Here is a 70952-nt window from a genome sequence, read left to right as displayed (position 1 = left end):
AAAGGATGTGCCCAGGGGCCCCTGGCCCTGGGCTGGGGCCTCACTGCAAAGAATCCTTATATCGAAGGATGGACCCCACACCGAAGTTGTCCCCACCTCAAACTTGTGCTGCCCTGATAGACCCAAGGGAGCCCTACAAACTGACATCAGGAACCTGGACTGCTGAGTTTTCTTTCCCAGGGAAAATGGAAAAAGGATGTGCCCAGGGAACCCTGGCCCTGACTGCAAAGAATCCTTATATCGAAGGATGGACCCCACACCGAAGTTGTCCCCACCTCAAACTTGTGCTGCCCTGATAGACCCAAGGGAGCCCTACAAACTGACATCAGGAACCTGGACTGCTGAGTTTTCTTTCCAGGGAAAATGGAAAAAGGATGTGCCCGGGGGCCCCTGGCCCTGACTGCAAAGAATCCTTATATCGAAGGATGGACCCCACACCGAAGATGTCCCCACCTCAAACTTGTGCTGCCCTGATAGACCCAAGGGAGCCCTACAAACTGACATCAGGAACCTGGACTGCTGAGTTTTCTTTCCCAGGGAAAATGGAAAAAGGATGTGCCCAGTGGCCCCTGGACATGGGCTGGGGCCTCACTGCAAAGAATCCTTATATCGAAGGATGGACCCCACACCAAAGTTGTCCCCACCTCAAACTTGTGCTGCCCTGATAGACCCAAGGGAGCCCTACAAACTGACATCAGGAACCTGGACTGCTGAGTTTTCTTTCCCAGGGAAAATGGAAAAAGGATGTTCCCAGAGGCCCCTGGACATGGGCTGGGGCCTCACTGCAAAGAATCCTTATATCGAAGGATGGACCCCACACCGAAGATGTGCCCACCTCAAACTTGTGCTGCCCTGATAGACCCAAGGGAGCCCTACAAACTGACATCAGGAACCTGGACTGCTGAGTTTTCTTTCCCAGGGAAAATGGAAAAAGGATGTGCCCAGGGGCCCCTGGACATGGGCTGGGGCCTCACTGCAAAGAATCCTTATATCGAAGGATGGACCCCACACCGAAGTTGTCCCCACCTCAAACTTGTGCTGCCCTGATAGACCCAAGGGAACCCTACAAACTGACATCAGGAACCTGGACTGCTGAGTTTTCTTTCCCAGGGAAAATGGAAAAAGGATGTGCCCAGGGGCCCCTGGCCCTGGGCTGGGGCCTCACTGCAAAGAATCCTTATATCGAAGGATGGACCCCACACCGAAGTTGTCCCCACCTCAAACTTGTGCTGCCCTGATAGACCCAAGGGAGCCCTACAAACTGACATCAGGAACCTGGACTGCTGAGTTTTCTTTCCCAGGGAAAATGGAAAAAGGATGTGCCCAGGGGCCCCTGGCCCTGGGACCCTGGCCCTGACTGCAAAAAATCCTTATATCGAAGGATGGACCCCACACCGAAGTTGTCCCCACCTCAAACTTGTGCTGCCCTGATAGACCCAAGGGAGCCCTACAAACTGACATCAGGAACCTGGACTGCTGAGTTTTCTTTCCCAGGGAAAATGGAAAAAGGATGTGCCCGGGGGCCCCTGGCCCTGACTGCAAAGAATCCTTATATCGAAGGATGGACCCCACACCGAAGATGTCCCCACCTCAAACTTGTGCTGCCCTGATAGACCCAAGGGAGCCCTACAAACTGACATCAGGAACCTGGACTGCTGAGTTTTCTTTCCCAGGGAAAATGGAAAAAGGATGTGCCCAGGGGCCCCTGGCCCTGACTGCAAAGAATCCTTATATCGAAGGATGGACCCCACACCAAAGTTGTCCCCACCTCAAACTTGTGCTGCCCTGATAGACCCAAGGGAGCCCTACAAACTGACATCAGGAACCTGGACTGCTGAGTTTTCTTTCCCAGGGAAAATGGAAAAAGGATGTGCCCAGGGGCCCCTGGCCCTGACTGCAAAGAATCCTTATATCGAAGGATGGACCCCACACCGAAGTTGTCCCCACCTCAAACTTGTGCTGCCCTGATAGACCCAAGGGAGCCCTACAAACTGACATCAGGAACCTGGACTGCTGAGTTTTCTTTCCCAGGGAAAATGGAAAAAGGATGTGCCCGGGGGCCCCTGGCCCTGACTGCAAAGAATCCTTATATCGAAGGATGGACCCCACACCGAAGATGTCCCCACCTCAAACTTGTGCTGCCCTGATAGACCCAAGGGAGCCCTACAAACTGACATCAGGAACCTGGACTGTTGAGTTTTCTTTCCCAGGGAAAATGGAAAAAGGATGTGCCCAGGGGCCCCTGGCCCTGACTGAAAAGAATCCGTATATCGAAGGATGGACCCCACACCAAAGTTGTCCCCACCTCAAACTTGTGCTGCCCTGATAGACCCAAGGGAGCCCTACAAACTGACATCAGGAACCTGGACTGCTGAGTTTTCTTTCCCAGGGAAAATGGAAAAAGGTTGTGCCCAGGGGCCCCTGGCCCTGACTGCAAAAAATCCTTATATCGAAGGATGGATCCCACACCGAAGTTGTCCCCACCTCAAACTTGTGCTGCCCTGATAGACCCAAGGGAGCCCTAAAAAACTGACATCAGGAACCTGGACTGCTGACTTTTCTTTCCCAGGGAAAATGGCCAAAGGATGTGCTCAGGGGCCTCTGGCCCTGGGCTGGGGCCTCACTGCAAAAAATCCTTATATCGAAGGATGGACCCCACACCGAAGTTGTCCCCACCTCAAACTTGTGCTGCCCTGATAGACCCAAGGGAGCCCTACAAACTGACATCAGGAACCTGGACTGCTGAGTTTTCTTTCCCAGGGAAAATGGAAAAAGGATGTGCCCAGGGAACCCTGGCCCTGACTGCCAAAAATTCTCATATCGAAGGATGGACCCCACACCGAAGATGTCCCCACCTCAAACTTGTGCTGCCCTGATAGACCCAAGGGAGCCCTACAAACTGACATCAGGAACCTGGACTGCTGAGTTTTCTTTCCCAGGGAAAATGGAAAAAGGATGTGCCCAGGGTTCCCTGGCCCTGACTGCAAAGAATCCTTATATCGAAGGATGGACCCCACACCAAAGTTGTCCCCACCTCAAACTTGTGCTGCCCTGATAGACCCAAGGGAGCCCTACAAACTGACATCAGGAACCTGGACTGCTGAGTTTACTTTTCCCAGGGAAAATGGAAAAAGGATGTGCCCAGGGGCCCCTGGCCCTGACTGCAAAGAATCCTTATATCGAAGGATGGACCCCACACCAAAGTTGTCCCCACCTCAAACTTGTGCTGCCCTGATAGACCCAAGGGAGCCCTACAAACTGACATCAGGAAACTGGACTGCTGAGTTTTCTTTCCCAGGGAAAATGGAAAAAGGATGTGCCCAGGGTTCCCTGGCCCTGGGCTGGGGCCTCACTGCAAAAAAACCTTATATCGAAGGATGGACCCCAGACCGAAGTTGTCCCCACCTCAAACTTGTGCTGCCCTGATAGACCCAAGGGAGCCCTACAAACTGACATCAGGAACCTGGACTGCTGAGTTTTCTTTCCCAGGGAAAATGGAAAAAGGATGTGCCCAGGGAACCCTGGCCCTGACTGCCAAAAATTCTTATATCGAAGGATGGACCCCAGACCGAAGTTGTCCCCACCTCAAACTTGTGCTGCCCTGATAGACCCAAGGGAGCCCTACAAACTGACATCAGGAACCTGGACTGCTGAGTTTTCTTTCCCAGGGAAAATGGAAAAAGGATGTGCCCGGGGGCCCCTGGCCCTGACTGCAAAGAATCCTTATATCGAAGGATGGACCCCACACCGAAGATGTCCCCACCTCAAACTTGTGCTGCCCTGATAGACCCAAGGGAGCCCTACAAACTGACATCAGGAACCTGGACTGCTGAGTTTTCTTTCCCAGGGAAAATGGAAAAAGGATGTGCCCAGGGGCCCCTGGCCCTGACTGCAAAGAATCCTTATATCGAAGGATGGACCCCACACCAAAGTTGTCCCCACCTCAAACTTGTGCTGCCCTGATAGACCCAAGGGAGCCCTACAAACTGACATCAGGAACCTGGACTGCTGAGTTTACTTTTCCCAGGGAAAATGGAAAAAGGATGTGCCCAGGGGCCCCTGGCCCTGACTGCAAAAAATCCTTATATCGAAGGATGGACCCCACACCGAAGTTGTCCCCACCTCAAACTTGTGCTGCCCTGATAGACCCAAGGGAGCCCTACAAACTGACATCAGCAACCTGGACTGCTGAGTTTTCTTTCCCAGGGAAAATGGAAAAAGGATGTGCCCAGGGGCCCCTGGCCCTGACTGCAAAAAATCCTTATATCGAAGGATGGACCCCACACCGAAGTTGTCCCCACCTCAAACTTGTGCTGCCCTGATAGACCCAAGGGAGCCCTACAGACTGACATCAGGAACCTGGACTGCTGAGTTTTCTTTCCCAGGGAAAATGGAAAAAGGATGTGCCCGGGGGCCCCTGGCCCTGACTGCAAAGAATCCTTATATCGAAGGATGGACCCCACACCGAAGATGTCCCCACCTCAAACTTGTGCTGCCCTGATAGACCCAAGGGAGCCCTACAAACTGACATCAGGAACCTGGACTGCTGAGTTTTCTTTCCCAGGGAAAATGGAAAAAGGATGTGCCCAGGGGCCCCTGGCCCTGACTGCAAAGAATCCTTATATCGAAGGATGGACCCCACACCAAAGTTGTCCCCACCTCAAACTTGTGCTGCCCTGATAGACCCAAGGGAGCCCTACAAACTGACATCAGGAAACTGGACTGCTGAGTTTTCTTTCCCAGGGAAAATGGAAAAAGGATGTGCCCAGGGTTCCCTGGCCCTGGGCTCGGGCCTCACTGCAAAAAAACCTTATATCGAAGGATGGACCCCAGACCGAAGTTGTCCCCACCTCAAACTTGTGCTGCCCTGATAGACCCAAGGGAGCCCTACAAACTGACATCAGGAACCTGGACTGCTGAGTTTTCTTTCCCAGGGAAAATGGCCAAAGGATGTGCTCAGGGGCCCCTGGCCCTGGGCTGGGGCCTCACTGCAAAAAATCCTTATATCGAAGGATGGACCCCACACCGAAGTTGTCCCCACCTCAAACTTGTGCTGCCCTGATAGACCCAAGGGAGCCCTACAAACTGACATCAGGAACCTGGACTGCTGAGTTTTCTTTCCCAGGGAAAATGGAAAAAGGATGTGCCCAGGGAACCCTGGCCCTGACTGCCAAAAATTCTTATATCGAAGGATGGACCCCACACCGAAGTTGTCCCCACCTCAAACTTGTGCTGCCCTGATAGACCCAAGGGAGCCCTACAAACTGACATCAGGAACCTGGACTGCTGAGTTTTCTTTCCCAGGGAAAATGGAAAAAGGATGTGCCCGGGGGCCCCTGGCCCTGACTGCAAAGAATCCTTATATCGAAGGATGGACCCCACACCGAAGATGTCCCCACCTCAAACTTGTGCTGCCCTGATAGACCCAAGGGAGCCCTACAAACTGACATCAGGAACCTGGACTGCTGAGTTTTCTTTCCCAGGGAAAATGGAAAAAGGATGTGCCCAGGGGCCCCTGGCCCTGACTGCAAAAAATCCTTATATCGAAGGATGGACCCCACACCGAAGTTGTCCCCACCTCAAACTTGTGCTGCCCTGATAGACCCAAGGGAGCCCTACAAACTGACATCAGGAACCTGGACTGCTGAGTTTTCTTTCCCAGGGAAAATGGAAAAAGGATGTGCCCGGGGGCCCCTGGCCCTGACTGCAAAGAATCCTTATATCGAAGGATGGACCCCACACCGAAGATGTCCCCACCTCAAACTTGTGCTGCCCTGATAGACCCAAGGGAGCCCTACAAACTGACATCAGGAACCTGGACTGCTGAGTTTTCTTTCCCAGGGAAAATGGAAAAAGGATGTGCCCAGGGGCCCCTGGCCCTGACTGCAAAGAATCCTTATATCGAAGGATGGACCCCACACCAAAGTTGTCCCCACCTCAAACTTGTGCTGCCCTGATAGACCCAAGGGAGCCCTACAAACTGACATCAGGAAACTGGACTGCTGAGTTTTCTTTCCCAGGGAAAATGGAAAAAGGATGTGCCCAGGGTTCCCTGGCCCTGGGCTCGGGCCTCACTGCAAAAAAACCTTATATCGAAGGATGGACCCCAGACCGAAGTTGTCCCCACCTCAAACTTGTGCTGCCCTGATAGACCCAAGGGAGCCCTACAAACTGACATCAGGAACCTGGACTGCTGACTTTTCTTTCCCAGGGGAAATGGCCAAAGGATGTGCTCAGGGGCCCCTGGCCCTGGGCTGGGGCCTCACTGCAAAAAATCCTTATATCGAAGGATGGACCCCACACCGAAGTTGTCCCCACCTCAAACTTGTGCTGCCCTGATAGACCCAAGGGAGCCCTACAAACTGACATCAGGAACCTGGACTGCTGAGTTTTCTTTCCCAGGGAAAATGGAAAAAGGATGTGCCCAGGGAACCCTGGCCCTGACTGCCAAAAATTCTTATATCGAAGGATGGACCCCACACCGAAGTTGTCCCCACCTCAAACTTGTGCTGCCCTGATAGACCCAAGGGAGCCCTACAAACTGACATCAGGAACCTGGACTGCTGAGTTTTCTTTCCCAGGGAAAATGGAAAAAGGATGTGCCCGGGGGCCCCTGGCCCTGACTGCAAAGAATCCTTATATCGAAGGATGGACCCCACACCGAAGATGTCCCCACCTCAAACTTGTGCTGCCCTGATAGACCCAAGGGAGCCCTACAAACTGACATCAGGAACCTGGACTGCTGACTTTTCTTTCCCAGGGAAAATGGAAAAAGGATGTGCCCAGGGGCCCCTGGCCCTGACTGCAAAGAATCCTTATATCGAAGGATGGACCCCACACCGAAGTTGTCCCCACCTCAAACTTGTGCTGCCCTGATAGACCCAAGGGAGCCCTACAAACTGACATCAGGAACCTGGACTGCTGACTTTTCTTTCCCAGGGAAAATGGAAAAAGGATGTGCCCAGGGGCCCCTGGCCCTGACTGCAAAAAATCCTTATATCGAAGGATGGACCCCACACCGAAGTTGTCCCCACCTCAAACTTGTGCTGCCCTGATAGACCCAAGGGAGCCCTACAGACTGACATCAGGAACCTGGACTGCTGAGTTTACTTTTCCCAGGGAAAATGGAAAAAGGATGTGCCCACGGGCCCCTGGCCCTGGGCTGGGGCCTCACTGCAAAGAATCCTTATATCGAAGGATGGACCCCACACCGAAGTTGTCCCCACCTCAAACTTGTGCTGCCCTGATAGACCCAAGGGAGCCCTACAAACTGACATCAGGAACCTGGACTGCTGAGTTTTCTTTCCCAGGGAAAATGGAAAAAGGATGTGCCCGGGGGCCCCTGGCCCTGACTGCAAAGAATCCTTATATCAAAGGATGGACCCCACACCGAAGATGTCCCCACCTCAAACTTGTGCTGCCCTGATAGACCCAAGGGAGCCCTACAAACTGACATCAGGAACCTGGACTGCTGAGTTTTCTTTCCCAGGGAAAATGGAAAAAGGGTGTGCCCGGGGGCCCCTGGCCCTGACTGCAAAGAATCCTTATATCGAAGGATGGACCCCACACCAAAGTTGTCCCCACCTCAAACTTGTGCTGCCCTGATAGACCCAAGGGAGCCCTACAGACTGACATCAGGAACCTGGACTGCTGAGTTTTCTTTCCCAGGGAAAATGGAAAAAGGATGTGCCCGGGGGCCCCTGGCCCTGACTGCAAAGAATCCTTATATCGAAGGATGGACCCCACACCGAAGATGTCCCCACCTCAAACTTGTGCTGCCCTGATAGACCCAAGGGAGCCCTACAAACTGACATCAGGAACCTGGACTGCTGAGTTTTCTTTCCCAGGGAAAATGGAAAAAGGATGTGCCCAGGGGCCCCTGGCCCTGACTGCAAAGAATCCTTATATCGAAGGATGGACCCCACACCAAAGTTGTCCCCACCTCAAACTTGTGCTGCCCTGATAGACCCAAGGGAGCCCTACAAACTGACATCAGGAAACTGGACTGCTGAGTTTTCTTTCCCAGGGAAAATGGAAAAAGGATGTGCCCAGGGTTCCCTGGCTCTGGGCTCGGGCCTCACTGCAAAAAAACCCTATATCGAAGGATGGACCCCACACCGAAGTTGTCCCCACCTCAAACTTGTGCTGCCCTGATAGACCCAAGGGAGCCCTACAAACTGACATCAGGAACCTGGACTGCTGACTTTTCTTTCCCAGGGAAAATGGCCAAAGGATGTGCTCAGGGGCCCCTGGCCCTGGGCTGGGGCCTCACTGCAAAAAATCCTTATATCGAAGGATGGACCCCACACCGAAGTTGTCCCCACCTCAAACTTGTGCTGCCCTGATAGACCCAAGGGAGCCCTACAAACTGACATCAGGAACCTGGACTGCTGAGTTTTCTTTCCCAGGGAAAATGGAAAAAGGATGTGCCCAGGGAACCCTGGCCCTGACTGCCAAAAATTCTTATATCGAAGGATGGACCCCACACCGAAGTTGTCCCCACCTCAAACTTGTGCTGCCCTGATAGACCCAAGGGAGCCCTACAAACTGACATCAGGAACCTGGACTGCTGAGTTTTCTTTCCCAGGGAAAATGGAAAAAGGATGTGCCCGGGGGCCCCTGGCCCTGACTGCAAAGAATCCTTATATCGAAGGATGGACCCCACACCGAAGATGTCCCCACCTCAAACTTGTGCTGCCCTGATAGACCCAAGGGAGCCCTACAAACTGACATCAGGAACCTGGACTGCTGAGTTTTCTTTCCCAGGGAAAATGGAAAAAGGATGTGCCCAGGGGCCCCTGGCCCTGACTGCAAAGAATCCTTATATCGAAGGATGGACCCCACACCAAAGTTGTCCCCACCTCAAACTTGTGCTGCCCTGATAGACCCAAGGGAGCCCTACAAACTGACATCAGGAACCTGGACTGCTGAGTTTTCTTTCCCAGGGAAAATGGAAAAAGGATGTGCCCAGGGGCCCCTGGCCCTGACTGCAAAAAATCCTTATATCGAAGGATGGACCCCACACCGAAGTTGTCCCCACCTCAAACTTGTGCTGCCCTGATAGACCCAAGGGAGCCCTACAAACTGACATCAGGAACCTGGACTGCTGACTTTTCTTTCCCAGGGAAAATGGAAAAAGGATGTGCCCAGGGGCCCCTGGCCCTGACTGCAAAAAATCCTTATATCGAAGGATGGACCCCACACCGAAGTTGTCCCCACCTCAAACTTGTGCTGCCCTGATAGACCCAACGGAGCCCTACAGACTGACATCAGGAACCTGGACTGCTGAGTTTACTTTTCCCAGGGAAAATGGAAAAAGGATGTGCCCACGGGCCCCTGGCCCTGGGCTGGGGCCTCACTGCAAAGAATCCTTATATCGAAGGATGGACCCCACACCGAAGTTGTCCCCACCTCAAACTTGTGCTGCCCTGATAGACCCAAGGGAGCCCTACAAACTGACATCAGGAACCTGGACTGCTGAGTTTTCTTTCCCAGGTAAAATGGAAAAAGGATGTGCCCGGGGGCCCCTGGCCCTGACTGCAAAGAATCCTTATATCAAAGGATGGACCCCACACCGAAGATGTCCCCACCTCAAACTTGTGCTGCCCTGATAGACCCAAGGGAGCCCTACAAACTGACATCAGGAACCTGGACTGCTGAGTTTTCTTTCCCAGGGAAAATGGAAAAAGGATGTGCCCGGGGGCCCCTGGCCCTGATTGCAAAAAATCCTTATATCGAAGGATGGACCCCACACCAAAGTTGTCCCCACCTCAAACTTGTGCTGCCCTGATAGACCCAAGGGAGCCCTACAAACTGACATCAGGAACCTGGACTGCTGAGTTTTCTTTCCCAGGGAAAATGGAAAAAGGATGTGCCCAGGGGCCCCTGGCCCTGACTGCAAAAAATCCTTATATCGAAGGATGGACCCCACACCGAAGTTGTCCCCACCTCAAACTTGTGCTGCCCTGATAGACCCAAGGGAGCCCTACAAACTGACATCAGGAACCTGGACTGCTGAGTTTTCTTTCCCAGGGAAAATGGAAAAAGGATGTGCCCAGGGTTCCCTGGCCCTGGGCTGGGGCCTCACTGCAAAAAAACCTTATATCGAAGGATGGACCCCACACCGAAGTTGTCCCCACCTCAAACTTGTGCTGCCCTGATAGACCCAAGGGAGCCCTACAAACTGACATCAGCAACCTGGACTGCTGAGTTTTCTTTCCCAGGGAAAATGGAAAAAGGATGTGCCCAGGGGCCCCTGGCCCTGACTGCAAAGAATCCTTATATCAAAGGATGGACCCCACACCAAAGTTGTCCCCACCTCAAACTTGTGCTGCCCTGATAGACCCAAGGGAGCCCTACAAACTGACATCAGGAACCTGGACTGCTGAGTTTTCTTTCCCAGGGAAAATGGAAAAAGGATGTGCCCAAAGAACCCTGGCCCTGACTGCCAAAAATTCTTATATCGAAGGATGGACCCCACACCGAAGTTGTCCCCACCTCAAACTTGTGCTGCCCTGATAGACCCAAGGGAGCCCTACAAACTGACATCAGGAACCTGGACTGCTGAGTTTTCTTTCCCAGGGAAAATGGAAAAAGGATGTGCCCAGGGGCCCCTGGCCCTGACTGCAAAAAATCCTTATATCAAAGGATGGACCCCACACCGAAGTTGTCCCCACCTCAAACTTGTGCTGCCCTGATAGACCCAAGGGAGCCCTACAAACTGACATCAGGAACCTGGACTGCTGAGTTTTCTTTCCCAGGGAAAATGGAAAAAGGATGTGCCCAGGGGCCCCTGGCCCTGACTGCAAAGAATCCTTATATCGAAGGATGGACCCCACACCGAAGTTGTCCCCACCTCAAACTTGTGCTGCCCTGATAGACCCAAGGGAGCCCTACAAACTGACATCAGGAACCTGGACTGCTGAGTTTTCTTTCCCAGGGAAAATGGAAAAAGGATGTGCCCAGGGGCCCCTGGCCCTGACTGCAAAGAATCCTTATATCGAAGGATGGACCCCACACCGAAGTTGTCCCCACCTCAAATTAGTGCTGCCCTGATAGACCCAAGGGAACCCTACAAACTGACATCAGGAAACTGGACTGCTGAGTTTTCTTTCCCAGGGAAAATGGAAAAAGGATGTGCCCAGGGTTCCCTGGCCCTGGGCTGGGGCCTCACTGCAAAAAAACCTTATATCGAAGGATGGACCCCACACCGAAGTTGTCCCCACCTCAAACTTGTGCTGCCCTGATAGACCCAAGGGAGCCCTACAAACTGACATCAGGAACCTGGACTGCTGACTTTTCTTTCCCAGGGAAAATGGCCAAAGGATGTGCCCAGGGGCCTCTGGCCCTGGGCTGGGGCCTCACTGCAAAGAATCCTTATATCGAAGGATGGACCCCACACCGAAGTTGTCCCCACCTCAAACTTGTGCTGCCCTGATAGACCCAAGGGAGCCCTACAAACTGACATCAGGAACCTGGAGTGCTGAGTTTTCTTTCCCAGGGAAAATGGAAAAAGGATGTGCCCAGGGAACCCTGGCCCTGACTGCCAAAAATTCTTATATCGAAGGATGGACCCCACACCGAAGTTGTCCCCACCTCAAACTTGTGCTGCCCTGATAGACCCAAGGGAGCCCTACAAACTGACATCAGGAACCTGGACTGCTGAGTTTTCTTTCCCTGGGAAAATGGAAAAAGGATGTGCCCAGGGGCCCCTGGCCCTGACTGCAAAGAATCCTTATATCGAAGGATGGACCCCACACCGAAGTTGTCCCCACCTCAAACTTGTGCTGCCCTGATAGACCCAAGGGAGCCCTACAAATTGACATCAGGAACCTGGACTGCTGAGTTTTCTTTCCCAGGGAAAATGGAAAAAGGATGTGCCCAGGGGCCCCTGGCCCTGACTGCAAAGAATCCTTATATCGAAGGATGGACCTCACACCGAAGTTGTCCCCACCTCAAACTTGTGCTGCCCTGATAGACCCAAGGGAGCCCTACAAACTGACATCAGGAACCTGGACTGCTGAGTTTTCTTTCCCAGGGAAAATGGAAAAAGGATGTGCCCAGGGGCCCGTGGCCCTGACTGCAAAAAATCCTTATATCGAAGGATGGACCCCACACTGAAGTTGTCCCCACCTCAAACTTGTGCTGCCCTGATAGACCCAAGGGAGCCCTACAAACTGACATCAGGAACCTGGACTGCTGAGTTTTCTTTCCCAGGGAAAATGGAAAAAGGATGTGCCCAGGGGCCCGTGGCCCTGGGCCCCTGGCCCTGACTGCAAAAAATCCTTATATCGAAGGATGGACCCAACACCGAAGTTGTCCCCACCTCAAACTTGTGCTGCCCTGATAGACCCAAGGGAACCCTACAAATTGACATCAGGAACCTGGACTGCTGAGTTTTCTTTCCCAGGGAAAATGGAAAAAGGATGTGCCCAGGGGCCCCTGGCCCTGACTGCAAAAAATCCTTATATCGAAGGATGGACCCCACACCGAAGTTGTCCCCACCTCAAACTTGTGCTGCCCTGATAGACCCAAGGGAGCCCTACAAACTGACATCAGGAACCTGGACTGCTGAGTTTTCTTTCCCAGGGAAAATGAAAAAAGGATGTGCCCAGGGTCCCCTGGCCCTGGGCTGGGGCCTCACTGCAAAGAATCCTTATATCGAAGGATGGACCCCAGACCGAAGTTGTCCCCACCTCAAACTTGTGCTGCCCTGATAGACCCAAGGGAGCCCTACAAACTGACATCAGGAACCTGGACTGCTGAGTTTTCTTTCCCAGGGAAAATGGAAAAAGGATGTGCCCAGGGGCCTCACTGCAAAGAATCCTTATATCGAAGGATGGACCCCAGACCGAAGTTGTCCCCACCTCAAACTTGTGCTGTCCTGATAGACCCAAGGGAGCCCTACAAACTGACATCAGGAACCTGGACTGCTGAGTTTTCTTTCCCAGGGAAAATGGAAAAAGGATGTGCCCAGGGGCCCCTGACTGCAAAAAATCCATATATCGAAGGATGGACCCCACACCGAAGATGTCCCCACCTCAAACTTGTGCTGCGCTGATAGACCCAAGGGAGCCCTACAAACTGACATCAGGAACTTGGACTGCTGAGTTTTCTTTCCCAGGGAAAATGGAAAAAGGATGTGCCCAGGGGCCCCTGGCCCTGACTGCAAAAAATCCTTATATCGAAGGATGGACCCCACACCGAAGTTGTCCCCACCTCAAACTTGTGCTGCCCTGATAGACCCAAGGGAGCCCTACAAACTGACATCAGGAACCTGGACTGCTGAGTTTTCTTTCCCAGGGAAAATGGAAAAAGGATGTGCCCAGGGGCCCCTGGCCCTGACTGCAAAAAATCCTTATAACGAAGGATGGACCCCACACCGAAGTTGTCCCCACCTCAAACTTGTGCTGCCCTGATAGACCCAAGGGAGCCCTACAAACTGACATCAGGAACCTGGACTGCTGACTTTTCTTTCCCAGGGAAAATGGCCAAAGGATGTGCCCAGGGTTCCCTGGCCCTGGGCTGGGGCCTCACTGCAAAAAAACCTTATATCGAAGGATGGACCCCACACCGAAGTTGTCCCCACCTCAAACTTGTGCTGCCCTGATAGACCCAAGGGAGCCCTACAAACTGACATCAGGAACCTGGACTGCTGAGTTTTCTTTCCCAGGGAAAATGGCCAAAGGATGTGCCCAGGGGCCCCTGGCCCTGGGCTGGGGCCTCACTGCAAAGAATCCTTATATCGAAGGATGGACCCCACACCGAAGTTGTCCCCACCTCAAACTTGTGCTGCCCTGATAGACCCAAGGGAGCCCTACAAACTGACATCAGGAACCTGGACTGCTGAGTTTTCTTTCCCAGGGAAAATGGAAAAAGGATGTGCCCAGGGGCCCCTGGCCCTGACTGCAAAGAATCCTTATATCGAAGGATGGACCCCACACCAAAGTTGTCCCCACCTCAAATTAGTGCTGCCCTGATAGACCCAAGGGAACCCTACAAACTGACATCAGGAAACTGGACTGCTGAGTTTTCTTTCCCAGGGAAAATGGAAAAAGGATGTGCCCAGGGTTCCCTGGCCCTGGGCTGGGGCCTCACTGCAAAAAATCCTTATATCGAAGGATGGACCCCACACCGAAGTTGTCCCCACCTCAAACTTGTGCTGCCCTGATAGACCCAAGGGAGCCCTACAAACTGACATCAGGAACCTGGACTGCTGAGTTTTCTTTCCCAGGGAAAATGGAAAAAGGATGTGCCCGGGGGCCCCTGGCCCTGACTGCAAAGAATCCTTATATCGAAGGATGGACCCCACACCGAAGATGTCCCCACCTCAAACTTGTGCTGCCCTGATAGACCCAAGGGAGCCCTACAAACTGACATCAGGAACCTGGACTGCTGAGTTTTCTTTCCCAGGGAAAATGGAAAAAGGATGTGCCCAGGGGCCCCTGGCCCTGACTGCAAAGAATCCTTATATCGAAGGATGGACCCCACACCGAAGTTGTCCCCACCTCAAACTTGTGCTGCCCTGATAGACCCAAGGGAGCCCTACAAACTGACATCAGGAACCTGGACTGCTGACTTTTCTTTCCCAGGGAAAATGGAAAAAGGATGTGCCCAGGGGCCCCTGGCCCTGACTGCAAAAAATCCTTATATCGAAGGATGGACCCCACACCGAAGTTGTCCCCACCTCAAACTTGTGCTGCCCTGATAGACCCAAGGGAGCCCTACAGACTGACATCAGGAACCTGGACTGCTGAGTTTACTTTTCCCAGGGAAAATGGAAAAAGGATGTGCCCACGGGCCCCTGGCCCTGGGCTGGGGCCTCACTGCAAAGAATCCTTATATCGAAGGATGGACCCCACACCGAAGTTGTCCCCACCTCAAACTTGTGCTGCCCTGATAGACCCAAGGGAGCCCTACAAACTGACATCAGGAACCTGGACTGCTGAGTTTTCTTTCCCAGGGAAAATGGAAAAAGGATGTGCCCGGGGGCCCCTGGCCCTGACTGCAAAGAATCCTTATATCAAAGGATGGACCCCACACCGAAGATGTCCCCACCTCAAACTTGTGCTGCCCTGATAGACCCAAGGGAGCCCTACAAACTGACATCAGGAACCTGGACTGCTGAGTTTTCTTTCCCAGGGAAAATGGAAAAAGGATGTGCCCGGGGGCCCCTGGCCCTGACTGCAAAGAATCCTTATATCGAAGGATGGACCCCACACCAAAGTTGTCCCTACCTCAAACTTGTGCTGCCCTGATAGACCCAAGGGAGCCCTACAGACTGACATCAGGAACCTGGACTGCTGAGTTTTCTTTCCCAGGGAAAATGGAAAAAGGATGTGCCCGGGGGCCCCTGGCCCTGACTGCAAAGAATCCTTATATCGAAGGATGGACCCCACACCGAAGATGTCCCCACCTCAAACTTGTGCTGCCCTGATAGACCCAAGGGAGCCCTACAAACTGACATCAGGAACCTGGACTGCTGAGTTTTCTTTCCCAGGGAAAATGGAAAAAGGATGTGCCCAGGGGCCCCTGGCCCTGACTGCAAAGAATCCTTATATCGAAGGATGGACCCCACACCAAAGTTGTCCCCACCTCAAACTTGTGCTGCCCTGATAGACCCAAGGGAGCCCTACAAACTGACATCAGGAAACTGGACTGCTGAGTTTTCTTTCCCAGGGAAAATGGAAAAAGGATGTGCCCAGGGTTCCCTGGCTCTGGGCTCGGGCCTCACTGCAAAAAAACCCTATATCGAAGGATGGACCCCACACCGAAGTTGTCCCCACCTCAAACTTGTGCTGCCCTGATAGACCCAAGGGAGCCCTACAAACTGACATCAGGAACCTGGACTGCTGACTTTTCTTTCCCAGGGAAAATGGCCAAAGGATGTGCTCAGGGGCCCCTGGCCCTGGGCTGGGGCCTCACTGCAAAAAATCCTTATATCGAAGGATGGACCCCACACCGAAGTTGTCCCCACCTCAAACTTGTGCTGCCCTGATAGACCCAAGGGAGCCCTACAAACTGACATCAGGAACCTGGACTGCTGAGTTTTCTTTCCCAGGGAAAATGGAAAAAGGATGTGCCCAGGGAACCCTGGCCCTGACTGCCAAAAATTCTTATATCGAAGGATGGACCCCACACCGAAGTTGTCCCCACCTCAAACTTGTGCTGCCCTGATAGACCCAAGGGAGCCCTACAAACTGACATCAGGAACCTGGACTGCTGAGTTTTCTTTCCCAGGGAAAATGGAAAAAGGATGTGCCCGGGGGCCCCTGGCCCTGACTGCAAAGAATCCTTATATCGAAGGATGGACCCCACACCGAAGATGTCCCCACCTCAAACTTGTGCTGCCCTGATAGACCCAAGGGAGCCCTACAAACTGACATCAGGAACCTGGACTGCTGAGTTTTCTTTCCCAGGGAAAATGGAAAAAGGATGTGCCCAGGGGCCCCTGGCCCTGACTGCAAAGAATCCTTATATCGAAGGATGGACCCCACACCAAAGTTGTCCCCACCTCAAACTTGTGCTGCCCTGATAGACCCAAGGGAGCCCTACAAACTGACATCAGGAACCTGGACTGCTGAGTTTTCTTTCCCAGGGAAAATGGAAAAAGGATGTGCCCAGGGTTCCCTGGCCCTGACTGCAAAAAATCCTTATATCGAAGGATGGACCCCACACCGAAGTTGTCCCCACCTCAAACTTGTGCTGCCCTGATAGACCCAAGGGAGCCCTACAAACTGACATCAGGAACCTGGACTGCTGACTTTTCTTTCCCAGGGAAAATGGAAAAAGGATGTGCCCAGGGGCCCCTGGCCCTGACTGCAAAAAATCCTTATATCGAAGGATGGACCCCACACCGAAGTTGTCCCCACCTCAAACTTGTGCTGCCCTGATAGACCCAACGGAGCCCTACAGACTGACATCAGGAACCTGGACTGCTGAGTTTACTTTTCCCAGGGAAAATGGAAAAAGGATGTGCCCACGGGCCCCTGGCCCTGGGCTGGGGCCTCACTGCAAAGAATCCTTATATCGAAGGATGGACCCCACACCGAAGTTGTCCCCACCTCAAACTTGTGCTGCCCTGATAGACCCAAGGGAGCCCTACAAACTGACATCAGGAACCTGGACTGCTGAGTTTTCTTTCCCAGGGAAAATGGAAAAAGGATGTGCCCGGGGGCCCCTGGCCCTGACTGCAAAGAATCCTTATATCAAAGGATGGACCCCACACCGAAGATGTCCCCACCTCAAACTTGTGCTGCCCTGATAGACCCAAGGGAGCCCTACAAACTGACATCAGGAACCTGGACTGCTGAGTTTTCTTTCCCAGGGAAAATGGAAAAAGGATGTGCCCGGGGGCCCCTGGCCCTGATTGCAAAAAATCCTTATATCGAAGGATGGACCCCACACCAAAGTTGTCCCCACCTCAAACTTGTGCTGCCCTGATAGACCCAAGGGAGCCCTACAAACTGACATCAGGAACCTGGACTGCTGAGTTTTCTTTCCCAGGGAAAATGGAAAAAGGATGTGCCCAGGGGCCCCTGGCCCTGACTGCAAAAAATCCTTATATCGAAGGATGGACCCCACACCGAAGTTGTCCCCACCTCAAACTTGTGCTGCCCTGATAGACCCAAGGGAGCCCTACAAACTGACATCAGGAACCTGGACTGCTGAGTTTTCTTTCCCAGGGAAAATGGAAAAAGGATGTGCCCAGGGTTCCCTGGCCCTGGGCTGGGGCCTCACTGCAAAAAAACCTTATATCGAAGGATGGACCCCACACCGAAGTTGTCCCCACCTCAAACTTGTGCTGCCCTGATAGACCCAAGGGAGCCCTACAAACTGACATCAGCAACCTGGACTGCTGAGTTTTCTTTCCCAGGGAAAATGGAAAAAGGATGTGCCCAGGGGCCCCTGGCCCTGACTGCAAAGAATCCTTATATCAAAGGATGGACCCCACACCAAAGTTGTCCCCACCTCAAACTTGTGCTGCCCTGATAGACCCAAGGGAGCCCTACAAACTGACATCAGGAACCTGGACTGCTGAGTTTTCTTTCCCAGGGAAAATGGAAAAAGGATGTGCCCAAAGAACCCTGGCCCTGACTGCCAAAAATTCTTATATCGAAGGATGGACCCCACACCGAAGTTGTCCCCACCTCAAACTTGTGCTGCCCTGATAGACCCAAGGGAGCCCTACAAACTGACATCAGGAACCTGGACTGCTGAGTTTTCTTTCCCAGGGAAAATGGAAAAAGGATGTGCCCAGGGGCCCCTGGCCCTGACTGCAAAAAATCCTTATATCAAAGGATGGACCCCACACCGAAGTTGTCCCCACCTCAAACTTGTGCTGCCCTGATAGACCCAAGGGAGCCCTACAAACTGACATCAGGAACCTGGACTGCTGAGTTTTCTTTCCCAGGGAAAATGGAAAAAGGATGTGCCCAGGGGCCCCTGGCCCTGACTGCAAAGAATCCTTATATCGAAGGATGGACCCCACACCGAAGTTGTCCCCACCTCAAACTTGTGCTGCCCTGATAGACCCAAGGGAGCCCTACAAACTGACATCAGGAACCTGGACTGCTGAGTTTTCTTTCCCAGGGAAAATGGAAAAAGGATGTGCCCAGGGGCCCCTGGCCCTGACTGCAAAGAATCCTTATATCGAAGGATGGACCCCACACCGAAGTTGTCCCCACCTCAAATTAGTGCTGCCCTGATAGACCCAAGGGAACCCTACAAACTGACATCAGGAAACTGGACTGCTGAGTTTTCTTTCCCAGGGAAAATGGAAAAAGGATGTGCCCAGGGTTCCCTGGCCCTGGGCTGGGGCCTCACTGCAAAAAAACCTTATATCGAAGGATGGACCCCACACCGAAGTTGTCCCCACCTCAAACTTGTGCTGCCCTGATAGACCCAAGGGAGCCCTACAAACTGACATCAGGAACCTGGACTGCTGACTTTTCTTTCCCAGGGAAAATGGCCAAAGGATGTGCCCAGGGGCCTCTGGCCCTGGGCTGGGGCCTCACTGCAAAGAATCCTTATATCGAAGGATGGACCCCACACCGAAGTTGTCCCCACCTCAAACTTGTGCTGCCCTGATAGACCCAAGGGAGCCCTACAAACTGACATCAGGAACCTGGAGTGCTGAGTTTTCTTTCCCAGGGAAAATGGAAAAAGGATGTGCCCAGGGAACCCTGGCCCTGACTGCCAAAAATTCTTATATCGAAGGATGGACCCCACACCGAAGTTGTCCCCACCTCAAACTTGTGCTGCCCTGATAGACCCAAGGGAGCCCTACAAACTGACATCAGGAACCTGGACTGCTGAGTTTTCTTTCCCTGGGAAAATGGAAAAAGGATGTGCCCAGGGGCCCCTGGCCCTGACTGCAAAGAATCCTTATATCGAAGGATGGACCCCACACCGAAGTTGTCCCCACCTCAAACTTGTGCTGCCCTGATAGACCCAAGGGAGCCCTACAAATTGACATCAGGAACCTGGACTGCTGAGTTTTCTTTCCCAGGGAAAATGGAAAAAGGATGTGCCCAGGGGCCCCTGGCCCTGACTGCAAAGAATCCTTATATCGAAGGATGGACCTCACACCGAAGTTGTCCCCACCTCAAACTTGTGCTGCCCTGATAGACCCAAGGGAGCCCTACAAACTGACATCAGGAACCTGGACTGCTGAGTTTTCTTTCCCAGGGAAAATGGAAAAAGGATGTGCCCAGGGGCCCGTGGCCCTGACTGCAAAAAATCCTTATATCGAAGGATGGACCCCACACTGAAGTTGTCCCCACCTCAAACTTGTGCTGCCCTGATAGACCCAAGGGAGCCCTACAAACTGACATCAGGAACCTGGACTGCTGAGTTTTCTTTCCCAGGGAAAATGGAAAAAGGATGTGCCCAGGGGCCCGTGGCCCTGGGCCCCTGGCCCTGACTGCAAAAAATCCTTATATCGAAGGATGGACCCAACACCGAAGTTGTCCCCACCTCAAACTTGTGCTGCCCTGATAGACCCAAGGGAACCCTACAAATTGACATCAGGAACCTGGACTGCTGAGTTTTCTTTCCCAGGGAAAATGGAAAAAGGATGTGCCCAGGGGCCCCTGGCCCTGACTGCAAAAAATCCTTATATCGAAGGATGGACCCCACACCGAAGTTGTCCCCACCTCAAACTTGTGCTGCCCTGATAGACCCAAGGGAGCCCTACAAACTGACATCAGGAACCTGGACTGCTGAGTTTTCTTTCCCAGGGAAAATGAAAAAAGGATGTGCCCAGGGTCCCCTGGCCCTGGGCTGGGGCCTCACTGCAAAGAATCCTTATATCGAAGGATGGACCCCAGACCGAAGTTGTCCCCACCTCAAACTTGTGCTGCCCTGATAGACCCAAGGGAGCCCTACAAACTGACATCAGGAACCTGGACTGCTGAGTTTTCTTTCCCAGGGAAAATGGAAAAAGGATGTGCCCAGGGGCCTCACTGCAAAGAATCCTTATATCGAAGGATGGACCCCAGACCGAAGTTGTCCCCACCTCAAACTTGTGCTGTCCTGATAGACCCAAGGGAGCCCTACAAACTGACATCAGGAACCTGGACTGCTGAGTTTTCTTTCCCAGGGAAAATGGAAAAAGGATGTGCCCAGGGGCCCCTGACTGCAAAAAATCCATATATCGAAGGATGGACCCCACACCGAAGATGTCCCCACCTCAAACTTGTGCTGCGCTGATAGACCCAAGGGAGCCCTACAAACTGACATCAGGAACTTGGACTGCTGAGTTTTCTTTCCCAGGGAAAATGGAAAAAGGATGTGCCCAGGGGCCCCTGGCCCTGACTGCAAAAAATCCTTATATCGAAGGATGGACCCCACACCGAAGTTGTCCCCACCTCAAACTTGTGCTGCCCTGATAGACCCAAGGGAGCCCTACAAACTGACATCAGGAACCTGGACTGCTGAGTTTTCTTTCCCAGGGAAAATGGAAAAAGGATGTGCCCAGGGGCCCCTGGCCCTGACTGCAAAAAATCCTTATAACGAAGGATGGACCCCACACCGAAGTTGTCCCCACCTCAAACTTGTGCTGCCCTGATAGACCCAAGGGAGCCCTACAAACTGACATCAGGAACCTGGACTGCTGACTTTTCTTTCCCAGGGAAAATGGCCAAAGGATGTGCCCAGGGTTCCCTGGCCCTGGGCTGGGGCCTCACTGCAAAAAAACCTTATATCGAAGGATGGACCCCACACCGAAGTTGTCCCCACCTCAAACTTGTGCTGCCCTGATAGACCCAAGGGAGCCCTACAAACTGACATCAGGAACCTGGACTGCTGAGTTTTCTTTCCCAGGGAAAATGGCCAAAGGATGTGCCCAGGGGCCCCTGGCCCTGGGCTGGGGCCTCACTGCAAAGAATCCTTATATCGAAGGATGGACCCCACACCGAAGTTGTCCCCACCTCAAACTTGTGCTGCCCTGATAGACCCAAGGGAGCCCTACAAACTGACATCAGGAACCTGGACTGCTGAGTTTTCTTTCCCAGGGAAAATGGAAAAAGGATGTGCCCAGGGGCCCCTGGCCCTGACTGCAAAGAATCCTTATATCGAAGGATGGACCCCACACCAAAGTTGTCCCCACCTCAAATTAGTGCTGCCCTGATAGACCCAAGGGAACCCTACAAACTGACATCAGGAAACTGGACTGCTGAGTTTTCTTTCCCAGGGAAAATGGAAAAAGGATGTGCCCAGGGTTCCCTGGCCCTGGGCTGGGGCCTCACTGCAAAAAAACCTTATATCGAAGGATGGACCCCACACCGAAGTTGTCCCCACCTCAAACTTGTGCTGCCCTGATAGACCCAAGGGAGCCCTACAAACTGACATCAGGAACCTGGACTGCTGACTTTTCTTTCCCAGGGAAAATGGCCAAAGGATGTGCCCAGGGGCCCCTGGCCCTGGGCTGGGGCCTCACTGCAAAGAATCCTTATATCGAAGGATGGACCCAACACCGAAGTTGTCCCCACCTCAAACTTGTGCTGCCCTGATAGACCCAAGGGAGCCCTACAAACTGACATCAGGAACCTGGACTGCTGAGTTTTCTTTCCCAGGGAAAATGGAAAAAGGATGTGCCCAGGGAACCCTGGCCCTGACTGCCAAAAATTCTTATATCGAAGGATGGACCCCACACCGAAGTTGTCCCCACCTCAAACTTGTGCTGCCCTGATAGACCCAAGGGAGCCCTACAAACTGACATCAGGAACCTGGACTGCTGAGTTTTCTTTCCCAGGGAAAATGGAAAAAGGATGTGCCCAGGGGCCCCTGGCCCTGACTGCAAAGAATCCTTATATCGAAGGATGGACCCCACACCGAAGTTGTCCCCACCTCAAACTTGTGCTGCCCTGATAGACCCAAGGGAGCCCTACAAATTGACATCAGGAACCTGGACTGCTGAGTTTTCTTTCCCAGGGAAAATGGCCAAAGGATGTGCCCAGGGGACCCTGGCCCTGACTGCAAAAAATCCTTATATCGAAGGATGGACCCCACACCGAAGTTGTCCCCACCTCAAACTTGTGCTGCCCTGATAGACCCAAGGGAGCCCTACAAACTGACATCAGGAACCTGGACTGCTGAGTTTTCTTTCCCAGGGAAAATGGAAAAAGGATGTGCCCAGGGGCCCCTGGCCCTGACTGCAAAGAATCCTTATATCGAAGGATGGACCTCACTCCGAAGTTGTCCCCACCTCAAACTTGTGCTGCCCTGATAGACCCAAGGGAGCCCTACAAACTGACATCAGGAACCTGGACTGCTGAGTTTTCTTTCCCAGGGAAAATGGAAAAAGGATGTGCCCAGGGGCCCCTGGCCCTGACTGCAAAAAATCCTTATATCGAAGGATGGACCCCACACCGAAGTTGTCCCCACCTCAAACTTGTGCTGCCCTGATAGACCCAAGGGAGCCCTACAAACTGACATCAGGAACCTGGACTGCTGAGTTTTCTTTCCCAGGGAAAATGAAAAAAGGATGTGCCCAGGGTCCCCTGGCCCTGGGCTGGGGCCTCACTGCAAAGAATCCTTATATCGAAGGATGGACCCCAGACCGAAGTTGTCCCCACCTCAAACTTGTGCTGCCCTGATAGACCCAAGGGAGCCCTACAAACTGACATCAGGAACCTGGACTGCTGAGTTTTCTTTCCCAGGGAAAATGGAAAAAGGATGTGCCCAGGGGCCTCACTGCAAAGAATCCTTATATCGAAGGATGGACCCCAGACCGAAGTTGTCCCCACCTCAAAGTTGTGCTGTCCTGATAGACCCAAGGGAGCCCTACAAACTGACATCAGGAACCTGGACTGCTGAGTTTTCTTTCCCAGGGAAAATGGAAAAAGGATGTGCCCAGGGGCCCCTGACTGCAAAAAATCCATATATCGAAGGATGGACCCCACACCGAAGATGTCCCCACCTCAAACTTGTGCTGCCCTGATAGACCCAAGGGAGCCCTACAAACTGACATCAGGAACTTGGACTGCTGAGTTTTCTTTCCCAGGGAAAATGGAAAAAGGATGTGCCCAGGGGCCCCTGGCCCTGACTGCAAAAAATCCTTATATCGAAGGATGGACCCCACACCGAAGTTGTCCCCACCTCAAACTTGTGCTGCCCTGATAGACCCAAGGGAGCCCTACAAACTGACATCAGGAACCTGGACTGCTGAGTTTTCTTTCCCAGGGAAAATGGAAAAAGGATGTGCCCAGGGGCCCCTGGCCCTGACTGCAAAAAATCCTTATAACGAAGGATGGACCCCACACCGAAGTTGTGCCCACCTCAAACTTGTGCTGCCCTGATAGACCCAAGGGAGCCCTACAAACTGACATCAGGAACCTGGACTGCTGACTTTTCTTTCCCAGGGAAAATGGCCAAAGGATGTGCCCAGGGTTCCCTGGCCCTGGGCTGGGGCCTCACTGCAAAAAAACCTTATATCGAAGGATGGACCCCACACCGAAGTTGTCCCCACCTCAAACTTGTGCTGCCCTGATAGACCCAAGGGAGCCCTACAAACTGACATCAGGAACCTGGACTGCTGAGTTTTCTTTCCCAGGGAAAATGGCCAAAGGATGTGCCCAGGGGCCCCTGGCCCTGGGCTGGGGCCTCACTGCAAAGAATCCTTATATCGAAGGATGGACCCCACACCGAAGTTGTCCCCACCTCAAACTTGTGCTGCCCTGATAGACCCAAGGGAGCCCTACAAACTGACATCAGGAACCTGGACTGCTGAGTTTTCTTTCCCAGGGAAAATGGAAAAAGGATGTGCCCAGGGGCCCCTGGCCCTGACTGCAAAGAATCCTTATATCGAAGGATGGACCCCACACCGAAGTTGTCCCCACCTCAAATTAGTGCTGCCCTGATAGACCCAAGGGAACCCTACAAACTGACATCAGGAAACTGGACTGCTGAGTTTTCTTTCCCAGGGAAAATGGAAAAAGGATGTGCCCAGGGTTCCCTGGCCCTGGGCTGGGGCCTCACTGCAAAAAAACCTTATATCGAAGGATGGACCCCACACCGAAGTTGTCCCCACCTCAAACTTGTGCTGCCCTGATAGACCCAAGGGAGCCCTACAAACTGACATCAGGAACCTGGACTGCTGACTTTTCTTTCCCAGGGAAAATGGCCAAAGGATGTGCCCAGGGGCCCCTGGCCCTGGGCTGGGGCCTCACTGCAAAGAATCCTTATATCGAAGGATGGACCCCACACCGAAGTTGTCCCCACCTCAAACTTGTGCTGCCCTGATAGACCCAAGGGAGCCCTACAAACTGACATCAGGAACCTGGAGTGCTGAGTTTTCTTTCCCAGGGAAAATGGAAAAAGGATGTGCCCAGGGAACCCTGGCCCTGACTGCCAAAAATTCTTATATCGAAGGATGGACCCCACACCGAAGTTGTCCCCACCTCAAACTTGTGCTGCCCTGATAGACCCAAGGGAGCCCTACAAACTGACATCAGGAACCTGGACTGCTGAGTTTTCTTTCCCAGGGAAAATGGAAAAAGGATGTGCCCAGGGGCCCCTGGCCCTGACTGGAAAGAATCCTTATATCGAAGGATGGACCCCACACCGAAGTTGTCCCCACCTCAAACTTGTGCTGCCCTGATAGACCCAAGGGAGCCCTACAAATTGACATCAGGAACCTGGACTGCTGAGTTTTCTTTCCCAGGGAAAATGGCCAAAGGATGTGCCCAGGGGACCCTGGCCCTGACTGCAAAAAATCCTTATATCGAAGGATGGACCCCACACCGAAGTTGTCCCCACCTCAAACTTGTGCTGCCCTGATAGACCCAAGGGAGCCCTACAAACTGACATCAGGAACCTGGACTGCTGAGTTTTCTTTCCCAGGGAAAATGGAAAAAGGATGTGCCCAGGGGCCCCTGGCCCTGACTGCAAAGAATCCTTATATCGAAGGATGGACCTCACACCGAAGTTGTCCCCACCTCAAACTTGTGCTGCCCTGATAGACCCAAGGGAGCCCTACAAACTGACATCAGGAACCTGGACTGCTGAGTTTTCTTTCCCAGGGAAAATGGAAAAAGGATGTGCCCAGGGGCCCCTGGCCCTGACTGCAAAAAATCCTTATATCGAAGGATGGACCCCACACCGAAGTTGTCCCCACCTCAAACTTGTGCTGCCCTGATAGACCCAAGGGAGCCCTACAAACTGACATCAGGAACCTGGACTGCTGAGTTTTCTTTCCCAGGGAAAATGAAAAAAGGATGTGCCCAGGGTCCCCTGGCCCTGGGCTGGGGCCTCACTGCAAAGAATCCTTATATCGAAGGATGGACCCCACACCGAAGTTGTCCCCACCTCAAACTTGTGCTGCCCTGATAGACCCAAGGGAGCCCTACAAACTGACATCAGGAACCTGGACTGCTGAGTTTTCTTTCCCAGGGAAAATGGAAAAAGGATGTGCCCAGGGGCCTCACTGCAAAGAATCCTTATATCGAAGGATGGACGCCAGACCGAAGTTGTCCCCACCTCAAACTTGTGCTGTCCTGATAGACCCAAGGGAGCCCTACAAACTGACATCAGGAACCTGGACTGCTGAGTTTTCTTTCCCAGGGAAAATGGAAAAAGGATGTGCCCAGGGGCCCCTGACTGCAAAAAATCCATATATCGAAGGATGGACCCCACACCGAAGATGTCCCCACCTCAAACTTGTGCTGCCCTGATAGACCCAAGGGAGCCCTACAAACTGACATCAGGAACCTGGACTGCTGAGTTTTCTTTCCCAGGGAAAATGGAAAAAGGATGTGCCCAGGGGCCCCTGGCCCTGACTGCAAAAAATCCTTATATCGAAGGATGGACCCCACACCGAAGTTGTCCCCACCTCAAACTTGTGCTGCCCTGATAGACCCAAGGGAGCCCTACAAACTGACATCAGGAACCTGGACTGCTGAGTTTTCTTTCCCAGGGAAAATGGAAAAAGGATGTGCCCAGGGGCCCCTGGCCCTGACTGCAAAGAATCCTTATATCGAAGGATGGACCCCACACCGAAGTTGTCCCCACCTCAAACTTGTGCTGCCCTGATAGACCCAAGGGAGCCCTACAAACTGACATCAGGAACCTGGACTGCTGAGTTTTCTTTCCCAGGGAAAATGGAAAAAGGATGTGCCCAGGGGCCCCTGGCCCTGACTGCAAAAAATCCTTATATCGAAGGATGGACCCCACACCGAAGTTGTCCCCACCTCAAACTTGTGCTGCCCTGATAGACCCAAGGGAGCCCTACAAACTGACATCAGGAACCTGGACTGCTGAGTTTTCTTTCCCAGGGAAAATGAAAAAAGGATGTGCCCAGGGTCCCCTGGCCCTGGGCTGGGGCCTCACTGCAAAGAATCCTTATATCGAAGGATGGACCCCACACCGAAGTTGTCCCCACCTCAAACTTGTGCTGCCCTGATAGACCCAAGGGAGCCCTACAAACTGACATCAGGAACCTGGACTGCTGAGTTTTCTTTCCCAGGGAAAATGGAAAAAGGATGTGCCCAGGGGCCTCACTGCAAAGAATCCTTATATCGAAGGATGGACCCCAGACCGAAGTTGTCCCCACCTCAAACTTGTGCTGTCCTGATAGACCCAAGGGAGCCCTACAAACTGACATCAGGAACCTGGACTGCTGAGTTTTCTTTCCCAGGGAAAATGGAAAAAGGATGTGCCCAGGGGCCCCTGACTGCAAAAAATCCATATATCGAAGGATGGACCCCACACCGAAGATGTCCCCACCTCAAACTTGTGCTGCCCTGATAGACCCAAGGGAGCCCTACAAACTGACATCAGGAACTTGGACTGCTGAGTTTTCTTTCCCAGGGAAAATGGAAAAAGGATGTGCCCAGGGGCCCCTGGCCCTGACTGCAAAAAATCCTTATATCGAAGGATGGACCCCACACCGAAGTTGTCCCCACCTCAAACTTGTGCTGCCCTGATAGACCCAAGGGAGCCCTACAAACTGACATCAGGAACCTGGACTGCTGAGTTTTCTTTCCCAGGGAAAATGGAAAAAGGATGTGCCCAGGGGCCCCTGGCCCTGGGCTGGGGCCTCACAGCAAAGAATCCTTATATCGAAGGATGGACCCCACACCGAAGATGTCCCCACCTCAAACTTGTGCTGCCCTGATAGACCCAAGGGAGCCCTACAAACTGACATCAGGAACCTGGACTGCTGAGTTTTCTTTCCCAGGGAAAATGGAAAAAGGATGCGCCCAGGGGCCCCTGGCCCTGACTGCAAAAAATCCTTATAACGAAGGATGGACCCCACACCGAAGTTGTCCCCACTTCAAACTTGTGCTGCCCTGATAGACCAAAGGGAGCCCTACAAACTGACATCAGGAACCTGGACTGCTGAGTTTTCTTTCCCAGGGAAAATGGAAAAAGGATGTGCCCAGGGGCCCCTGGCCCGGACTACAAAAAATCCTTATATCGAAGGATGGACCCCACACCGAAGTTGTCCCCACCTCAAACTTGTGCTGCCCTGATAGACCCAAGGGAGCCCTACAAACTGACATCAGGAACCTGGACTGCTGAGTTTTCTTTCCCAGGGAAAATGGAAAAAGGATGTGCCCAGGGGCCCCTGGCCCTGACTGCAAAGAATCCTTATATCGAAGGATGGACCCCACACCGAAGTTGTCCCCACCTCAAACTTGTGCTGCCCTGATAGACCCAAGGGAGCCCTACAAATTGACATCAGGAACCTGGACTGCTGAGTTTTCTTTCCCAGGGAAAATGGCCAAAGGATGTGCCCAGGGGACCCTGGCCCTGACTGCAAAAAATCCTTATATCGAAGGATGGACCCCACAACGAAGTTGTCCCCACCTCAAACTTGTGCTGCCCTGATAGACCCAAGGGAGCCCTACAAACTGACATCAGGAACCTGGACTGCTGAGTTTTCTTTCCCAGGGAAAATGGAAAAAGGATGTGCCCAGGGGCCCGTGGCCCTGGGCCCCAGGCCCTGACTGCAAAAAATCCTTAAATCGAAGGGTGGACCCAACACCGAAGTTGTCCCCACCTCAAACTTGTGCTGCCCTGATAGACCCAAGGGAACCCTACAAATTGACATCAGGAACCTGGACTGCTGAGTTTTCTTTCCCAGGGAAAATGGAAAAAGGATGTGCCCAGGGGCCCCTGGCCCTGACTGCAAAAAATCCTTATATCGAAGGATGGACCCCACACCGAAGTTGTCCCCACCTCAAACTTGTGCTGCCCTGATAGACCCAAGGGAGCCCTACAAACTGACATCAGGAACCTGGACTGCTGAGTTTTCTTTCCCAGGGAAAATGGAAAAAGGATGTGCCCAGGGGCCTCACTGCAAAGAATCCTTATATCGAAGGATGGACCCCAGACCGAAGTTGTCCCCACCTCAAACTTGTGCTGTCCTGATAGACCCAAGGGAGCCCTACAAACTGACATCAGGAACCTGGACTGCTGAGTTTTCTTTCCCAGGGAAAATGGAAAAAGGATGTGCCCAGGGGCCCCTGACTGCAAAAAATCCATATATCGAAGGATGGACCCCACACCGAAGATGTCCCCACCTCAAACTTGTGCTGCCCTGATAGACCCAAGGGAGCCCTACAAACTGACATCAGGAACTTGGACTGCTGAGTTTTCTTTCCCAGGGAAAATGGAAAAAGGATGTGCCCAGGGGCCCCTGGCCCTGACTGCAAAAAATCCTTATATCGAAGGATGGACCCCACACCGAAGTTGTCCCCACCTCAAACTTGTGCTGCCCTGATAGACCCAAGGGAGCCCTACAAACTGACATCAGGAACCTGGACTGCTGAGTTTTCTTTCCCAGGGAAAATGGAAAAAGGATGTGCCCAGGGACCCCTGGCCCTGACTGCAAAAAATCCTTATAACGAAGGATGGACCCCACACCGAAGTTGTCCCCACCTCAAACTTGTGCTGCCCTGATAGACCCAAGGGAGCCCTACAAACTGACATCAGGAACCTGGACTGCTGACTTTTCTTTCCCAGGGAAAATGGCCAAAGGATGTGCCCAGGGTTCCCGGGCCCTAGGCTGGGGCCTCACTGCAAAAAAACCTTATATCGAAGGATGGACCCCAGACCGAAGTTGTCCCCACCTCAAACTTGTGCTGCCCTGATAGACCCAAGGGAGCCCTACAAACTGACATCAGGAACCTGGACTGCTGACTTTTCTTTCCCAGGGAAAATGGCCAAAGGATGTGCCCAGGGGCCCCTGGCCCTGGGCTGGGGCCTCACTGCAAAGAATCCTTATATCGAAGGATGGACCCCACACCGAAGTTGTCCCCACCTCAAACTTGTGCTGCCCTGATAGACCCAAGGGAGCCCTACAAACTGACATCAGGAACCTGGACTGCTGAGTTTTCTTTCCCAGGGAAAATGGAAAAAGGATGTGCCCGGGGGCCCCTGGCCCTGACTGCAAAGAATCCTTATATCGAAGGATGGACCCCACACCGAAGATGTCCCCACCTCAAACTTGTGCTGCCCTGATAGACCCAAGGGAGCCCTACAAACTGACATCAGGAACCTGGACTGCTGAGTTTTCTTTCCCAGGGAAAATGGAAAAAGGATGTGCCCAGGGGCCCCTGGCCCTGACTGCAACGAATCCTTATAACGAAGGATGGACCCCACACCGAAGTTGTCCCCACCTCAAACTTGTGCTGCCCTGATAGACCCAAGGGAGCCCTACAAACTGACATCAGGAACCTGGACTGCTGAGTTTTCTTTCCCAGGGAAAATGGAAAAAGGATGTGCCCAGGGGCCCCTGGCCCTGACTGCAAAGAATCCTTATATCGAAGGATGGACCTCACACCGAAGTTGTCCCCACCTCAAACTTGTGCTGCCCTGATAGACCCAAGGGAGCCCTACAAACTGACATCAGGAACCTGGACTGCTGAGTTTTCTTTCCCAGGGAAAATGGAAAAAGGATGTGCCCAGGGGCCCCTGGCCCTGACTGCAAAAAATCCTTATATCGAAGGATGGACCCCACACTGAAGTTGTCCCCACCTCAAACTTGTGCTGCCCTGATAGACCCAAGGGAGCCCTACAAACTGACATCAGGAACCTGGACTGCTGAGTTTTCTTTCCCAGGGAAAATGGAAAAAGGATGTGCCCAGGGGCCCGTGGCCCTGGGCCCCTGGCCCTGACTGCAAAAAATCCTTATATCGAAGGATGGACCCAACACCGAAGTTGTCCCCACCTCAAACTTGTGCTGCCCTGATAGACCCAAGGGAACCCTACAAATTGACATCAGGAACCTGGACTGCTGAGTTTTCTTTCCCAGGGAAAATGGAAAAAGGATGTGCCCAGGGGCCCCTGGCCCTGACTGCAAAAAATCCTTATATCGAAGGATGGACCCCACACCGAAGTTGTCCCCACCTCAAACTTGTGCTGCCCTGATAGACCCAAGGGAGCCCTACAAACTGACATCAGGAACCTGGACTGCTGAGTTTTCTTTCCCAGGGAAAATGAAAAAAGGATGTGCCCAGGGTCCCCTGGCCCTGGGCTGGGGCCTCACTGCAAAGAATCCTTATATCGAAGGATGGACCCCAGACCGAAGTTGTCCCCACCTCAAACTTGTGCTGCCCTGATAGACCCAAGGGAGCCCTACAAACTGACATCAGGAACCTGGACTGCTGAGTTTTCTTTCCCAGGGAAAATGGAAAAAGGATGTGCCCAGGGGCCTCACTGCAAAGAATCCTTATATCGAAGGATGGACCCCAGACCGAAGTTGTCCCCACCTCAAACTTGTGCTGTCCTGATAGACCCAAGGGAGCCCTACAAACTGACATCAGGAACCTGGACTGCTGAGTTTTCTTTCCCAGGGAAAATGGAAAAAGGATGTGCCCAGGGGCCCCTGACTGCAAAAAATCCATATATCGAAGGATGGACCCCACACCGAAGATGTCCCCACCTCAAACTTGTGCTGCCCTGATAGACCCAAGGGAGCCCTACAAACTGACATCAGGAACCTGGACTGCTGAGTTTTCTTTCCCAGGGAAAATGGAAAAAGGATGTGCCCAGGGGCCCCTGGCCCTGACTGCAAAAAATCCTTATAACGAAGGATGGACCCCACACCGAAGTTGTCCCCACCTCAAACTTGTGCTGCCCTGATAGACCCAAGGGAGCCCTACAAACTGACATCAGGAACCTGGACTGCTGACTTTTCTTTCCCAGGGAAAATGGCCAAAGGATGTGCCCAGGGTTCCCTGGCCCTGAGCTGGGGCCTCACTGCAAAAAAACCTTATATCGAAGGATGGACCCCAGACCGAAGTTGTCCCCACCTCAAACTTGTGCTGCCCTGATAGACCCAAGGGAGCCCTACAAACTGACATCAGGAACCTGGACTGCTGACTTTTCTTTCCCAGGGAAAATGGCCAAAGGATGTGCCCAGGGGCCCCTGGCCCTGGGCTGGGGCCTCACTGCACAGAATCCTTATATCGAAGGATGGACCCCACACCGAAGTTGTCCCCACCTCAAACTTGTGCTGCCCTGATAGACCCAAGGGAGCCCTACAAACTGACATCAGGAACCTGGACTGCTGAGTTTTCTTTCCCAGGGAAAATGGAAAAAGGATGTGCCCGGGGGCCCCTGGCCCTGACTGCAAAGAATCCTTATATCGAAGGATGGACCCCACACCGAAGATGTCCCCACCTCAAACTTGTGCTGCCCTGATAGACCCAAGGGAGCCCTACAAACTGACATCAGGAACCTGGACTGCTGAGTTTTCTTTCCCAGGGAAAATGGAAAAAGGATGTGCCCAGGGGCCCCTGGCCCTGACTGCAAAAAATCCTTATAACGAAGGATGGACCCCACACCGAAGTTGTCCCCACTTCAAACTTGTGCTGCCCTGATAGACCCAAGGGAGCCCTACAAACTGACATCAGGAACCTGGACTGCTGAGTTTTCTTTCCCAGGGAAAATGGAAAAAGGATGTGCCCAGGGGCCCCTGGCCCTGACTGCAAAGAATCCTTATATCGAAGGATGGACCCCACACCGAAGTTGTCCCCACCTCAAACTTGTGCTGCCCTGATAGACCCAAGGGAGCCCTACAAACTGACATCAGGAACCTGGACTGCTGAGTTTTCTTTCCCAGGGAAAATGGAAAAAGGATGTGCCCAGGGGCCCCTGGCCCTGACTGCAAAAAATCCTTATATCGAAGGATGGACCCCACACTGAAGTTGTCCCCACCTCAAACTTGTGCTGCCCTGATAGACCCAAGGGAGCCCTACAAACTGACATCAGGAACCTGGACTGCTGAGTTTTCTTTCCCAGGGAAAATGGAAAAAGGATGTGCCCAGGGGCCCCTGGCCCTGACTGCAAAGAATCCTTATATCGAAGGATGGACCCCACACTGAAGTTGTCCCCACCTCAAACTTGTGCTGCCCTGATAGACCCAAGGGAGCCCTACAAACTGACATCAGGAACCTGGACTGCTGAGTTTTCTTTCCCAGGGAAAATGGAAAAAGGATGTGCCCAGGGGCCCCTGGCGCTGGGCTGGGGCCTCACTGCAAAGAATCCTTATATCGAAGGATGGACCCCACACCAAAGTTGTCCCCACCTCAAACTTGTGCTGCCCTGATAGACCCAAGGGAGCCCTACAAACTGACATCAGGAACCTGGACTGCTGAGTTTTCTTTCCCAGGGAAAATGGAAAAAGGATGTGCCCAGGGGCCCCTGGCCCTGACTGCAAAAAATCCTTATATCGAAGGATGGACCCCACACCGAAGTTGTCCCCACCTCAAACTTGTGCTGCCCTGATAGACCCAAGGGAGCCCTACAGACTGACATCAGGAACCTGGACTGCTGACTTTTCTTTCCCAGGGAAAATGGAAAAAGGATGTGCCCAGGGGCCCCTGGGCCTGACTGCAAAAAATTCTTATATCGAAGAATGGACCCAACAGTGAAATTGTCCCCACCTCAAACTTGTGCTGCCCTGATAGACCCAAGGGAGCCCTACAAACTGACATCAGGAACCTGGACTGCTGAGTTTTCTTTCCCAGGGAAAATGGAAAAAGGATGTGCCCAGGGGCCCCTGGCCCTGACTGCACAAAATCCTTATATCGAAGGATGGACACCACACCGAAGTTGTCCCCACCTCAAACTTGTGCTGTCCTGATAGACCCAAGGGAGCCCTACAAACTGACATCAGGAACCTGGACTGCTGAGTTTTCTTTCCCAGGGAAAATGGAAAAAGGTTGTGCCCAGGGGCCCCTGACTGCAAAAAATCCATATATCGAAGGATGGACCCCACACCGAAGATGTCCCCACCTCAAACTTGTGCTGCCCTGATAGACCCAAGGGAGCCCTACAAACTGACATCAGGAACTTGGACTGCTGAGTTTTCTTTCCCAGGGAAAATGGAAAAAGGATGTGCCCAGGGGCCCCTGGCCCTGACTGCAAAAAATCCTTATATCGAAGGATGGACCCCACACCGAAGTTGTCCCCACCTCAAACTTGTGCTGCCCTGATAGACCCAAGGGAGCCCTACAAACTGACATCAGGAACCTGGACTGCTGAGTTTTCTTTCCCAGGGAAAATGGAAAAAGGATGTGCCCAGGGGCCCCTGGCCCTGACTGCAAAAAATCCTTATAACGAAGGATGGACCCCACACCGAAGTTGTCCCCACCTCAAACTTGTGCTGCCCTGATAGACCCAAGGGAGCCCTACAAACTGACATCAGGAACCTGGACTGCTGACTTTTCTTTCCCAGGGAAAATGGCCAAAGGATGTGCCCAGGGTTCCCTGGCCCTGGGCTGGGGCCTCACTGCAAAAAAACCTTATATCGAAGGATGGACCCCAGACCGAAGTTGTCCCCACCTCAAACTTGTGCTGCCCTGATAGACCCAAGGGAGCCCTACAAACTGACATCAGGAACCTGGACTGCTGACTTTTCTTTCCCAGGGAAAATGGCCAAAGGATGTGCCCAGGGGCCCCTGGCCCTGGGCTGGGGCCTCACTGCAAAGAATCCTTATATCGAAGGATGGACCCCACACCGAAGTTGTCCCCACCTCAAACTTGTGCTGCCCTGATAGACCCAAGGGAGCCCTACAAACTGACATCAGGAACCTGGACTGCTGAGTTTTCTTTCCCAGGGAAAATGGAAAAAGGATGTGCCCGGGGGCCCCTGGCCCTGACTGCAAAGAATCCTTATATCGAAGGATGGACCCCACACCGAAGATGTCCCCACCTCAAACTTGTGCTGCCCTGATAGACCCAAGGGAGCCCTACAAACTGACATCAGGAACCTGGACTGCTGAGTTTTCTTTCCCAGGGAAAATGGAAAAAGGATGTGCCCAGGGGCCCCTGGCCCTGACTGCAACAAATCCTTATAACGAAGGATGGACCCCACACCGAAGTTGTCCCCACCTCAAACTTGTGCTGCCCTGATAGACCCAAGGGAGCCCTACAAACTGACATCAGGAACCTGGACTGCTGAGTTTTCTTTCCCAGGGAAAATGGAAAAAGGATGTGCCCAGGGGCCCCTGGCCCGGACTACAAAAAATCCTTATATCGAAGGATGGACCCCACACCGAAGTTGTCCCCACCTCAAACTTGTGCTGCCCTGATAGACCCAAGGGAGCCCTACAAACTGACATCAGGAACCTGGACTGCTGAGTTTTCTTTCCCAGGGAAAACGGCCAAAGGATGTGCCCAGGGGACCCTGGCCCTGACTGCAAAAAATCCTTATATCGAAGGATGGACCCCACAACGAAGTTGTCCCCACCTCAAACTTGTGCTGCCCTGATAGACCCAAGGGAGCCCTACAAACTGACATCAGGAACCTGGACTGCTGAGTTTTCTTTCCCAGGGAAAATGGAAAAAGGATGTGCCCAGGGGCCCCTGGCCCTGACTGCAAAGAATCCTTATATCGAAGGATGGACCCCACACCGAAGTTGTCCCCACCTCAAACTTGTGCTGCCCTGATAGACCCAAGGGAACCCTACAAATTGACATCAGGAACCTGGACTGCTGAGTTTTCTTTCCCAGGGAAAATGGAAAAAGGATGTGCCCAGGGGCCCCTGGCCCTGACTGCAAAAAATCCTTATATCGAAGGATGGACCCCACACCGAAGTTGTCCCCACCTCAAACTTGTGCTGCCCTGATAGACCCAAGGGAGCCCTACAAACTGACATCAGGAACCTGGACTGCTGAGTTTTCTTTCCCAGGGAAAATGAAAAAAGGATGTGCCCAGGGTCCCCTGGCCCTGGGCTGGGGCCTCACTGCAAAGAATCCTTATATCGAAGGATGGACCCCACACCGAAGTTGTCCCCACCTCAAACTTGTGCTGCCCTGATAGACCCAAGGGAGCCCTACAAACTGACATCAGGAACCTGGACTGCTGAGTTTTCTTTCCCAGGGAAAATGGAAAAAGGATGTGCCCAGGGGCCCCTGACTGCAAAAAATCCATATATCGAAGGATGGACCCCACACCGAAGATGTCCCCACCTCAAACTTGTGCTGCCCTGATAGACCCAAGGGAGCCCTACAAACTGACATCAGGAACTTGGACTGCTGAGTTTTCTTTCCCAGGGAAAATGGAAAAAGGATGTGCCCAGGGAACCCTGGCCCTGACTGTAAAAAATCCTTATATCGAAGGATGGACCCCACACCGAAGTTGTCCCCACCTCAAACTTGTGCTGCCCTGATAGACCCAAGGGAGCCCTACAAACTGACATCAGGAACCTGGACTGCTGAGTTTTCTTTCCCAGGGAAAATGGAAAAAGGATGTGCCCAGGGGCCCCTGGCGCTGGGCTGGGGCCTCACTGCAAACAATCCTTATATCGAAGGATGGACCCCACACCAAAGTTGTCCCCACCTCAAACTTGTGCTGCCCTGATAGACCCAAGGGAGCCCTACAAACTGACATCAGGAACCTGGACTGCTGAGTTTTCTTTCCCAGGGAAAATGGAAAAAGGATGTGCCCAGGGGCCCCTGGCCCTGACTGCAAAAAATCCTTATATCGAAGGATGGACCCCACACCGAAGTTGTCCCCACCTCAAACTTGTGCTGCCCTGATAGACCCAAGGGAGCCCTACAAACTGACATCAGGAACCTGGACTGCTGAGTTTTCTTTCCCAGGGAAAATGGAAAAAGGATGTGCCCAGGGGCCCCTGGCCCTGACTGCAAAAAATCCTTATATCGAAGAATGGACCCAACAGCGAAATTGTCCCCACCTCAAACTTGTGCTGCCCTGATAGACCCAAGGGAGCCCTACAAACTGACATCAGGAACCTGGACTGCTGAGTTTTCTTTCCCAGGGAAAATGGAAAAAGGATGTGCCCAGGGGCCCCTGGCCCTGACTGCACAAAATCCTTATATCGAAGGATGGACACCACACCGAAGTTGTCCCCACCTCAAACTTGTGCTGCCCTGATAGACCCAAGGGAGCCCTACAAACTGACATCAGGAACCTGGACTCCTGAGTTTTCTTTCCCAGGGAAAATGGAAAAAGGATGTGCCCAGGGGCCCCTGGCGCTGGGCAGGGACCGGACTGCAAAGAATCCTTATATCGAAGGATGGAGCCCAGACCAAAGTTGTCCCCACCTCAAACTTCTGCTGCCCTGATAGTCCCAAGGGAGCCCTACAAACTGACATCAGGAACCTGGACTGCTGAGTTTTCTTTCCCAGGGAAAATGGCCAAAGGGTGTGCCCAGGGGCCCCTGGCCTTGGGCTGGGCCCTGACTGCAAAGAATCCTTATATCGAAGGATGGAGCCCAGACCGAAATTCTCCCCACCTCAAACTTGTGCTGGCCTGATAGACCAAAGGGAGCCCTACAAACTGACATCAGGAACCTGGAGTGCTGAGTTTTCTTTCCCAGGGAAAATGGCCAAAGGATGTGCCCAGTGGCCCCTGGTCCTGACTGCAAAAAATCCTTATATCGAAGTAGGGAGCCCAGACCGAAGTTGTCCCCAACTCAAACTTGTGCTGCCCTGATACACCCAAGGGAGCCCTACAAACTGACATCAGGAATCTGGGCTTCTGAATTTGCTTTCACTATGTAGATATCCCTCATTCATTGGCAGGTCCCTGCGATCCCCTTGGTTTTCAGGTCCCACGTTTCCTTTTGCTTCCTCAATGTCAAATCCTCAGTGGATTTCCCTCATCTTGCATCTCCCACCCCCAAGTACTCAGGGATTTTTTTTCATGCCGAATACCTGTTTTAATCTGACAGTACAAAGCTTCGGCTTGATTTTTTCTGTGCTGGATTTCTCCTTGGGAAATCTGCCACCATATAACCCTAACCACAACCACTTTGCTTTGCTCAGAATTCACAACCTTCAGACCAGCATCATGGCACCTTACCCACTGGCCCTCCACTGGCACCTTCCCAAAGCATTCCAGTAATGCTCCACATTTTCAGTGGGCATCCTGTCTCGCCCTCATCCTGACCCTAAAAATACACCAAGGAATTCTAAAATAGCCATTAGGAAGGTATAACAATTCTCTAAAAGATGCCAGAGAAAGCCTTCAAAAATCCCCTAATAGCCCTGCAAAAAAAAACACTCAAGGAAGCCTGCTCTGCCTCCAAACCCCTTCCTGTTGCCCTCTAGCCCACAGATGTCATCCCTACCTTTTCGCAGCGGGTCCTGTTGTCCTCTGAGGGTTCTGGCGTTGTCCTGGTGCGAGGGTCGCTGCCCTGTCCCACTGGGAGGCTTCCGGTGTGGTCTCGCTGTCAGGCTTGCTGTGCTGTGCTGCTGTTGTTAGGGGTGAAAAGGGAAAAGGCTGCTTAGGGTGAGGTTAGGGCTGGGTGAGGGGTGCTGCACCTGTACCCTAACTTGCCTCCTAAGCTGTACGCTGTAGCCCTGATCCCCACTGGACTGTCCAGCCCTCAGACCCTCTCCCTTCACCCCTGACCCCTCCCTCAGCCCCCCAGCCCTCAGGCTCTGGCTGTCACCCTCGAACCCCCCTTTGCCCCTCAAGCCCCCTCTCCTCTGCTCCTCAGCCCCCAGCTTCTCTGTGTCACCCTCCAGCTGCCCCTGCCCCCCTCAGCATCTCTCTGTGTCACCCACTGTCCCCTCCCCTGTTCCTCCCTCAGCTCCCAGCCTCTGTCACCCTCAAGCTGTCCCTCAGCCTCTATGCCATGAAAAGACCCTAAAAAACCCACAAAAATGCCCTAAAAAAACCCTCATCTTCAAAATGTCTTAAAACCCCGACAAAAACATGAAAATAGCCTCAGAATGCCCTTAAAATACAATAAAAATACTCTACTTTAAAAAGCCCCTAAAACACCCCTAAAAACCCCCAAAGAACGTTTAAAAAATATCTCTAAATATTCCTAGAAGAGCTCTAAAAATAGCCCCAAAATCCTTAAAACACATTGATGAGACCCTAAAGAAACACCGCAGCGAGGGAGGCTGGAAGATGCGAAGCCGCGCTCTCGGCCCCGGGCGCAGCGCGGCTCCGGCAGGAAAGCGGCTCCTCCGGCAGGAAGAGGCGGCGCCAGGCCAGGAGACCCCCGCCCGCTGCCCCCGGCCCGGCGGGGCCGGCACCGGGCCCGGGGGGCCCCGGCGGCGCCCGAGCCCCGCGCCCGGAGCGGACGGAGCGGCGGCACCGGCGCGGCGCCCGCGCCGCCTCCCCCGCCCGCCGGCCCGGCCAAAGCTCCGCTCGGCTCCGCACGGCTCGCACCGGCGCGGCTCCGGCGGGCCCGCGGCAGCCCAGCCGCGCCCAGCTCCCCTTCCGCCCCGGCCAGCCCCGGCACTTCCGGCAGGGCTCCGCACCGGACCCTTTGCTGCCGGGCCGGGGGCAGAAGAAGCGCCCCGAATGCAGCGGCACAGCCCGATCCCCGCCCTGCCAGCGCTGCCACGGCTGCAGCTCCCTTCCTCTGAAGCCCCGACACTGATGCCACGCTCCGGCGCTCACCTCACCCTAACAAGGGAAAAGAAATGTAGGCTTCCCTTCAATCGTGTCCCCTAGAAGAGAAGAAAAGAAGCAGCTTTCCTCAAATGATGGCAAAAGGGAGAATTTTACCTCAATCCAAACCCCTTAAAAGGTGGGACCACAGGACTGCCCCCTCCAATTCAACCCCAGGATGACGAAATTTCAAAGGGAAAGGAGAAAAGTCCCCGCTATAAAGGCACAGCACCGGCTCACCTGCTTGGCTGCTGCTTCTCGGCACAAAGGTTTGTCCCTGGGCTCCTCCTTTGAGCAATGCTCCACGTATCCAAGTGTGTATCCAGGTGATCCCCCGGACCCTGTCCAAAGCGCCCACCGTCCTTCCAGGAGACAGCCCCGCGAGCCCCCCACAAACTCCTCTTCTCCAGCAGCTCTGTGCAAAACCTGGCTGAGGCAAAGCCTCACCCTTAAATAACCTCCCCCCGGCAGGACACGCCCCTCCTCCTCATCAACTTAACAGCTCGCACCTGCTGCTGTTGCCACTCTCCAACAGCGTCTCTTGGTCTCTCCCTCTCCAGCACACAGCCCACTTCTCACAGACACAGATCCAACAGAAATCTGCTACAGGTGTTGGCTTTTCTTAATCCACCTGGTTACATGATTAAAACACATACATGCATTGATGGTCATTGAGAGAAAGCTTTCCCCTGGAGAAAACAGTCCTTTTGCCGGCACACTTTGATACACCTTCGGAAAAAGCAGAATCTGCACCAACTCCTAAGACCCCTGCCGAGGAACCCAGCCCTGCCTGGGACACCCAAAGCAGCAGACCTTGAAAAAGGAGGGGAAAAGTAAAGCTTGGAGTGGAAAAAGAGGATAGAACTACAGCAGCCTTTAAAAATGCCTGCACAGAGCAATAGTGGGAACCAGACACATTTATTCTTTCCTTGCTTTCTGTGATGACATAAATAGGAAGTAAGAACATGTTAAACAAAAGGCAGAGCTAGGATTTTACAGGTCTTCATTTTGGCAGGCTGCATGACAAACACCTCTTCCAGGACTGCGATGCCTTTTGGGGAATGGCAGAGAACGGAGGCAAAAGGTGCCGGGAGCCCTTTCTGTTCCCTTCAGCCCCTGCAGCCCCTCCGGTGCTTTCAGGGCACTCTCTTGGTTCGTTCCTAGAGAAAAAGGCTAGGGCATGATTTTCAAAACTACTGCCCGTCCCCAGTCAGAGTTTCCTACATTCCTGGGTACAAATGAGTGGATGGAGGGAGTGGATGGATGCTGTCCAGCAGTGTCCCCAGGGGCATCTGGAGTGTTCACACTGCTGAGCTGAGAAAAACTCACCAAACCCAGCCCAGGGGCCTGTGATCCTCCACCCACCCGGGGGAACTCCGGTCGCTGTAAACAGAGGCCACAGCGCACACCAGGCTCTGCTGTGCCCGGTGAGGAGTCTCTGTATGAGCCCTGAGCCCTGGCATCGCCTCCCAAACACCACAGAGACCTCTTGTGCCATCAGAGAAAAGCCCTGGAGCAAACGTGTGTCCCCAGCACGATCAACAAGAGATGCAGAATTACCTCCTCAATAAAAACACTGTTTCTGATGGAAATGTTACCTCTGTCAACTGTGAGGATTTTATAGGAATACTGGCTCAAGAATTCAGTGACTTCAGGGATTCCATACCACAGGTTCCTGGGACTGCTTGGGCATCCAGAGCCTATAGTATTGGTTAAACTGGTAGAGCTGAGGATACTTATCAGCTTTGTCACAGAGCTGGAACGTCACGCAGGGAGCAAGGGGTTCTCTCGGAGAGTGCAGGAGGCCAGTGAAAACAGCACCAAGGTCCTCCACGACGTCTGCTCCTAGAAAAGCCAAATAAATTAAACTATTGACATGAGCACGGACACTGGGGCAACCTTCCTTACTTTGGGCCTTGCCAGCAGCCCACAGAGCCTCACGCAGAAAAGAACTGATCGAGATCAAAAAGTGTTCCTAGTGACCTAGACAGGTGCTCCTGGCCGCTGAGGTACCTGAAAAACCCTCCAGACATCATCAGCTCTTGCTTAAGCAAATAATCCACCTTCACCGTGTTGTGCCAAAAACACGCCCGGCCCTTAACAGGGAGAGACCCTGCCAGGCACCGCCTCAGAGAAGAACCGAGCTGTACTGGGGGGACACACCCAGCCAACGTGTACGAGTTAAACAGAATTTTCTCTCAGAACTGGGACTTTCAGCACCCCCCAGGTGCTACTCGACTGCCACATACACACAGAGGGCTTCGTGAGGTGCTCTGGGGTTGGCCAGTCCTGCTCCAAGCCCTGCTGATGCCCCTGTGGTTTTAAGGATGTCCTCAAGGAGGTGGTAGAACCTCACAGTGTTTGCCCCTGGAGCTTAATTTCTGAAGTTTTCCTTGGGAAACGCACCCACTTCCTACTTAACAAGGCAGTCCCCTCTCCCTGCTCTCAGGAAGAGCTGCCCACAGGCACGGGAACCACCTTCCTCTCCTGATCGCCACGCTCTGCCCTTAAAACGCTGTTACTGAGGCCAGCTACTTCCACACCAAGACTGTCCATGCAGGGACAGTGTCCCTTCTCTTCAGGGTCAGGGAAAAAGGGCAGAAGCACCTACAGAGCTTCAATGCCCCTCCTGAGCACAAAGCACCGTGAATCTGCACCTCCTGCTGCTTGCAGGGAAGATAATAAAATGCCTCAAGGTAAAAAATTATAAATGGTAAAAAATTATTACAAGAGGGTAGAAGTGATGCTGCTTTCACTCCACTGCTAGAAATGACACATAAAACATAAAAAAAACCCCTGTACCTGTTCCATTTTCAGACTGAAACAACAGCATATTCCTGGCTGCTCATGCAGCAGGGACAACAGCACTGAAGGGAAATGTTTGGATAATCATGTCTTCATTTAAAGAGAATCCAATTCCTTCATCTAAGCCATCACTGCCCTCCATCAGAACAGCCAGCACATCCACGACATCTAATAAGCGAAGGAAAAAATGTAAGCAGAGGATCCAGACTTACTGGGAAAACAACAGAGGTAGAATGCAACATTCCAGGAACACAAGGTAGCTTTTTAGTCACAAAAAAAAAGAAAGAAAAAAAAAAACACCCAAAAAAAACTAAAAAAAAAACCCCACCAAAAAACAAAAAACCCCAAAAAACCCCAAAGGCACATTTGCCAGGCAATACAATGTTAGGGGCAGCACAAAAATCACAGCTGTACTTCACTCTGCCTTTCAAAGCTGCTGTCCAGCACAGGTTGCCCACAGAAGCTGTGGCTGCCCCCGGATCCCTGGAAGTGTCCAAGGCCAGGCTGGACAGGGCTTGGAGCACCCTGGCATGGTGGAAGGTGTCCCTGCCCATGGCAGGGGTGGAACGGGACGAGCTTTAAATAAAGGTGCCTTCCCATCCAAACCCTTCTGGGATTCCACGATTCTGTGAGCAGCCCCAGGCAGAAGGGCTAAATTTCCATTGTGGTTCGGAAATGCTGCTGCAAGAGCACAAACAGATTTCAAATACTGTTCAAGTGGCACAACCACATCAAAAATTACGTCTGGGGGTAAAGTGGCAACTCTGCAATTCCAGCCTCTGATACCAAGGACACATGGAGGGCTGAATCCAGGGGGCGTTCGGGGTCCGAGTCGGGGTCGTCTTCATGAGCCACCAGCCTGGGGACCCAAAAATCGGGGGAAACCCCAAATTGGGGGGGGACCCAAAATTGGGGGGGTCCTGGGGGGCTCTGGAAGGTCTTTGCAGCATCCCAGGAGGAATTTTGGGAGTCCCAAGGGGGGGTTTGGGGAGTCATGAAGGGAATTTAGGGGGTCTCAGAGAGTTTTTGGGGGGTCCCAGGAGGAATTTTGGGGACCCTGATGGGAATTTTGGGGATCCCAGGGGGTGTTTTGAGGTCCTGGAGAGCTTTTTGGGGGGGTCTCAGGGAGTTTTTGGGGTCCCAGGAGGAATTTCAGGGGTCCTAAAGAGAAATTTGGAGGTCCCAGAAGGTGTTTTGGGGTGACAAATAGAATTTTGGGGGTTCAAGGGGTGTTTTGGGGTCCCGAAGGGAATTTTGGGGGTCCCAGTGGGGTTTTGGGGGTCCTGAAGGGAATTTTGGGCGTCCCAGGGGGGGTTTTGGAGTCCTGGGGAGAATTTTGGGTATCTCAAGAGGTTTTTGGGAGGAATTTTGGGGTCCCAAAGAGAATTTTGTGGGTCCTGGGGAGGGTTTGGGTCCTGAAGTAGAATTTTGGGGGTCCCAGGGGGTTTTGGGGGGTCCCAGGAGGAATTTCAGGGACCCTGATAGGAATTTTGGGGGTCCCAGCGGGGGTTTTGGAGTCCCAAAGGGAATTTTGGCCAACCCAGGGGGAGTTTTGGAGTCCTGGGGAGAATTTTGAGGGTCTCAGGGGGTTTTTGGGTGGAATTTTGGGGGTCCCGAGTGGAATTTTGTGGGTCCTGGGGGAAGTTTTGAGGTCCCGAAGGGAATTTTGGGAGTCATAGGGGGAGTTTTGAAGTCCTGGGGAAAATTTTGAGGGTCTTAGGGGGTTTTTGGGAGGAATTTTGAGGGTCCCGAGTAGAATTTTGGGGATCCTGGGGGGGAGGTTTGGGGTCCTGAAGTGAATTTTGGGGTCTCAGGAAGTTTTTGGGGGGTCCCAGAAAGAATTTTGGGGACCCCGATGGGAATTTGGGGCTCCCGGGGGGGTTTTTGGAGTCCGGAAGGGAATTTTGGGGGACCAGGGGGGGTTTTGGGGTCCCAATGGGAATTTTGGGAGTTCCAAGGGGGTGGGTTGGGGTCCGGAAGGGAATTTTAGGGGTCTCAGGGGGTTTTTGGGGGTACCTGGAGGAATTTCGGGGACCCTGATGGGAAATTTGGGAGTCCCAGGGGGGGTTTTGGGGTCCTGAAGGGAATTTTGGGCGTCCCAGGGGGAGTTTTGGAGTCCTGGGGAGAATTTTGGGGGTCTCAGGGGGTTTTCGGGAGGAATTTTGGGGGTCCCGAGTAGAATTTTGTGGGTCCTGGGGAGGGTTTGGGGTCCTGAAGGGAATTTTTCGGTCTCAGGGAGTTTTTGGGGGGGTCCCAGGAGGAATTTTGGGGACCGTGATGGGAATTTTGGGGGTCCCAGGGGGGTTTTTGGAGTCCCGAAGGGAATTTTGGGGGTCCCAGACGGGGTTTTGAGGGTCCCAAAGGGAATTTTTTGGTCTCTGGAGTTTTTGGGGTCCCAGGAAAAACTTCGGGGTCCTGAAGGGAATTTTGGGAGTCACAGGGGGCGTTTTGGAGTCCTGGGGAGAATTTTGGGGGTCTAAGGGCTTTTTTGGGAGGAATTTTGGGGGTCCCGGGTAGAATTTTGGGGGTCCTGGGGAGGTTTTATGGTCCTGAAGTGAATTTTGGGGTCTCTGGGAGTTTTTGGGGGGTCCCAAGAGGAATTTTGGGGACCCCGATGGGAATTTTGGGGATCTCAGGGGTGTTTTGGGGTCCCGAAGGGAATTTTGGGAGTCCCAGGGGGGGGGTTGGAGTCCTGGGGAGAATTTTGATGGTCTCAGGGTTTTTTTGGGAGGAATTTCGGGGGTCCTGAGTAGAATTTTGGGGGTTCTGGAGGTGGGTTTGGGGTCCTGAAGGAAACTTTGGGGGTCTCAAGGAGTTTTGGGGGGTCCCAGGAGGAATTTCGGGGACTCTGATGGGAATTTTTAGGGGTCCCAGGGGGGGTTTTGGAGTCCCAAAGGGAATTTTGTGCGTTCCAGGGGGGGTTTTGGAGTCCTGGGTGGAATTTTGAGGGTCCTGGGGGTATGTTTGGGGTTCTGAAGGGAATTTTGGGGTCTCACGAAGTTTTTGGGGGGTCCCAGGAGGAATTTCGGGGACCCTGATGGGAATTTTGGGGGTCTCAGGGGGTATTGGGGGGTCCCATGAGGACTTTCGGGGTCCTGAAGGGAATTTTGGGGTGTCAAGGAGTTTTGGGGGGTCCCAGGAGGAATTTCGGGGAGTCTGATGGGAATTTTGAGGGGTCCCAGGGGGGGTTTTGGAGTCCTGGGGAGAATTTTAGGGGTCTCAGGGTTTTTTTGGGAGGAATTTTGGGGGTCCCGAGTAGAATTTTGTGGGTCCTGGGGAGGGTTTGGGGTTCTGAAGGGAATTTTGGGGGTCTATGGAAGTATTTGGGGGGTCCCAGGAGGAATTTTGGGGTCCTGAAGGGAATTTTGGGGGTCCTAGGGGGGGTTTTGGGGTCCCAAAAGGAATTTTGGGCGTCCCAGGGGGTTTTTGGGGGTCCCAGGAAGAATTTCCGGGTCCTGAAGGGAATTCTGGGGCTCCCAGGGGGGTTTTGGGGTCCCAAATGGAATTTTAGGCATTCCAGGGAGAGGTTTGGAGTCCTGGGGAGAATTTTGAGGGTCTCCGGGGGTTTTTGGGGGGAATTTTGGAGGTCCCGAGTAGAATTTTTTGGGTCCTGGGGGAGGTTTTGGGGTCCTGAAAAGAATTTTGGGGGTCTCACGAAGTTTTTGGGGGTCCCAGAAATAATTTTGGTGACCCTGATAGGAATTTGGGGGGTCTCAGGGGGTTTTGGGGGGTCCCACGAGGAATTTTGGCGTCTTGAAGGGAATTTTGGGGTCTCAAAGAGTTTTGGGGGCTTCCCAGGAGGAATTTTGGGGACCCTGATGGGAATTTTGGGTGTCCCAGGGGGGTTTTCGGGGTCCTGAAGGGAATTTTGGTGGTCCCAGGGGGGTTATCTGGGTTCTGAAGGGAATTTTGTGGGTCCCAGGGGGGTGTTCTGGGTTCCGAATGGAATTTTGTGGGTCCCAGGGGGGTTTTTGGGGTCCCTAAGGGAATTTTGGGCGTTCCAGGGCCGTCCCGATGGTTTTGGGGTCGCGCTGGCTGCGGGGCTGCAGTACCGCCCTGTGTCCACAAGGCGGCAGCATTTGTCAAGTGAGTCCGCGACAAGATGGCGGTCCGTGGGGACCTTGATGGTGACAGGCGTCTTTTGCCGATGCCTGTCGGCTCCCGCCAAAAACCCGCACGCTCGCGGCGCTCCTGACCCCACAGCCCGTGTGCACGGCATCGTAACCACCGCGGAAAATCCCGTCGCGGGGCGCCGGCGGTGCGGGCAATTCAGGCAGTGTAAAAAACAGACACGGGTCCTCGAATTTCAACGTCCTCGTTTTCGCGCCCTCTCGAGAAGGTCAAGCGAGTCCGCGCCAAGCCCCTCCCAAGATGGCGGCCGCGGGCGGCGGGCTGCAGTGCCGCTCTCTGCCCACACGGCGGCAGCACTGTGCCGTCAGCAGCGAATGCCCCAAAGATCCGCGCGGGAAAGAACGGAACAAAAACCCTGCCTCGGACCCGATAGGAACCGAAAGAAAAAACCTTTCCTCTTAAACTGCATTTCAACAGAGTTTATTTTTACATTTTTCACATTTATATTCACATTCGGATTTATAATGTATATTGATATATAATTGTATTTTCATAATTCCTTACATTTATTCCATTTATTATATTTTATTATATTTTAGATTTTATACATATCTTAATAGATTGCTTACATATTTCTATAGTTAGATTTAGAGTTCTAAAAGGTTTATATTGATTAAAATAAAAACCTGACTCTATCCAAGTAAAAATCTTTTTAAAAAACCCTTTATTTAAACTCCATTTAAATTTATTTCTATTTTTCGCATTTATAGTCAAATTTACATTTTAAATGTAGATTGATGTATGGTGCTATTTATAGTCTATCTCTTCCTAATACTATTTTTATTTCTATTTTATATTTTTATATATATCTGTATACATTGAATATATATTTCCATATTTAGAACAATATCAAAATAAAATGTATATTCATATTTTTTCCATTAATGCCCTGCCTCTAACCAAATAAAAACAAAAACAAAAACAAAAAAATCTTTCTATAAACAATACTTGAATATATATTGAATACACCCTGCATTACAAATTGCAGGGGAAATGGATTCCCTCATGATTTGAACACAAGAAATAATGGAAAAGGAAGCTTTTTCCCACAATTTAAACCCCTTTTCTCTCCATAACCCCTCATTTTTCTGGGAGCGCTGTGGAAGGTCTGGGGGTTCTAAGGAGGGATTGACACAATAAAAGGGGAAAGTTGAAAGCTCTCCCGTGGAACCCCACATGCTGCCCGGCCTGCTCAGGTGCTGCCCCTTGGCAAGAGGGCTCTTCCCTTGGCATTTTCTCAAAGGGATGCTCGTGCCCGGGTGGGTCCGGCTGCTCCCCGATCCCTGCTGGATGTTCCAGCCATAGCTCCTGGAGGGACACTTGGGATACCCCTGTTAGCCCCTCTGGATTAGCAGCTCCCTGTGCAGGTGTGCCCAGGTAGCTGCACTGAAAGCAGCTGCTCACACGGGGAGCTGCTACACCTAGGAGTGGGGGATGAGGTGAAGAAAGGTCCTGTGGGGTGTTCCCTTCCCTACGCAGGCCTTTGCCAGACCCTTCAACAATGCGGTGCCAGATTTTCATTGCCAAGATAATTAACAGTCTTTCCCCTGGCCAAACAGGAATTGTGCTTCCAAAATTGCAAACAGTGAATGATTTCTTGCAGACACCAGCTGCCAACACCAGGAACTCTCACTGCCTTTGGAGAGCAGCACGCCTCCAGTGAACACACATCAACACACAGGGAGGGTGAGGTAGGTTTTACACGGAAAAAGGACAGAGGTCGGGTCACAAGGCCTGTGGCCCCAGGTGACTTGATACATCTTTTTGTTCTGAATGGCACAGGATTTCTCCAGCAGCAAAACTGCTGACAGCAAGAATTCTGCCTGTCCTGGAAGAGACAAGGACCTCCTCAAAATTGACATCAGGAAGTGAAGAGGGAGAGCCATGTTTCACACAGAATAGGGCCAGTGACAGAGTCCAAGAGCCAGAAGCCATGAAAAAAGGGTTGCCCCTTGGAAATCTGAATGGAGAAGGATGTGTTGTGGACCCAAGCTGCTTTCATGTCGATGAGGGGTTGCCTTGATGATCCCAAGCAAAAATCGAAAACTGACGTCAGGAACCGGGACTGGCGACCATGCATTCCTAGAGAAAATAGCTTGAATTCACGCAGACCACCATGCAGTCCTGGGTGGGCAGCTGAGTGCAGGAAATATGAACATAGAAAAATACAATCCAGGCCCAAACCGCACCCACCTCAAACTTGTGCTGCCCTGATACACCCAAGGGAGCCCTACAAACTGACATCAGGAACCTGGACTGCTGAGTTTTCTTTCCCAGGGAAAATGGAAAAAGGATGTGCCCAGGGGCCCCTGGCCCTGGGCAGGGGCCTCACTGCAAAAAATCCTTATATCGAAGGATGGACCCCACACCGAAGTTGTCCCCACCTCAAACTTGTGCGGCCCTGATAGACCCAAGGGAGCCCTACAAACTGACATCAGGAACCTGGACTGCTGAGTTTTCTTTCCCAGGGAAAATGGAAAAAGGATGTGCCCAGGGGCCCCTGGCCCTGACTGCAAAAAATCCATATATCGAAGGATGGACCCCACACCGAATTTGTCCCCACCTCAAACTTGTGCTGCCCTGATAGACCCAAGGGAGCCCTACAAACTGACATCAGGAACCTGGACTGCTGAGTTTTCTTTCCCAGGGAAAATGGAAAAAGGATGTGCCCAGGGGCCCCTGGCCCTGGGCAGGGGCCTCACTGCAAAAAATCCTTATATCGAAGGATGGACCCCACACCGAAGATGTCCCCATCTCAAACTTGTGCGGCCCTGATAGACCCAAGGGAGCCCTACAAACTGACATCAGGAACCTGGACTGGTGAGTTTTCTTTCCAAGGGAAAATGGAAAAAGGATGTGCCCATGGGCCCCTTGCCCTGACAGCAAAGAATCCTTATATCGAAGGATGGACCACACACCGAAGTTGTCCCCACCTCAAACTTGTGCTGCCCTGATAGACCCAAGGGAGCCCTACAAACTGACATCAGGAACCTGGACTGCTGAGTTTTCTTTCCCAGGGAAAACGGAAAAAGGATGTGCCCAGGGGCCCCTGGCCCTGGCTTGGGGCCTCACTACAAAAATCCTTATATTGAAGGATGGAGCCCAGACCGAAGATGTCCCCACCTCAAACTTGTGCTGCCCTGATAGACCCAAGGGAGCCCTACAAACTGACATCAGAAACCTGGACTGCGGAGTTTTCTTTCCCAGGGAAAATGGCCAGATGGTGTGCCCAGGGGCCCCTGGCCATGAGCTGGGCCAGCACTGCAAAAAGTCCTTATATCGAAAGATGGACCCCACACCGAAGTTGTCCCCACCTCAAACTTGTGCTGCCCTGATAGACCCAAGGGAGCCCTACAAACTGACATCAGGAACCTGGACTGCTGAGTTTTCTTTCCCAGGGAAAATGTCCAAAGGATGTGCCCAGGGGCTTGTGGCCCTGGGCTGGGCCCTGACTGCAAAGAATCCTTATATCAAAGGATGGAGCCCAGACCGAAGTTGTTCCCACCTCAATCTTGTGCTGCCCTGATAGACCCAAGGGAGCCCTGCAAACTGACATCAGGAACCTGGACTGCTGAGTTTTCTTTCCCAGGGAAAATGGCCAAAGGATGTGCCCAGGGGCCCCTAGCCCTGACTGCAAAAAATCCTTATATCGAAAATGGACCCCACACCGAAGTTATCCCCACCTCAAACTTGTGCTGCCCTGATAGACCCAAGGGAGCCCTACAAACTGACATCAGGAACCTGGACTGCTGACTTTTCTTTTTACAGGGAAAAGAGACAAAGCTTTTGCCCAGGGGCCCCTGGCCCTGGGCCGGGCCAGCACTGCAAGAAATCCTTATATCGAAGGATGGAGCCCAGACCGAAGTTGTCCCCACCTCAAACTTGTGCTGCCCTGATAGACCCAAGGGAGCCCTACAAACTGACATCAGGAACCTTGACTGCTGAGTTTTCTTTCCCAAGGAAAATGGAAAAAGTATGTGCTCAGGGGCCCCTGGCCCTGGGCTGGGGCCTCACTGCAAAAAATCCTTATATCGAAGGATGGACCCCACACCGAAGTTGTCCCCACCTCAAACTTGTGCTGCCCTGATAGACCCAAGGGAGCCCTACAAACTGACATCAGGAACCTGGACTGCTGAGTTTTCTTTCCCAGGGAAAATGGGAAAAGGATGTGCCCAGGAGCCCCTGGCCCTGGGCAGGGACCTCACTGCAAAGAATCCTTATATCGAAGGATGGACCCCACACCGAAGTGTCCCCACCTCAAACTTGTGCTGCCCTGATAGACCCAAGGGAGCCCTACAAACTGACATCAGGAACCTGGACTGCTGAGTTTTCTTTCCCAGGGAAAATGGAAAAAGGATGTGCCCAGGGGCCCCTAGCCCTGACTGCAAAAAAATCCTTATATCGAAAGATGGACCCCACACCGAAGTTGTCCCCACCTCAAACTTGTGCTGCCCTGATAGACCCAAGGGAGCCCTACAAACTGACATCAGGAACCTGGACTGCTGAGTTTTCTTTCCCAGGGAAAATGTCCAAAGGATGTGCCCAGGGGCTTGTGGCCCTGGGCTGGGCCCTGACTGCAAAAAATCCTTAAATCGAAGGATGGAGCCCTGACCAAAGTTGTCCCCACCTCAAACTTGTGCTGCCCTGATAGACCCAAGGGAGCCCTACAAACTGACATCAGGAACCTGGACTGCTGAGTTTTCTTTCCCAGGGAAAATGGCCGAAGGATGTGCCAAGGGGCCCCTCGCCCTGACTGCAAAAAATCCTTATATCGAAGGATGGACCCCACACCGAAGTTGTCCCCACCTCAAACTTGTGCTGCCCTGATAGACACAAGGGAGCCCTACAAACTGACATCAGGAACCTGGACTGCTGAGTTTTCTTTCCCAGGGAAAATGGAAAAAGGATGTGCCCAGGAGCCCCTGGCCCTGGGCAGGGACCTCACTGCAAAGAATCCTTATATCGAAGGATGGACCCCACACCGAAGTGTCCCCACCTCAAACTTGTGCTGCCCTGATAGACCCAAGGGAGCCCTACAAACTGACATCAGGAACCTGGACTGCTGAGTTTTCTTTCCCAGGGAAAATGGCCAAAGGATGTGCCCAGGGGCCCCTAGCCCTGACTGCAAAAAAATCCTTATATCGAAAGATGGACCCCACACCGAAGTTGTCCCCACCTCAAACTTGTGCTGCCCTGATAGACCCAAGGGAGCCCTACAAACTGACATCAGGAACCTGGACTGCTGAGTTTTCTTTCCCAGGGAAAATGGCTGCAGGTCCTGAAGGGAACAAAAAGGGCTCCCGGCCTTTGCCTCTGTTCTCTAACATTCCCCAAAAGGCATCGCAGTCCCGGAAGAGGTGTTTGTCATGCAGCCTGCCAAAATAAAGTCTTGTAAAATTCTAGCTCTGCCTTTTTTTTAACGTGTTCTTACTTCCTATTTATGTAATCGCAGAAAGCAAGGAAAGAATAAATGTGTCTCGTTCCCACTATTGCTCTGTGCAGGCATTTTTAAAGCCTGCTGTAGTTCTATCCTCTTTTTCCACTCCAAGCTTCACTTTTCCCCCCTTTTTCAATGTCTGCTGCTTTGGGTTTCCCAGGCAGGGCTGGGTTCCTCGGCAGGGGTCTTAGGAGTTGGTGCAGATTCCGCTTTTTCCGAAGGTGTATCAAAGTGTGCCGGCAAAAGGATTGTTTTCTCCAGGAAAAAGCTTTCTCTCAATGACCATCAATGCATGTATGTGTTTTAATCTTGTAACCAGGTGGATTAAGAAAAGCCGACACCTGTAGCAGAGTTTTGTTGGATCTGTGTCTGTGAGAAGTGGGCTGTGTGCTGGAGAGGGAGAGACCAAGAGATGCTGTTGGAGAGTGGCAACAGCGGCAGGTGTGAGCTGCTAACTTGATGAGGGCTCAGAGCAGACACAGGTGTGAGCTGTTAAGATGATGAGGAAGAGGGGCGGATCCCTCTGGGGGGAGGTTATTTAAGGGCGAGGCTTTGCCTCATCCTGCTTTTGCATGGAGCTGCTGGAGAAGAGGAGTTTATGGGGGCCTCCCAGGGCTGTCTCATGGAAGGACGGTGAGTATTTTGAACATGGTTTGGGGGATCACCTGGGCACATCCTTTGGCCATTTTCCCTGGGAAAGAAAACTCAGCAGTCCAGGTTCCTAATGTCAGTTTGTAGACCTCCCTTCAGTCTATCAGGGCAGCACAAGTTTGAGTTGAGGACAACTTCGGTCTGAGCTCCATCCTTCCATATAAGGATTTTTAGCAGTCAGGGCCAGGGGCCCCTGGGCACATCCTTTGGCCATTTTCCCTGGGAAAGAAAACTCAGCAGTCCAGGTTCCTGATGTCAGTTTGTAGGGCTCCCTTGGGTCTATCAGGGCAGCACAAGTTTGAGTAGGGGACAACTTCGGTGTGGGGTCCATCCTTCGATATAAGGATTCTTTGCAGTCAGGGCCAGGGGCCCACGGCCAGGGACCCCTGGGCACATCCTTTTTCCATTTTTCCTGGGAAAGAAAACTCAGCAGTCCAGGTTCCTGATGTCAGTTTGTAGGGCTCCCTTGGGTCTATCAGGGCAGCACAAGTTTGAGGTGGGGACAACTTTGGTGTGGGGTCCATCCTTCGATATAAGGATTTTTTGCAGTCAGGGCCAGGGGCCCCTGGGCACATCCTTTTTCCATTTTCCCTGGGAAAGAAAACTCAGCAGTCCAGGTTCCTGATGTCAGTTTGTAGGGCTCCCTTGGGTCTATCAGGGCAGCACAAGTTTGAGGTGGGGACAACTTCGGTGTGGGGTCCATCCTTCAATATAAGGATTTTTTGCAGTGAGGCCCCAGCCCAGGGCCAGGGGCCCCTGGGCACATCCTTTTTCCATTTTCCCTGGGAAAGAAAACTCAGCAGTCCAGGTTCCTGATGTCAGTTTGTAGGGCTCCCTTGGGTGTATCAGGGCAGCACAAGTTTGAGGTGGGGACAACTTTGGTGTGGGCTCCATCCTTCGATATAAGGATTCTTTGCAGTCAGGGCCAGGGGCCCCTGGGCAAATCCTTTTTCCATTTTCCCTGGGAAAGAAAACTCAGCAGTCCAGGTTCCTGATGTCAGTTTGTAGGGCTCCCTTGGGTCTATCAGGGCAGCACAATTTTTGGTGGGGACAACTTTGGTCTGGGCTCCATCCTTCGATATAGGGATTCTTTGCAGTCAGGGCCAGGGACCCCTGGGCACATCCTTTTTCCATTTTTCCTGGGAAAGAAAACTCAGCAGTCCAGGTTCCTGATGTCAGTTTGTAGGGCTCCCTTGGGTCTATCAGGGCAGCACAAGTTTGAGGTGGGGACAACTTCGGTGTGGGGTCCATCCTTCGATATAAGGATTTTTTGCAGTCAGGGACAGGGGCCCAGGGCCAGGGGCTCCTGGGCACAACCTTTTTCCATTTCCCCTGGGAAAGAAAACTCAGCAGTCCAGGTTCCTGATGTCAGTTTGTAGGGCTCCCTTGGGTCTATCAGGGCAGCACAAGTTTGAGGTGGCGACAACTTCAGTGTGGGCTCCATCCTTCGATATAAGGATGTTTTGCAGTCAGGGCCAGGGGCCCCTGGGCACATCCTTTTTCCATTTTCCCTGGGAAAGAAAACTCAGCAGTCCAGGTTCCTGATGTCAGTTTGTAGGGCTCCCTTGGGTCTATCAGGGCAGCACAAGTTTGAGGTGGGGACAACTTCGGTGTGGGGTCCATCCTTCGATATAAGGATTTTTTGCAGTCAGGGCCAGGGGCCCCTGGGCACATCCTTTTTCCATTTTCCCTGGGAAAGAAAACTCAGCAGTCCAGGTTCCTGATGTCAGTTTGTAGGGCTCCCTTGGGTCTATCAGGGCAGCACAAGTTTGAGGTGGGGACAACTTCGGTGTAGGGTCCATCCTTCGATATAAGGATTTTTTGCAGTCAGGCCCCAGCCCAGGTCCAGGGGCCCCTGGGCACATCCTTTTTCCATTTTCCCTGGGAAAGAAAACTCAGCAGTCCAGGTTCCTGATGTCAGTTTGTAGGGCTCCCTTGGGTCTATCAGGGCAGCACAAGTTTGAGGTGGGGACAACTTTGGTGTGGGGTCCATCCTTCGATATAAGGATTTTTTGCAGTCAGGGCCAGGGGCCCCTGGGTACATCCTTTTTCCATTTTCCCTGGGAAAGAAAACTCAGCAGTCCAGGTTCCTGATGTCAGTTTGTAGGGCTCCCTTGGGTCTATCAGGGCAGAACAAGTTTGAGGTGGGGACAACTTCGGTGTGGGGTCCATCCTTCAATATAAGGATTTTTTGCAGTCAGGGACAGGGGCCCAGGGACAGGGTCTCCTGGGCACATCCTTTTTCCATTTCCCCTGGGATAGAAAACTCAGCAGTCCAGGTTCCTGATGTCAGTTTGTAGGGCTCCCTTGGGTCTATCAGGGCAGCACAAGTTTGAGGTGGGGACAACTTCGGTGTGGGGTCCATCCTTCGATATAAGGATTTTTTGCAGTCAGGGCCAGGGACCCCTGGGCACATCCTTTTTCCATTTTTCCTCGGAAAGAAAACTCAGCAGTCCAGGTTCCTGATGTCAGTTTGTAGGGCTCCCTTGGGTCTATCAGGGCAGCACAAGTTTGAGGTGGGGACAACTTCGGTGTGGGGTCCATCCTTCGATATAAGGATTTTTTGCAGTCAGGGCCAAAGGCCCCTGGGCACATTTTTTTTCCATTTTCCCTGGGAAAGAAAACTCAGCAGTCCAGGTTCCTGATGTCAGTTTGTAGGGCTCCCTTGGGTCTATCAGGGCAGCACAAGTTTGAGGTGGGGACAACTTTGGTGTGGGCTCCATCATTCGATATATTGATTTTGTGCACTCAGGGCCAGGGGCCCCCAGGAACATCCTTTGGCCATTTTCCCTGGGAAAGAAAACTCCGCTGTCCAGGTTGCTGATGTCAGTTTGTAGGGCTGCTTTGGGTGTATCAGGGCCGCACAATTTTGACATGGGGACAACTTCGGTGTGGGGTCCATCCTTCGATATAAGGATTTTTTGCAGTCAGGGCCAAGGGCCACTGGGCACATCCTTTTTCTATTTTCCCTGGGAAAGAAAACTCAGCAGTCCAGGTTCCTGATGTCAGTTTGTAGGGCTCCCTTGGGTCTATCAGGGCAGCACAAGTTTGAGGTGGGGACAACTTCGGTGTGGGGTCCATCCTTCAATATAAGGATTTTTTGCAGTCAGGGACAGGGGCCCAGGGCCAGGGGCTCCTGGGCACACCCTTTTTCCATTTCCCCTGGGAAAGAAAACTCAGCAGTCCAGGTTCCTGATGTCAGTTTGTAGGGCTCCCTTGGGTGTATCAGGGCAGCACAAGTTTGAGGTGGCGACAACTTCAGTGTGGGCTCCATCCTTCGATATAAGGATTTTTTGCAGTCAGGGCCAGGGGCCCCTGGGCACATCCTTTTTCCATTTTCCCTGGGAAAGAAAACTCAGCAGTCCAGGTTCCTGATGTCAGTTTGTAGGGCTCCCTTGGGTCTATCAGGGCAGCACAAGTTTGAGGTGGGGACAACTTCGGTGTGGGGTCCATCCTTCGATATAAGGATTTTTTGCAGTCAGGGCCAGGGGCCCCTGGGCACATCCTTTTTCCATTTTCCCTGGGAAAGAAAACTCAGCAGTCCAGGTTCCTGATGTCAGTTTGTAGGGCTCCCTTGGGTCTATCAGGGCAGCACAAGTTTGAGGTGGGGACAACTTCGGTGTAGGGTCCATCCTTCGATATAAGGATTTTTTGCAGTCAGGCCCCAGCCCAGGTCCAGGGGCCCCTGGGCACATCCTTTTTCCATTTTCCCTGGGAAAGAAAACTCAGCAGTCCAGGTTCCTGATGTCAGTTTGTAGGGCTCCCTTGGGTCTATCAGGGCAGCACAAGTTTGAGGTGGGGACAACTTTGGTGTGGGGTCCATCCTTCGATATAAGGATTTTTTGCAGTCAGGGCCAGGGGCCCCTGGGTACATCCTTTTTCCATTTTCCCTGGGAAAGAAAACTCAGCAGTCCAGGTTCCTGATGTCAGTTTGTAGGGCTCCCTTGGGTCTATCAGGGCAGAACAAGTTTGAGGTGGGGACAACTTCGGTGTGGGGTCCATCCTTCAATATAAGGATTTTTTGCAGTCAGGGACAGGGGCCCAGGGACAGGGTCTCCTGGGCACATCCTTTTTCCATTTCCCCTGGGATAGAAAACTCAGCAGTCCAGGTTCCTGATGTCAGTTTGTAGGGCTCCCTTGGGTCTATCAGGGCAGCACAAGTTTGAGGTGGGGACAACTTCGGTGTGGGGTCCATCCTTCGATATAAGGATTTTTTGCAGTCAGGGCCAGGGACCCCTGGGCACATCCTTTTTCCATTTTTCCTCGGAAAGAAAACTCAGCAGTCCAGGTTCCTGATGTCAGTTTGTAGGGCTCCCTTGGGTCTATCAGGGCAGCACAAGTTTGAGGTGGGGACAACTTCGGTGTGGGGTCCATCCTTCGATATAAGGATTTTTTGCAGTCAGGGCCAAAGGCCCCTGGGCACATTTTTTTTCCATTTTCCCTGGGAAAGAAAACTCAGCAGTCCAGGTTCCTGATGTCAGTTTGTAGGGCTCCCTTGGGTCTATCAGGGCAGCACAAGTTTGAGGTGGGGACAACTTTGGTGTGAGCTCCATCATTCGATATATTGATTTTGTGCACTCAGGGCCAGGGGCCCCCAGGAACATCCTTTGGCCATTTTCCCTGGGAAAGAAAACTCCGCTGTCCAGGTTGCTGATGTCAGTTTGTAGGGCTGCTTTGGGTGTATCAGGGCCGCACAATTTTGACGTGGGGACAACTTCGGTGTGGGGTCCATCCTTCGATATAAGGATTTTTTGCAGTCAGGGCGAAGGGCCCCTGGGCACATCCTTTTTCTATTTTCCCTGGGAAAGAAAACTCAGCAGTCCAGGTTCCTGATGTCAGTTTGTAGGGCTCCCTTGGGTCTATCAGGGCAGCACAAGTTTGAGGTGGGGACAACTTCGGTGTGGGGTCCATCCTTCAATATAAGGATTTTTTGCAGTCAGGGCCAGGGGCCCACGGCCAGGGGCTCCTGGGCACACCCTTTTTCCATTTCCCCTGGGAAAGGAAACTCAGCAGTCCAGGTTCCTGATGTCAGTTTGTAGGGCTCCCTTGGGTCTATCAGGGCAGCACAAGTTTGAGGTGGCGACAACTTCAGTGTGGGCTCCATCCTTCGATATAAGGATTTTTTGCAGTCAGGGCCAGGGGCCCCTGGGCACATCCTTTTTCCATTTTCCCTGGGAAAGAAAACTCAGCAGTCCAGGTTCCTGATGTCAGCTTGTAGGGCTCCCTTGGGTCTATCAGGGCAGCACAAGTTTGAGGTGGGGACAACTTCGGTGTAGGGTCCATCCTTCGATATAAGGATTTTTTGCAGTCAGGTCCCAGCCCAGGTCCAGGGGCCCCTGGGCACATCCTTTTTCCATTTTCCCTGGGAAAGAAAACTCAGCAGTCCAGGTTCCTGATGTCAGTTTGTAGGGCTCCCTTGGGTCTATCAGGGCAGCACAAGTTTGAGGTGGGGACAACTTCGGTGTGGGCTCCATCCTTCGATATAAGGATTTTTTGCAGTCAGGGCCAGGGGCCCCTGGGCACATCCTTTTTCCATTTTCCCTGGGAAAGAAAACTCAGCAGTCCAGGTTCCTGATGTCAGTTTGTAGGGCTCCCTTGGGTCTATCAGGGCAGCACAAGTTTGAGGTGGGGACAACTTCGGTGTGGGGTCCATCCTTCAATATAAGGATTTTTTGCAGTCAGGGACAGGGGTCCAGGGACAGGGTCTCCTGGGCACATCCTTTTTCCATTTCCCCTGGGATAGAAAACTCAGCAGTCCAGGTTCCTGATGTCAGTTTGTAGGGGTCCCTTGGGTCTATCAGGGCAGCACAAGTTTGAGGTGGCGACAAATTCAGTGTGGGGTCCATCCTTCGATATAAGGATTTTTTGCAGTCAGGGCCAGGGGCCCCTGGGCACATCCATTTTCCATTTTCAATGGGAAAGAAAACTCAGCAGTCCAGGTACCTGATGTCAGTTTGTAGGGTTCCCTTGGGTCTATCAGGGCAGCACAAGTTTGAGGTGGGGACAACTTCGTTGTGGGGTCCATCCTTCGATATAAGGATTTTTGCAGTCAGGGCCAGGGGCCCCTGGGCACCTCCTTTTTCCATTTTCCCTGGGAAAGAAAACTCAGCAGTCCAGGTTCCTGATGTCAGCTTGTAGGGCTCCCTTGGGTGTATCAGGGCAGCACAAGTTTGAGGTGGGGACAACTTCGGTGTAGGGTCCATCCTTCGATATAAGGATTCTTTGCAGTGAGGCCCCAGCCCAGGTCCCGGGGCCACTGGCACATCCTTTTTCCATTTTCCCTGGGAAAGAAAACTCAGCAGTCCAGGTTCCTGATGTCAGTTTGTAGGGCTCCCTTGGGTCTATCAGGGCAGCACAAGTTTGAGGTGGGGACAACTTCGGTGTGGGGTCCATCCTTCGATATAAGGATTTTTTGCAGTCAGGGACAGGGGCCCCTGGGCACATCCTTTTTCCATTTTCCCTGGGAAAGAAAACTCAGCAGTCCAGGTTCCTGATGTCAGCTTGTAGGGCTCCCTTGGGTCTATCAGGGCAGCACAAGTTTGAGGTGGGGACAATTTCGGTGTGGGGTCCATCCTTCAATATAAGGATTTTTTGCAGTGAGGACCTACCCAGGGCCAGGGGCCTTTGGGCACATCCTTTTTCCGTTTTCCCTGGGAAAGAAAACTCAGCAGTCCAGGTTCCTGATGTCAGTTTGTAGGGCTCCCTTGGGTCTATCAGGGCAGCACAAGTTTGAGGTGGGGACAACTTCGGTGTGGGGTCCATCCTTCGATATAAGGATTTTTTGCAGTCAGGGCCAGGGGCCCCTGGGCACATCCTTTTTCCATTTTCCCTGGGAAAGAAAACTCAGCAGTCCAGGTTCCTGATGTCAGTTTGTAGGGCTCCCTTGGGTCTATCAGGGTAGCAGAAGCTTGAGGTGGGGACAAATTCGGTGTGGGCTCCATCCTTCGATATAAGGATTTTTTGTAGTGAGGGCCCTGTCCAGGGCCAGGGGCCCCTGGGCACCTCCTTTTTCCATTTTCCCTGGGAAAGAAAACTCAGCAGTCCAGGTTCCTGATGTCAGTTTGTAGGGCTCCCTTGAGTCTATCAGGGCCGCACAAGTTTGACATGGCGACAACTTCGGTGTGGGGTCCATCCTTCGATATAAGGATTTTTTGCAGTGAGGCCCCTGCCCAGGGCCAGGGGCCCCTGGGCACATCCTTTTTCCATTTTCCCTGGGAAAGAAAACTCAGCAGTCCAGGTTCCTGATGTCAGTTTGTAGGGCTCCCTTGGGTGTATCAGGGCAGCACAAGTTTGAGGTGGGGACAACTTCGGTGTGGGGTCCATCCTTCAATATAAGGATTTTTTGCAGTCAGGGACAGGGGCCCAGGGCCAGGGGCTCCTGGGCACATCCTTTTTCCATTTTTCCTGGGAAAGAAAACTCAGCAGTCCAGGTTCCTGATGTCAGTTTGTAGGGCTCCCTTGGGTCTATCAGGGCAGCACAATTTTTGGTGGGGACAACTTTGGTCTGGGCTCCATCCTTCGATATAGGGATTCTTTGCAGTCAGGGCCAGGGACCCCTGGGCACATCCTTTTTCCATTTTTCCTGGGAAAGAAAACTCAGCAGTCCAGGTTCCTGATGTCAGTTTGTAGGGCTCCCTTGGGTCTATCAGGGCAGCACAAGTTTGAGGTGGGGACAACTTCGGTGTGGGGTCCATCCTTCAATATAAGGATTTTTTGCAGTCAGGGACAGGGGCCCAGGGCCAGGGGCTGCTGGGCACAACCTTTTTCCATTTCCCCTGGGAAAGAAAACTCAGCAGTCCAGGTTCCTGATGTCAGTTTGTAGGGCTCCCTTGGGTCTATCAGGGCAGCACAAGTTTGAGGTGGCGACAACTTCAGTGTGGGGTCCATCCTTCGATATAAGGATTTTTTGCAGTCAGGGCCAGGGGCCCCTGGGCACATCCTTTTTCCATTTTCCCTGGGAAAGAAAACTCAGCAGTCCAGGTTCCTGATGTCAGTTTGTAGGGCTCCCTTGGGTCTATCAGGGCAGCACAAGTTTGAGGTGGGGACAACTTCGGTGTGGGGTCCATCCTTCGATATAAGGATTTTTTGCAGTCAGGGCCAGGGGCCCCTGGGCACATCCTTTTTCCATTTTCCCTGGGAAAGAAAACTCAGCAGTCCAGGTTCCTGATGTCAGTTTGTAGGGCTCCCTTGGGTCTATCAGGGCAGCACAAGTTTGAGGTGGGGACAACTTCGGTGTAGGGTCCATCCTTCGATATAAGGATTTTTTGCAGTCAGGCCCCAGCCCAGGTCCAGGGGCCCCTGGGCACATCCTTTTTCCATTTTCCCTGGGAAAGAAAACTCAGCAGTCCAGGTTCCTGATGTCAGTTTGTAGGGCTCCCTTGGGTCTATCAGGGCAGCACAAGTTTGAGGTGGGGACAACTTCGGTGTGGGGTCCATCCTTCGATATAAGGATTTTTTGCTGTCAGGGCCAGGGGCCCCTGGGCACATCCTTTTTCCATTTTCCCTGGGAAAGAAAACTCAGCAGTCCAGGTTCCTGATGTCAGTTTGTAGGGCTCCCTTGGGTCTATCAGGGCAGAACAAGTTTGAGGTGGGGACAACTTCGGTGTGGGGTCCATCCTTCAATATAAGGATTTTTTGCAGTCAGGGACAGGGGCCCAGGGACAGGGTCTCCTGGGCACATCCTTTTTCCATTTCCCCTGGGATAGAAAACTCAGCAGTCCAGGTTCCTGATGTCAGTTTGTAGGGCTCCCTTGGGTCTATCAGGGCAGCACAAGTTTGAGGTGGGGACAACTTCGGTGTGGGGTCCATCCTTCGATATAAGGATTTTTTGCAGTCAGGGCCAAAGGCCCCTGGGCACATTTTTTTTCCATTTTCCCTGGGAAAGAAAACTCAGCAGTCCAGGTTCCTGATGTCAGTTTGTAGGGCTCCCTTGGGTCTATCAGTGCAGCACAAATTTGAGGTGGGGACAACTTTGGTGTGGGCTCCATCATTCGATATATTGATTTTGTGCACTCAGGGCCAGGGGCCCCCAGGAACATCCTTTGGCCATTTTCCCTGGGAAAGAAAACTGGGCTGTCCAGGTTGCTGATGTCAGTTTGTAGGGCTGCTTTGGGTGTATCAGGGCCGCACAATTTTGACGTGGGGACAACTTCGATGTGGGGTCCATCCTTCGATATAAGGATTTTTTGCAGTCAGGGCCAAGGGCCCCTGGGCACATCCTTTTTCTATTTTCCCTGGGAAAGAAAACTCAGCAGTCCAGGTTCCTGATGTCAGTTTGTAGGGCTCCCTTGGGTCTATCAGGGCAGCACAAGTTTGAGGTGGGGACAACTTCGGTGTGGGGTCCATCCTTCAATATAAGGATTTTTTGCAGTCAGGGACAGGGGTCCAGGAACAGGGTCTCCTGGGCACAACCTTTTTCCATTTCCCCTGGGAAAGAAAACTCAGCAGTCCAGGTTCCTGATGTCAGTTTGTAGGGCTCCCTTGGGTCTATCAGGGCAGCACAAGTTTGAGGTGGCGACAACTTTGGTGTGGGCTCCATCCTTCGATATAAGGATTTTTTGCAGTCAGGGCCAGGGGCCCCTGGGCACATCCTTTTTCCATTTTCCCTGGGAAAGAAAACTCAGCAGTCCAGGTTCCTGATGTCAGCTTGTAGGGCTCCCTTGGGTCTATCAGGGCAGCACAAGTTTGAGGTGGGGACAACTTCGGTGTAGGGTCCATCCTTCGATATAAGGATTTTTTGCAGTCAGGTCCCAGCCCAGGTCCAGGGGCCCCTGGGCACATCCTTTTTCCATTTTCCCTGGGAAAGAAAACTCAGCAGTCCAGGTTCCTGATGTCAGTTTGTAGGGCTCCCTTGGGTCTATCAGGGCAGCACAAGTTTGAGGTGGGGACAACTTTGGTGTGGGGTCAATCCTTCGATATAAGGATTTTTTGCAGTCAGGGCCAGGGGCCCCTGGGCACATCCTTTTTCCATTTTCCCTGGGAAAGAAAACTCAGCAGTCCAGGTTCCTGATGTCAGTTTGTAGGGCTCCCTTGGGTCTATCAGGGCAGCACAAGTTTGAGGTGGGGACAACTTCGGTGTGGGGTCCATCCTTCAATATAAGGATTTTTTGCAGTCAGGGACAGGGGTCCAGGGACAGGGTCTCCTGGGCACATCCTTTTTCCATTTCCCCTGGGATAGAAAACTCAGCAGTCCAGGTTCCTGATGTCAGTTTGTAGGGGTCCCTTGGGTCTATCAGGGCAGCACAAGTTTGAGGTGGCGACAAATTCAGTGTGGGGTCCATCCTTCGATATAAGGATTTTTTGCAGTCAGGGCCAGGGGCCCCTGGGCACATCCTTTTTCCATTTTCCCTGGGAAAGAAAACTCAGCAGTCCAGGTTCCTGATGTCAGCTTGTAGGGCTCCCTTGGGTCTATCAGGGCAGCACAAGTTTGAGGTGGGGACAATTTCGGTGTGGGGTCCATCCTTCAATATAAGGATTTTTGTAGTGAGGACCTACCCAGGGCCAGGGGCCTTTGGGCACATCCTTTTTCCGTTTTCCCTGGGAAAGAAAACTCAGCAGTCCAGGTTCCTGATGTCAGTTTGTAGGGCTCCCTTGGGTCTATCAGGGCAGCACAAGTTTGAGGTGGGGACAACTTCGGTGTGGGGTCCATCCTTCGATATAAGGATTTTTTGCAGTCAGGGCCAGGGGCCCCTGGGCACATCCTTTTTCCATTTTCCCTGGGAAAGAAAACTCAGCAGTCCAGGTTCCTGATGTCAGTTTGTAGGGCTCCCTTGGGTCTATCAGGGTAGCAGAAGCTTGAGGTGGGGACAAATTCGGTGTGGGCTCCATCCTTCGATATAAGGATTTTTTGTAGTGAGGGCCCTGTCCAGGGCCAGGGGCCCCTGGGCACCTCCTTTTTCCATTTTCCCTGGGAAAGAAAACTCAGCAGTCCAGGTTCCTGATGTCAGTTTGTAGGGCTCCCTTGAGTCTATCAGGGCCGCACAAGTTTGACATGGCGACAACTTCGGTGTGGGGTCCATCCTTCGATATAAGGATTTTTTGCAGTGAGGCCCCTGCCCAGGGCCAGGGGCCCCTGGGCACATCCTTTTTCCATTTTCCCTGGGAAAGAAAACTCAGCAGTCCAGGTTCCTGATGTCAGTTTGTAGGGCTCCCTTGGGTCTATCAGGGCAGCACAAGTTTGAGGTGGGGACAACTTCGGTGTGGGGTCCATCCTTCAATATAAGGATTTTTTGCAGTCAGGGACAGGGGCCCAGGGCCAGGGGCTCCTGGGCACAACCTTTTTCCATTTCCCCTGGGAAAGAAAACTCAGCAGTCCAGGTTCCTGATGTCAGTTTGTAGGGCTCCCTTGGGTCTATCAGGGCAGCACAAGTTTGAGGTGGCGACAACTTCAGTGTGGGCTCCATCCTTCGATATAAGGATTTTTTGCAGTCAGGGCCAGGGGCCCCTGGGCACATCCTTTTTCCATTTTCCCTGGGAAAGAAAACTCAGCAGTCCAGGTTCCTGATGTCAGTTTGTAGGGCTCCCTTGGGTCTATCAGGGCAGCACAAGTTTGAGGTGGGGACAACTTCGGTGTGGGGTCCATCCTTCGATATAAGGATTTTTTGCAGTCAGGGCCAGGGGCCCCTGGGCACATCCTTTTTCCATTTTCCCTGGGAAAGAAAACTCAGCAGTCCAGGTTCCTGATGTCAGTTTGTAGGGCTCCCTTGGGTGTATCAGGGCAGCACAAGTTTGAGGTGGGGACAACTTCGGTGTGGGGTCCATCCTTCGATATAAGGATTTTTTGCAGTCAGGGCCAGGGACCCCTGGGCACATCCTTTTTCCATTTTTCCTGGGAAAGAAAACTCAGCAGTCCAGGTTCCTGATGTCAGTTTGTAGGGCTCCCTTGGGTCTATCAGGGCAGCACAAGTTTGAGGTGGGGACAACTTTGGTGTGGGCTCCATCATTCGATATATTGATTTTGTGCACTCAGGGCCAGGGGCCCCCAGGAACATCCTTTGGCCATTTTCCCTGGGAAAGAAAACTCCGCTGTCCAGGTTGCTGATGTCAGTTTGTAGGGCTGCTTTGGGTGTATCAGGGCCGCACAATTTTGACGTGGGGACAACTTCGATGTGGGGTCCATCCTTCGATATAAGGATTTTTTGCAGTCAGGGCCAAGGGCCCCTGGGCACATCCTTTTTCCATTTTCCCTGGGAAAGAAAACTCAGCAGTCCAGGTTCCTGATGTCAGTTTGTAGGGCTCCCTTGGGTCTATCAGGGCAGCACAAGTTTGAGGTGGGGACAACTTCGGTGTGGGGTCCATCCTTCAATATAAGGATTTTTTGCAGTCAGGGACAGGGGCCCAGGGCCAGGGGCTCCTGGGCACAACCTTTTTCCATTTCCCCTGGGAAAGAAAACTCAGCAGTCCAGGTTCCTGATGTCAGTTTGTAGGGCTCCCTTGGGTCTATCAGGGCAGCACAAGTTTGAGGTGGCGACAACTTCAGTGTGGGCTCCATCCTTCGATATAAGAATTTTTTGCAGTCAGGGCCAGGGGCCCCTGGGCACATCCTTTTTCCATTTTCCCTGGGAAAGAAAACTCAGCAGTCCAGGTTCCTGATGTCAGCTTGTAGGGCTCCCTTGGGTCTATCAGGGCAGCACAAGTTTGAGGTGGGGACAATTTCGGTGTAGGGTCCATCCTTCGATATAAGGATTTTTTGCAGTCGGGTCCCAGCCCAGGTCCAGGGGCCCCTGGGCACATCCTTTTTCCATTTTCCCTGGGAAAGAAAACTCAGCAGTCCAGGTTCCTGATGTCAGTTTGTAGGGCTCTCTTGGGTGTATCAGGGCAGCACAAGTTTGAGGTGGGGACAACTTTGGTGTGGGGTCCATCCTTCGATATAAGGATTTTTTGCAGTCAGGGCCAGGGGCCCCTGGGCACATCCTTTTTCCATTTTCCCTGGGAAAGAAAACTCAGCAGTCCAGGTTCCTGATGTCAGTTTGTAGGGCTCCCTTGGGTCTATCAGGGCAGCACAAGTTTGAGGTGGGGACAACTTCGGTGTGGGGTCCATCCTTCAATATAAGGATTTTTTGCAGTCAGGGACAGGGGTCCAGGGACAGGGTCTCCTGGGCACATCCTTTTTCCATTTCCCCTGGGATAGAAAACTCAGCAGTCCAGGTTCCTGATGTCAGTTTGTAGGGGTCCCTTGGGTCTATCAGGGCAGCACAAGTTTGAGGTGGGGACAGCTTCGGTGTGGGGTCCATCCTTCGATATAAGGATTTTTTGCAGTCAGGGCCAGGGGCCCCTGGGCACATCCTTTTTCTATTTTCCCTGGGAAAGAAAACTCAGCAGTCCAGGTTCCTGATGTCAGTTTGTAGGGCTCCCTTGGGTCTATCAGGGTAGCAGAAGCTTGAGGTGGGGACAAATTCGGTGTGGGCTCCATCCTTGAATATAAGGATTTTTTGTAGTGAGGGCCCTGTCCAGGGCCAGGGGCCCCTGGGCACCTCCTTTTTCCATTTTCCCTGGGAAAGAAAACTCAGCAGTCCAGGTTCCTGATGTCAGTTTGTAGGGCTCCCTTGAGTCTATCAGGGCCGCACAAGTTTGACATGGCGACAACTTCGGTGTGGGGTCCATCCTTCGATATAAGGATTTTTTGCAGTGAGGCCCCTGCCCAGGGCCAGGGGCCCCTGGGCACATCCTTTTTCCATTTTCCCTGGGAAAGAAAACTCAGCAGTCCAGGTTCCTGATGTCAGTTTGTAGGGCTCCCTTGGGTCTATCAGGGCAGCACAAGTTTGAGGTGGGGACAACTTCGGTGTGGGGTCCATCCTTCAATATAAGGATTTTTTGCAGTCAGGGACAGGGGCCCAGGGCCAGGGGCTCCTGGGCACAACCTTTTTCCATTTCCCCTGGGAAAGAAAACTCAGCAGTCCAGGTTCCTGATGTCAGTTTGTAGGGCTCCCTTGGGTCTATCAGGGCAGCACAAGTTTGAGGTGGCGACAACTTCAGTGTGGGCTCCATCCTTCGATATAAGGATTTTTTGCAGTCAGGGCCAGGGGCCCCTGGGCACATCCTTTTTCCATTTTCCCTGGGAAAGAAAACTCAGCAGTCCAGGTTCCTGATGTCAGTTTGTAGGGCTCCCTTGGGTCTATCAGGGCAGCACAAGTTTGAGGTGGGGACAACTTCGGTGTGGGGTCCATCCTTCGATATAAGGATTTTTTGCAGTCAGGGCCAGGGGCCCCTGGGCACATCCTTTTTCCATTTTCCCTGGGAAAGAAAACTCAGCAGTCCAGGTTCCTGATGTCAGTTTGTAGGGCTCCCTTGGGTGTATCAGGGCAGCACAAGTTTGAGGTGGGGACAACTTCGGTGTGGGGTCCATCCTTCGATATAAGGATTTTTTGCAGTCAGGGCCAGGGACCCCTGGGCACATCCTTTTTCCATTTTTCCTGGGAAAGAAAACTCAGCAGTCCAGGTTCCTGATGTCAGTTTGTAGGGCTCCCTTGGGTCTATCAGGGCAGCACAAGTTTGAGGTGGGGACAACTTTGGTGTGGGGTCCATCCTTCGATATAAGGATTTTTTGCAGTCAGGGCCAAAGGCCCCTGGGCACCTCCTTTTTCCATTTTCCCTGGAAAAGAAAACTCAGCAGTCCAGGTTCCTGATGTCAGTTTGTAGGGCTCCCTTGGGTCTATCAGGGCAGCACAAGTTTGAGGTGGGGACAACTTTGGTGTGAGCTCCATCATTCGATATATTGATTTTGTGCACTCAGGGCCAGGGGCCCCCAGGAACATCCTTTGGCCATTTTCCCTGGGAAAGAAAACTCCGCTGTCCAGGTTGCTGATGTCAGTTTGTAGGGCTGCTTTGGGTGTATCAGGGCCGCACAATTTTGACGTGGGGACAACTTCGGTGTGGGGTCCATCCTTCGATATAAGGATTTTTTGCAGTCAGGGCGAAGGGCCCCTGGGCACATCCTTTTTCTATTTTCCCTGGGAAAGAAAACTCAGCAGTCCAGGTTCCTGATGTCAGTTTGTAGGGCTCCCTTGGGTCTATCAGGGCAGCACAAGTTTGAGGTGGGGACAACTTCGGTGTGGGGTCCATCCTTCAATATAAGGATTTTTTGCAGTCAGGGCCAGGGGCCCAGGGCCAGGGGCTCCTGGGCACACCCTTTTTCCATTTCCCCTGGGAAAGGAAACTCAGCAGTCCAGGTTCCTGATGTCAGTTTGTAGGGCTCCCTTGGGTCTATCAGGGCAGCACAAGTTTGAGGTGGCGACAACTTCAGTGTGGGCTCCATCCTTCGATATAAGGATTTTTTGCAGTCAGGGCCAGGGGCCCCTGGGCACATCCTTTTTCCATTTTCCCTGGGAAAGAAAACTCAGCAGTCCAGGTTCCTGATGTCAGCTTGTAGGGCTCCCTTGGGTCTATCAGGGCAGCACAAGTTTGAGGTGGGGACAACTTCGGTGTAGGGTCCATCCTTCGATATAAGGATTTTTTGCAGTCAGGTCCCAGCCCAGGTCCAGGGGCCCCTGGGCACATCCTTTTTCCATTTTCCCTGGGAAAGAAAACTCAGCAGTCCAGGTTCCTGATGTCAGTTTGTAGGGCTCCCTTGGGTCTATCAGGGCAGCACAAGTTTGAGGTGGGGACAACTTCGGTGTGGGCTCCATCCTTCGATATAAGGATTTTTTGCAGTCAGGGCCAGGGGCCCCTGGGCACATCCTTTTTCCATTTTCCCTGGGAAAGAAAACTCAGCAGTCCAGGTTCCTGATGTCAGTTTGTAGGGCTCCCTTGGGTCTATCAGGGCAGCACAAGTTTGAGGTGGGGACAACTTCGGTGTGGGGTCCATCCTTCAATATAAGGATTTTTTGCAGTCAGGGACAGGGGTCCAGGGACAGGGTCTCCTGGGCACATCCTTTTTCCATTTCCCCTGGGATAGAAAACTCAGCAGTCCAGGTTCCTGATGTCAGTTTGTAGGGGTCCCTTGGGTCTATCAGGGCAGCACAAGTTTGAGGTGGCGACAAATTCAGTGTGGGGTCCATCCTTCGATATAAGGATTTTTTGCAGTCAGGGCCAGGGGCCCCTGGGCACATCCATTTTCCATTTTCAATGGGAAAGAAAACTCAGCAGTCCAGGTACCTGATGTCAGTTTGTAGGGTTCCCTTGGGTCTATCAGGGCAGCACAAGTTTGAGGTGGGGACAACTTCGTTGTGGGGTCCATCCTTCGATATAAGGATTTTTGCAGTCAGGGCCAGGGGCCCCTGGGCACCTCCTTTTTCCATTTTCCCTGGGAAAGAAAACTCAGCAGTCCAGGTTCCTGATGTCAGCTTGTAGGGCTCCCTTGGGTGTATCAGGGCAGCACAAGTTTGAGGTGGGGACAACTTCGGTGTAGGGTCCATCCTTCGATATAAGGATTCTTTGCAGTGAGGCCCCAGCCCAGGTCCCGGGGCCACTGGCACATCCTTTTTCCATTTTCCCTGGGAAAGAAAACTCAGCAGTCCAGGTTCCTGATGTCAGTTTGTAGGGCTCCCTTGGGTCTATCAGGGCAGCACAAGTTTGAGGTGGGGACAACTTCGGTGTGGGGTCCATCCTTCGATATAAGGATTTTTTGCAGTCAGGGCCAGGGGCCCCTGGGCACATCCTTTTTCCATTTTCCCTGGGAAAGAAAACTCAGCAGTCCAGGTTCCTGATGTCAGCTTGTAGGGCTCCCTTGGGTCTATCAGGGCAGCACAAGTTTGAGGTGGGGACAATTTCGGTGTGGGGTCCATCCTTCAATATAAGGATTTTTTGCAGTGAGGACCTACCCAGGGCCAGGGGCCTTTGGGCACATCCTTTTTCCGTTTTCCCTGGGAAAGAAAACTCAGCAGTCCAGGTTCCTGATGTCAGTTTGTAGGGCTCCCTTGGGTCTATCAGGGCAGCACAAGTTTGAGGTGGGGACAACTTCGGTGTGGGGTCCATCCTTCGATATAAGGATTTTTTGCAGTCAGGGCCAGGGGCCCCTGGGCACATCCTTTTTCCATTTTCCCTGGGAAAGAAAACTCAGCAGTCCAGGTTCCTGATGTCAGTTTGTAGGGCTCCCTTGGGTCTATCAGGGTAGCAGAAGCTTGAGGTGGGGACAAATTCGGTGTGGGCTCCATCCTTCGATATAAGGATTTTTTGTAGTGAGGGCCCTGTCCAGGGCCAGGGGCCCCTGGGCACCTCCTTTTTCCATTTTCCCTGGGAAAGAAAACTCAGCAGTCCAGGTTCCTGATGTCAGTTTGTAGGGCTCCCTTGAGTCTATCAGGGCCGCACAAGTTTGACATGGCGACAACTTCGGTGTGGGGTCCATCCTTCGATATAAGGATTTTTTGCAGTGAGGCCCCTGCCCAGGGCCAGGGGCCCCTGGGCACATCCTTTTTCCATTTTCCCTGGGAAAGAAAACTCAGCAGTCCAGGTTCCTGATGTCAGTTTGTAGGGCTCCCTTGGGTCTATCAGGGCAGCACAAGTTTGAGGTGGGGACAACTTCGGTGTGGGGTCCATCCTTCAATATAAGGATTTTTTGCAGTCAGGGACAGGGGCCCAGGGCCAGGGGCTCCTGGGCACATCCTTTTTCCATTTTTCCTGGGAAAGAAAACTCAGCAGTCCAGGTTCCTGATGTCAGTTTGTAGGGCTCCCTTGGGTCTATCAGGGCAGCACAATTTTTGGTGGGGACAACTTTGGTCTGGGCTCCATCCTTCGATATAGGGATTCTTTGCAGTCAGGGCCAGGGACCCCTGGGCACATCCTTTTTCCATTTTTCCTGGGAAAGAAAACTCAGCAGTCCAGGTTCCTGATGTCAGTTTGTAGGGCTCCCTTGGGTCTATCAGGGCAGCACAAGTTTGAGGTGGGGACAACTTCGGTGTGGGGTCCATCCTTCAATATAAGGATTTTTTGCAGTCAGGGACAGGGGCCCAGGGCCAGGGGCTGCTGGGCACAACCTTTTTCCATTTCCCCTGGGAAAGAAAACTCAGCAGTCCAGGTTCCTGATGTCAGTTTGTAGGGCTCCCTTGGGTCTATCAGGGCAGCACAAGTTTGAGGTGGCGACAACTTCAGTGTGGGGTCCATCCTTCGATATAAGGATTTTTTGCAGTCAGGGCCAGGGGCCCCTGGGCACATCCTTTTTCCATTTTCCCTGGGAAAGAAAACTCAGCAGTCCAGGTTCCTGATGTCAGTTTGTAGGGCTCCCTTGGGTCTATCAGGGCAGCACAAGTTTGAGGTGGGGACAACTTCGGTGTGGGGTCCATCCTTCGATATAAGGATTTTTTGCAGTCAGGGCCAGGGGCCCCTGGGCACATCCTTTTTCCATTTTCCCTGGGAAAGAAAACTCAGCAGTCCAGGTTCCTGATGTCAGTTTGTAGGGCTCCCTTGGGTCTATCAGGGCAGCACAAGTTTGAGGTGGGGACAACTTCGGTGTAGGGTCCATCCTTCGATATAAGGATTTTTTGCAGTCAGGCCCCAGCCCAGGTCCAGGGGCCCCTGGGCACATCCTTTTTCCATTTTCCCTGGGAAAGAAAACTCAGCAGTCCAGGTTCCTGATGTCAGTTTGTAGGGCTCCCTTGGGTCTATCAGGGCAGCACAAGTTTGAGGTGGGGACAACTTTGGTGTGGGGTCCATCCTTCGATATAA

At 52.6% G+C, this 70952-nt stretch overlaps 1 long non-coding RNA gene across 3 annotated transcripts; it reads right to left on the bottom strand.

Moving 5' to 3' along the window:
• Positions 1 to 37396: 37396 nt before the first annotated feature.
• Positions 37397 to 46277, bottom strand: LOC144247573 (uncharacterized). Of its 3 annotated transcripts, XR_014950521.1 has the most exons (6): positions 42551 to 46277; positions 42134 to 42304; positions 39841 to 41176; positions 39572 to 39672; positions 39341 to 39390; positions 37397 to 38175 (listed from the first exon to the last, which is right to left on the bottom strand). It is a non-coding gene; the product is annotated as an uncharacterized LOC144247573 (long non-coding RNA). The 3 variants fall into 3 exon arrangements; XR_014950520.1 differs by having other exon boundaries at positions 37398 to 38175; positions 42134 to 46276; XR_014950522.1 differs by lacking the exon at positions 39572 to 39672 and having other exon boundaries at positions 37398 to 38175; positions 42134 to 46276.
• Between the last annotated feature and the right edge of the window lie 24675 nt (positions 46278 to 70952).

Source organism: Lonchura striata, chromosome 31 (assembly GCF_050655825.1).
Source record: "Lonchura striata isolate lonStrDom1 chromosome 31, ASM5065582v1, whole genome shotgun sequence".
NCBI classification, from domain to species: Eukaryota; Metazoa; Chordata; class Aves; order Passeriformes; family Estrildidae; genus Lonchura; species Lonchura striata.
This window is presented reverse-complemented; position numbering and strand designations above follow the sequence as displayed.